The 61,509-nt window shown below is 43.4% G+C and overlaps 1 protein-coding gene and 2 pseudogenes across 1 annotated transcript; 1 reads left to right on the top strand and 2 right to left on the bottom strand.

Annotated features, from left to right (window-relative positions):
* The first annotated feature begins 24,014 nt into the window (after window positions 1-24,014).
* Window positions 24,015-25,144, top strand: LOC121817980 (olfactory receptor 6C74-like; annotated as a pseudogene).
* Window positions 25,145-37,951: 12,807 nt separating this feature from the next.
* On the bottom strand, window positions 37,952-39,274 carry LOC121817979 (olfactory receptor 6C2-like; annotated as a pseudogene).
* An 11,446-nt stretch (window positions 39,275-50,720) lies between these two features.
* On the bottom strand, window positions 50,721-51,707 carry LOC101117644 (olfactory receptor 13A1). The gene has a single exon (XM_004021665.4). It carries the CDS (start codon window positions 51,705-51,707, stop codon window positions 50,721-50,723), a length of 987 nt encoding a protein of 328 aa, XP_004021714.2.
* Window positions 51,708-61,509: the final 9,802 nt, after the last annotated feature.

The following is a 61,509-nucleotide window of genomic DNA, read 5'->3' as shown; positions in this document are numbered from 1 at the left end:
CCTTCAAGTTAGGCTTCAGCAAGAAGCCAAGAACTTCCGCATGTAAAGCTGGATTTTAAAAAAGGCAGAGGGACCAGAGATCAAGTTGCCAGCATCTCTTGTATTATAGGAAAAACAAGGGGATTCCAGAAAAAACATCTGCTTCATTGACTGTGCTAAAGCCTTTGACTGTGTGGATCATGACAAACTGTGGAAAATTCTTAAAATGATGGGACTACCAGACCACCTTACCTGCCTCCTGAGAAATCTGTATGCAGGTCAAGAAGCAACAGTCAGAACTGGACATGGAACAACAGACTGGTTCCAAATAGGAAAAGGAGTACGTCAAGGCTGTATATTGTCACCCTGCTTAACTTCTATGCAGAGTACATCATGAGAAATGCTGGACTAGAAGAAACACAAGCTGGAATCAAGATTGCCGGGAGAAATATCAAGAACCTCAGATATGCAGATGACACCACCCTTATGGCAGAAAGTGAAGAGGAACTAAAAGCCTCTTGATGAAAGTGAAAGAGGAGAGTGAAAAAGCTGGCTTAACACTCAACATTCAAAAAATGGCATCTGGTCCCATCACTTCGGGCAAATAGATGGGGAAACAATGGAAACAGTGAGAGACTTTATTTTTGGGGGCTCCAAAATCACTGCAGATGGTGACTGCAGCTATGAAATTAAAAGACGCTTGCTCTTTGGAAGAAAAGCTATGACAAACCTAGCAGCCTATTAAGAAGCAGAGACACACTTTGCAAACAAAGTCAGTCCAGTCAGAGCTATGGTTTTTCCAGTGGTCATGTATGGATGTGAGAGTTGGACCATGAAGAAGGCTGAGCACCGAAGAATTGATGCTTTTAAACTGTGGTGTTGGAGAAGACTCTTGAGAGTGCCTTGGGCTGCAAGGAGATCCAACCAGTCCATTCTAAAGGAAACCAACCTTGAATATTCATTGGGAGGACTGATGCTGAAGCTGAAGCTCCAATACTTTGGCCACCTGATTCAAAGAGCCAATTCATTGGAAAAGATGCTGAGAAAGACTGAGGGCAGGGGGAGAAAGGGACAACAGAGGATGAGATGGTTGGATGGCATCATAGACACAATGGACATGAGTTTGAGCGAACTCCAGGAGACAGTGAGAAACAGAGGAGCCCGGCGTGCTGCGCTGCAGTCCGTGAGGCAGCAAAGAGTCGGACAGAACCTAGAGACTGAGAAACAGCAATGTGTGCTCGACAGTGAGCCGCGGTCCCTGATATCAGTCTTTCTTTGCAAGCTATTTTTGCATCTGTTTTCCGCTCTAGTAAATCTATCAATGTTGCTATCTATGTTTCCTTTCTAGTAATCTATCAATGTTTCTATCTGGAAACGTGTCAGTTTTATTCATCTATCAAAAAAGTTAACTTTGGCTTTGTTAAATTTTTCTATTTACATTTTTTAAATTAAGACTATGACTTTACAACAATTGTGGGTTCACACAGCAAAACTAGGGGGAATGTACTGAGATGCTCATATCAGCACGTGAATAGGCTATTCTGTTATCAATCTATTATTCAGATTGGTTTCTTTCACTTAGTAATATGCATTTCTTTTTAGTGCTGAATAATATCCCCCTGGATATAATGCAATTTATTTTCCACTCACCTATTAAATGACATCTTCATTGCTTCCAGGTTTGGGCAATTATGAATAAAGCTGCTTCGAATATCTGCATGTAGGTTCTATTGTGTGTGCGTGCTAAGTTGCTTCAGTTATGTCTGACTCTTTGTGGCCCTATGGACTGTAGCCTGCTAGGCTCCTCTGTCGATGGGGATTCTCCAGGCAAGAATACTGGAGTGGACTGCCATGCCCTCCTCCAGGGGATCTTCCCGACAAAGTTGAAAATATATGTCTGTGTTTTTGTGTAGACATACATTTTCAGCTCCTTTGGGTAAATGCTCAGAAGTACAATTGCTGGATTACATAAGAGTGTTTACTCAGACTGTCTTGCAAAGAAGGCACCTGTTTTCCAGTAGTGTGGCGGGTATACTCTAAGATGGCCAACATGACCCTCACCCCCTAGTGTTCAGGCCCTGTGTGATCTAACTTTGAGTGCAGATGACCCTGACTTGCTTGTGACCAACAGAATATGGCAAAAATGATGGTTATCACTCTTGTGATTGCATAACATTGTACAAGACTTTATCTTACCAGTACTTCCTCCTTTTCCATACTGACTTCTAAGAAGCAAACCGCCACATTGTGAGGGGCCCTACAGAGAGAGCCACAGGTCAGAGAACTGCAAACAACCTTTAGGAGCTCAGAGTTCAGTTCAGTTCAGTCGCTCAGTCGTGTCTGATTCTTTGTGACCCCATGAATCGCAGCACGCCAGGCCTCCCTGGCCATCACCAACTCCCGGAGTTCACTCAAACTTATGCCCATCGAGTCAGTGATGCCATCCAGCCATCTCATCCTCGGTCGTCCCCTTCTCCTCCTGCCCCCAATCCCTCCCAGCATCAGAGTCTTTTCCAATGAGTCAACTCTTCGCATGAGGTGGCCAAAGAATTGGAGTTTCAGCTTCAACATCAGTCCTTCCAATGAACACTCAGGACTGATCTCCTTTAGGATGGACTGGTTGGATCTCCTTGCAGTCCAAGGGACTCTCAAGAGTCTTCTCCAATACCACAGTTCAAAAACATCAATTTTTCAGCGCTCAGCTCTCTACACAGTCCAACTCTCACATCCATACGTGACCACTGGAAAAACCATAGCCTTGACTAGACACACCTTTGTTGGCAAAGTAATGTCTCTGCTTTTCAATATGCTATCTAGGTTGGTCATAACTTTTCTTCCAAGGAATAAGCATCTTGTAATTTCATGGCTGCAATCACCATCTGCAGTGATTTTGGAGCCCCAAAAAATAAAGTCTGACACTGTTTCCACTGTTTCCCCATCTATTTCCCATGAAGTGATGGGACTGAATGCCATGATCTTCGTTTTCTGAATGTTGAGCTTTAAGCCAACTTTTTCACTCTCCTCTTTCACTTTCATCAAGAGGCTTATTAGTTCCTCTTCACTTTCTACCATAAGGGTGGTGTCATCTGCATATCTGAGGTGATTGATATTTCTCCCAGCAATCTTGATTCCAGCTTGTGTTTCTTCCAGCCCAGCGTTTCTCATGATGTACTCTGCAGAGAAGTTAAATAAGCAGGGTGACAATATACAGCCTTGACGTACTCCTTTTCCTATTTGGAACCAGTCTGTTGTTCCATGTCCAGTTCTAACTGTTGCTTCCTGACCTGCATACAGATTTCTCAAGAGGCAGGTCAGGTGGTCTGGTATTCCCATCTCTTTCAGAATTTCCCACAGTTTATTATGATCCACACAGTCAAAGGCTTTGGCATAGTCAATAAAGCAGAAATGGATGTTTTTCTGGAACTCTCTTACTTTTTCCATGATCCAGCGGGTGTTGGCAATTTGATCTCTTTGTTCCTCTGCTTTTTCTAAAACCAGCTTGAACATCAGAAAGTTCACGGTTCACGTATTGCTGAAGCCTGGCTTGGAGAATTTTGAGCATTACTTTACTAGCGTGTGAGATGAGTGCAATTGTGCGGTAGTTTGAGCATTCTTTTGCATTGCCTTTCTTTGGAATTGGAATGAAAACTGACCTTTTCCAGTCCTGTGGCCACTGCTGAGTTTTCCAAATTTGCTGGCATATTGAGTGCAGCACTTTCACAGCATCATCTTTCAGGATTTGAAATAGCTCAACTGGAATTCCATCACCTCCACTAGCTTTGTTCATAGTGATGCTTTCTAAGGCCCCCTTGACTTCACATTCCAGGGTGTCTGGCTCTAGATGAGTGATCACACCATCATGATTATCTGGTCAAATAACCTTTAGGAGCTCAGAGTGGCCTCTAGCTAAAAGCCAGCAAGAAGCCAGGCCTCAGTCTTAACAGTGACAAGGAAGTGAATTCTGCCAACACCTGACTGAGTCTGGGAGTGGACACATGACGTCAAGTTTCTGGATGAGAACCAAATCCGGGCCAACACCTTGACTGGAATCTTACAGAGCATCTACCTAAGCCATCTATACTCAGACTCTTGACCCACCAAAACAACAACAACAACAACAACAACACAACTCTAAGATAATTACTGCGTGTTGCTCTAAGTTTTTAACTTTGTGATAATTTGTTACTCAGCAATAGAAACTAGTAATACACTAGTAATTAATTGAAAAAAACCGGCTTTGCTTGTTGAAAGGAGGAATTTCCTCTCAGTTCCTGATGCTTCTGTCCGGGCAAAGCTCCTACCATTGTAACACATTTGCTTTCTTCCAGTCTCACTCACTCTTCTCCCACAGAGCTATGGGTTGGGAATGACCTATGTTATTGGTGAATTTTAACGGAAAAACTGAGCAGGTATGTCCCGGTCCTTCTCTTTCCCTTTCCGCTTAGAAGCGAGCTGCCCCATGATCCTTATTTCTCCAGGGGCAGTTCCCCTATTTCTGTAAAAGAACTGTGGCCAAAGGACAGGAACAGATAATAACAAAAGAAATTCAAGTGATAACACACAAGGGAAAACTCGCCTCATTGTGCACCATTTAAAGAACAAGATCCAGACGTCGCCTACGCAATGGCAAAGGCCCAGATGTGCATTAACACATGCTTTAGAGTGCTTATATTTTACTTGCTGACTTGGATGATCCTTTACATATTAATAGTATTAATTCTTTCTCTCATATAGTCCCAATAGTTTTCAATATACAGAGGTTTGGATTTTTACATAGTTAAATCTATTATCTCACTAATTTTCCTTCTCCTTCTTCAGCTTTGTGCTTAAGTTATTTGCCACTAAGTGAAGTGAAGTGAACGTCACTCAGCTGTGTCTGACTCTTTGTGACAGGTTCCTCTGTCCATGGAATTCTCCAGGCAGAGTGCTAGAGTGGGTAGCCGTTCCTTTCCCCAGGGAATCTTCCCAACCCAGGGATGGAACCCAGGTCTCCCAATTGCAGGCAGATTCTTTGCCGTCTGAGCTACCAGCGAAGCCCATTTGTCATTAAGAGATTAGTTAAATAGACATCATACCTTTGCATGGTTTCATTTTCCATGTTTAACTCTTTAATTCAGATGGAATTGATTTAATGTTACATTGTGAAGTGAGTACCTATTTTTATAAATATTTCGAACACCAACACTTACTTGTGAAGCTATATTTGCTGCATATTAATTTATTAAATATTTATAGTTTGTTTGAAGGCTACTTTTCTTTCTATTAGATTATAAGAATTTTATTTGGAAACCATCAGTTCAGTTCAGTCACTCAGTTGTGTCCGACTCTTTGTGACGCCATGGACTGCAGCATGCCAGGCTTCCCTGTTCATCACCAACTCCTGGAGTTTACTCACACTCATGTCCACTGAGTCGGTGATACCGTCCAACCATCTCATCTTCTGTCGTCCCCTTCTCCTCCTGCCTTCAGTCTTTCCCAGCATCAGGGTCTTTCCAATGAGTCAGTTCTTCACATCAGGTGGCCACAGTGTTGGAGCTTCAGTTTCAGCATGAGTCCTTCCAATGAATATTCAGGACTGATTTCCTTTCGGATGGACCGGTTGGATCTCCTTGCTGTCCAAGGGACTCTCAAGAGTCTTCTCCAACACCACAGTTCAAAAGCATCAACTCTTCGGTGCTCAGCCTTCTTTATGACCCAGCCCACACATCCACACATGACCCCTGGAAGGCATAGCCAGCTGATCGTGTGTCTGTGCACGCTAAGCTGCTTCAGTCACGCCCAACCCTTGGCAACCCCATTCGCTGCAGCCTGCCAGGATCCTCTGTCCATAGAATTCTCCACCGAGAATACTGGAGTGGGTTGCCATGCCCTACTCCAAGGGATCTTCCCAGCCAGAGATCGAGCCTGCATCTCTCAGCATCGCCTGCATTGACGGCCAAGTTCTTTGCCGTTGGCGCACCTGGAAAGCCTAACACCCATCGTGCCTGCTTTCAGAAGCACAGCTTTTATTTCAAAAGGGGACAAATGCATGCAGGGCTCCTCTGCGGTTTCACGCCACTTCACAAAAGAGAGGTTTCAGAGGCAAAGCCGCTTGTGACACACACATGGCAAGCAGTTAGAGAGGTGTTCTCCGTGGTCCTGCTTCACGTGCGCTGCGTCTTTCTGACTCTCTGTACAGACACAGGGTCTCATAAAGTTGATTCCAGCTGAGTTCCGTGGACCTCACCTCGTCACACTAGCCTCATAACATTTACTGTCTTTGAAGGGCCATGGCATTCTAACTGCCAGAGAGGTGGTAGAGAGACATGGGAGCTGGGCTGAGGGGAATACAATTTAGGTGAGGGTCAAGGAGGAAGACCCTTATTAGCACTACACATCTCCATTTAGTCAGCAGCGAGCATTCTAACCCCTGCAGATCAGGCTTTTGCAAAAGCCTGCTCACTAACTTGAGGCATCATTAGCACAAAGGTAAATGATTCCCCAAGCAAAGAGCCCTTTGGGGCCTCCACCTCTCCTGGCGTGCACTCACTCCAGCCTGTAGACTTTTCTCTTAACTATCGTAATTCCCCTGGAACCTACACGTCTCTGATCTACTAGAAGTTTAACAAAGGTTCCCAGAGTCGTCTCTGGCCAGAAACGGTCCCTGAAAACTTGTCCCAGAGCCTCTACGCTCCCTGGAAGCACCCACTGGGAGAACTGCTTCCGCGAGATAACGAAGCCCGCAGAGACAAGCAGATAATGGCTGGATCCCAGATCGCTGGAGGCATGGCCAGGACTCAGCCTCTGTCTCCAAGATCCAGAGACTTCTTTCTGGCCTCAACCCACACTTTCTGGGGGTGATTAATACTCAAGAGAAACATCAGTAAACTTCAGAGCCGGAGCTCCAGGGGGCAGGCCTCCAGGGTGAATCTGTTTCGGGCTGGGGGCACGCAGGCTTCTCTCCACAATGGCGCGTTTGTGCCCGCTGTCCCTCCTGCTCCTTCACTGCGTGCTGGGCTCTGGGAAACGCAGAGTGCAGAGAGGGAGCTGCGAGCAATCGCAGCAGGAAAGCTGAGGTCCTCTTGCGGAAGTCTCATGGTGTTTCCACATTGCTGTGTTTTAATATCGATACCTAATTTGCAAAATGTATTTCCTATATATTAGCCTTCATCCTTGCAATGGCCTCAAGTACACGTCATCGTCAACAATTTGCTAGTGTGGAGGCTGTGTCTGGGATACAGATCTTTGCCCATAGATTTCTACTTACTGGGCCTTAAGCTTTATAGGGTGGCTCTCCCGTTGTGATTGCTGGGTCATGTTCAAAAGGTCCTGCCAAGTTCTATTTCAAGAAATCCACGACGGCTGTAGCAATTCACACATCCACAGCAGAGGAATGGGCCTTTTCCAGTATCCTTTGCTTACGCTTACTGTTACTGTTCTTTTAAGTGCTGGCCAATGTGAGATAAAATGCTATTTCAATATTATCTATTATTTACTTGGCATTTTTTGATTACAGTGTATTTCAGATGAACGTTGCCTCTTCTGAGCTGCATCCTTCCCATTTTGCCTCTAGCTCTTCGCTGCCAGAGATTCTCATCCCAGCTCTGAGTTTACACTCAGCCTGGAAAATCCCATGGATGGAGGAGCCTGGAAGGCTGCAGTCCATGGGGTCGCTGAGGGTCAGACATGACTGAGCGACTTCACTTTCACTTTTCACTTTCATGCACTGGAGAAGGAAATGGCAACCCGCTCCAGTGTTCTTGCCTGGAGAATCCCAGGGACCGGGGAGCCTGGTGGGCTGCCATCTATGGGGTCGCACAGAGTCGGACACAACTGAGCAACTTAGCAGTAGCAGCAATAGTAGTGGCTATTTCTCAAACACGCTTTCGGTCTCAAGCATGGCTTATTACCCAACCCTGTTGCACTTATTTCTTTGCTCAGATTGTTCCAGCATTGTTCTTTTGAGAGCTCTTTCAGGTGGCTTCTCTTTCCCTGTGCCATATCCCTATCATTTGGGGACTTTTTTTAAGCACGTCCTTTTTTCTTACACTACGAGATGTTCTATGCTTCCCTTGTATATTTCCTGTACCGATCTTAGAATCAGCCGTTTCTCCAAGGAGCCCTGGTGGCTTCTGTTGAAAATAGTGGTGGGAACCGTGGTCTGGGAATGCTGGCTCATTGCTCCTAGGGCGTCACTGCTGCTAAGGCTTCTCAGCTGACGGATTAAGGAAGCATGTTTAAAACCCCAAAACAAACAAATATTTCTATATGTAACCATATACATCTTCATTAAGCTAAACATCAGTTCATATGGATCTCTTCCACATGAACTCTAATCCGTAGCTACATGGATCACCCTAGCTTTATTCCCCTGGTTATCTGTGTCTCCAGCTCCAACAATAGACAACCTGGCTCCCGCCATCTGCCAATCATCCACACAGTCGTTCAGTCCCATTGTGTGTGTCTCGCTTTCAGGATTGCTGACTGTACCCCCGAGGCAGACAACTTTACCACCCAGAGTGTGGTGACGCGTAGCGTCTTCAGCCTTTAGTCTCACGGATTATCTCACATCACAGTTTCTCAGGTCAGCAGCTTCTCCCCTCTGTGAAGTTTTCGTATACATTTGTATACAGTTAGACTCTTTAGTCACATTCTACATTCCGTTCTGGGATACTCTGACCTCCTAACGATTTTTAACTTGCATACGCCAAGATTTATTCTTTGTACTGTGAAGTGCTATGAGTTTTGACATATATGTGTCACATAGCTGCATTTGTAGTATCATATAAAATAGTTTTACCATGCTAAGAAATCCTCTGAGCTTCACCTGGTAAACTGATCCCTCCCACTTTTCCCCTGAACTCCTTGCAACCACTGATCTGTTTATAATATTAATAGTTTTGTCTTATTCAGAGTGTCGTATAACAAGAATCACACAATATGTAGCCTTTTCAGATGGGTTTAACTAAATAATATGCATTTAAGATTTATCCCTGTATTTTCATAGCTTGATGGCTCTTTTTTTTTTTTATTAGTGAGTAGTGTCCCATTGTTTGGATATACCACAGTTTGTTTGTGCATTGACACACTCAAGGACACGTTGGTTGCTTCAAGTTTTTGCCAATATTGAATAAAGCTACTATAAACTTTTACATGCTGGATTTTGTGTGGATATAGCTTTCAGACCATTAAATACCCAGGAGTGCAATTGCTGAATTTTATGGTAGTATTACAAACTGCAAAATATTCCCAAATTATCTTCCAAAGTGGCTGTACCATTTTCCATTTCCGGCAACACTGAATGAGAATTCCTGTTACTCTGCAGCCTCACCAGCAATTGGTATTATCAGTTTATGGTTTGGTCATTTCACATAACTCACTGTTGAGTTTTCAGTCCCCTAACGATGAATGATGTTGAACATCTTTTCACATGCTTTTTTGCTTTCTGAAAATCTTCAGTGAGATATCTGTTCAGATCTGTTGTCCAGTTTTAATCAGATTATTATTGTTGAGTTTTAGAAGTTCTTTGTAGATTTTGGATACAGGATTTTATAATGTATATTCTGCTCTTTAGCCAGTAAAAGTATTCTGTAATTGTCAATTGATCTATTTAGTTAATGGTGGTGTTCAGTTCTTTCACATACTTGCTGACTTTCTTTTTCCTAGCTGAATTCATTATAAATAGAGGAGTCTTGAAGTATCCGATTATATTTGTGGATTTATTTCTCATTAATTCTGCCCCTTTTGTTCTATGCATTTGAAGTTCTTTGATACATTTAGGAATTTTGCATCTGGTGAATTAGTGTTTTTCAGTATATAACATTCCTCTTTATTCTTGGTAATTTTCCTGGTTTCCTAGTATACCTTTTTCTGATATTAATATAGCCACTCCAGCATTATTTTGATGAATGTCCACATACTACATAATTTTCTGTTCTTTTGCTTATAACAGCAGCAGCAGCATATGTGAAATTAGCGTCTTGTAAATCACACAGTTTGGTCCTGCTTTATTTGTTTATTTGTATTTTTAAAATTAATCTGATACTTTCAACTTTTTATTGTGGTAAAAAAATAACATATAATTTACCATCTTAACCATTTTAAGTGAACAAAAGTGTTAACTCTAGGTACATTATTGTGTAATAGATCTCTAGAATTTTTAGTCTTATGAAACTCAAAGTCTATAACCATTAAAAAAACTCCCTTCTTTCCAGCTCCTGCTGCTGCTGCTGAGTCGCTTCAGTCGTGTCCAACTCTGTGAGACCCCACAGACGGCAGCCCACCAGGCTCCCCCGTCCCTGGGATTCTCCAGGCAAGAACACTGGAGTGGGTTGCCATTTCCTTCTCCAGGGCATGAAAGTAAGAAGTGGAAGTGACGTTGCTCAGTCGTGTCCGACCCTCAGCAACCTGGCACCCACTAGTTCACTTTCTTTTCCTAAGAGAGTGACTCCTCTAGGATCCTCAAGCAGAATCTTACGGTACTTGTTGTGACAATCTATCTTTCCACTGGAGAGTGTAGGTCATTTCAATTTAACGTAATTATTGATCTGCTGGGATTTGGGTTTCGCCATTTTATTTTATGATTAATGTGGTTTTCCTGTTTTCCCTTCCTTTGTTTCCCCAATTTTTGCCTTTATTTGAATTATTGGTATATTTGGTTTTCCTGTTTTCCCTTCCTTTGTTTCCCCAATTTTTGCCTTTATTTGAATTATTGGTATATTTGGTTTTCCTGTTTTCCCTTCCTTTGTTTCCCCAATTTTTGCCTTTATTTGAATTATTGGTATATTTTTATTAATCTACTTTACTTGACAAAGTGTGCTTTAGTGTATCTCTTCGTATAGATCATTTTTGGTGAATACTTCGAAAATTACAATTGACATATTTAACTTCTCACAGCCTAATAGAATTAATACTTCACCTCTTAAGTGACATTTTGTCTTACAGCTGTCTTACAACTGACATTTTGTCTCACAGCTTTTACCCCCTATATGTTATGGTTGTCTCTTATTTAAATTTTTTTAAACTTGCAGGTGGTGTTTTACATTTCGCTTTCAATCATCAAGTATATTTTAAAGAATTCAAGGAAGGAATAACCTATTGTATGTACCATGATATTTACCGTTTCTCTCGCCTATTATCCCTGATGCACTTTTTTTTTTTTTTCTGGTATCATTCCCCTTCAATCTTCTTGAAGGGGAATTGTTAAACTTCCTTTAACAATTTCTTTACAACAGATCTGCTGGCAGCAAGTTCTCTTAGTTTTCCTTCGTCTGAAAACACCATTCCACCTTCATGCCTAAGGCCCTTCTTACTGAATGTGAATTTTCGAGCTAACAGTTCTCTTTCTGCAGCTGAAAATGTCACGCACTTCCTTCTGCAGTTTCTGGCTAAAAATCAAGTCATTCAAATTGCTCTTCCCCTGCACATACTGTGCCATTTTTTCCCGTGATTTCAAGACTTTTGTTTGTCTTTCGTTTCAATAGTTTATTATGATTGATCTCAGCATGGAATTTCTTCGGGCTTATTCTGTTTCAGATTTGTTCAGCTTCGTGAATCTGTAGGTTTAGGTGGTTTGCCAAACTTAGGAAGTTTTCAGACATTATACCTTGGAATATATTTTTTCAGCACTCATGCTGCAACTAAGACCCAGTGCAGCCAAATAAAATAAATAAATAAAATATAGTTAAGGATTTCCCTGGTGGTCCCAGTGGCTAAGACTCCGTGTTCCCAATGCAGGGGCCCAGGTTCAATCCTGGTCAGAGAACTAGATCCCACATGCTGCAACTGAGACCCAGCACAGCCAAATAAAATAAATAAGTGTGTAAAATATTTTCCAGCACTGGAAGCTTTCTGCTGTCCTCAGACTCTGATGACAAGAATGTTATACCTTTTGTTGTTTTCCTACAGGTTGCTGAGGCTCTGTTAATTTGCTTTAAATATTTTTTCACTTTATTTTCCAGGTTAGATAATTTCTATTGATAAATTTTCAATTTTACCTATCTCCATTATGTTTTTAAGCTCATTCAATGAGTTTTATATTTCAGTTATTATATTTTTCTGTTCTAACATTTCCATTTGATTCTTCTTTACACATCATTTCTGAGTCCATTTATCTATTAATTTTAAAAGTGCTTGCAATTTCTTGATAGAATATTTTTTGATAGAATATTTTAAATCACCAATTTAAAATTGCTTGATAGAATATTTTAAATAACCAATTTAAAATCTTTGTCAGATAATTCTAACATCTATGTCCTGTCAGTACTGATGTCTGTTGATTGTCGTTTCTCATAAGAACTGAAATTTTCCAGTTTCTTCATCTGTTAAGTAATTTTGGACTGGGATGTCATGTTTTCAGGCTCTTTAGGATTTTTTTTTTACTCCTTTGAAAAATGTTGATAATGTTTATTTTGCCAAAAAATTGACCAGATTAAACTCAGGCCGTAAGTTCCCTCCCATCTCCTATAGGCTGTGGTTTCAGTGTCAGCTCAGTTTTAAAAGCCTTGCAGAGCCATTCAGAACTGTCCCACATGTGCATCCAATGGTGGTCTGGGTTCTTGCCAGAGATTTTTCTGGAAATTCAGTTTTCAAAATCTTTACTATACTGATTAGGATCATTCATATCTAGTCATGCACAGTTTGGGAGTAATTCTTAGAATTATTTAACAGTTTAACAGGATTGCTTTCCTGAGTTTCCCTGCTCATCATAATCGCTTCAGTGTATTTCATGTCCTTGAAGTGCCTCTTAGGTTCCATACCCAGGAACATGGGGCCTTAGTTACTCTTCTCTGCTGCTCACTTTTGTTGATTTCACCTGTGTCGTAGAGTAAGCAGCAAGAGGACCAGGGGATAAAGAGAGGGCAGACTCACCACTGATCGGATGAGACTTTACCCTGGTCTTCTCTCCAACCCTCCTGCTACTGTTCACGCAGAGTCGTCTGACAGCTGCTCCCTCCGTTCTGCTTCAGAGCTGCACAGCTGCCTCTCTAGAGATAGGGTGGAACATGTTTTCTCCATCTTACCTGGCATAATTCCTAGAGTCACTTATTTACTCTTTCTTTCTGCATATCACCTACGTCCAATCCTGCCTCGCCAGTTTCTCAGCACTTCTGATCCTGACTCATGTCCCTTCTCCCCCAGTCGAAGGACTCAGGCTCAGTGTCGTTAAATGACATGAATGCCTCTTACGTTGTAACTGCTTGGTCTAGCTTTGCTCTGAGTTCAAAGAGCAGACTGACTGAGTTTGGGTTGTGTGGGGGGAGGGGATGCCTGCTAACCACTTTCCTGTATTAATTAATTAGAACGTCAGCAAGAATGAAGCATTTTATGATTTCCCATAGGGGTATAAGTTTCACAGAAAACATTTCCAAGTTGAACTAAACAATGAAAAAAAGTACTCCCTAACAAATTAACTCTCTGCTAATTTATCACCACTAGAGTGACTGGCAAGCTAGGAAATAAATTTATTACTTTCTGTCTTAAGTTCAAATATGTGGAGAAATTCCCTTTGGTGGTGCCTTACTCATGGTGTTCAAGGATGACAAGAGTCCCGTGGCGTCCAGGAGAATTCCCTGAAAATGCGTGCTGTGCTTAGTCACGCCCAGACTCTTTGCAGCCTCACGGACTGCAACCCGCCAGGCTCCTCTGTCCTCGGGGTTCTCCAGGCAAGCACAGAGGAGTGGGCAGCCATTGCCTACATCAGGATATCTTCCCTACCCAGGGATCAAATTTGCGCCTCCTGCATTGGCAGGCAGATTCTTCCCCACTAGCGCCACTTGGGCAGCCCGTCCTTGAAAATGTTCTATCACAATTACCACTAACTGGTTTTGCTCGTGGATCTGAGTCAGTTGACACACAAAGTAGGTGAATATAAACAAAAAAGTAAAATTCATTTTTCTTTCTTTTGCCTCTTCATTCTTTCTGTTCCCACTTCCTACAAAGAGCTCAGTTTTAATGAGCCCCTGGTTTACGGCTTTAGGGCTTCTCTGGCAGCTCAGATGGTAGAGAATCTGCCTGCAACGCAGGAGACCCAGGTTCGATCCCTAGGTCAAGAGGAAACCCTGGAGAAGGGAATGGCTACCCACTCCAGTAACCTTGCCTAGAGAATTCCACAGGCAGAGGAGCCTGGTGGGCTACAGTCCACGGGATCGCAGAGTCAGACCACGTCTGAGCAACTAACACACTTGAGGCTTATTTCCCACTACACTGATTTGCTTACACTCCACTTTGTTCCTGGACATAAAACAGCTTATTTTTTCCTCAGTTTCACTTTTCTCACTGCTAATCTTCTTGAAAGTCTAACGTACACTTACTAGAAGTGGAATGATGTCAAAGGAATGAAGTATTTCATTGGTTCTACACCAGGAGCAATATATCACTTGGTAACTTGTTACAGATTCCAACTCTTGGGTCCCACCTATAGAGCCAGAAAGCCTTGGGCTGTAGTCCAGCAGTCTGTGTTTAACAGGCCAAGTGGCACTGATGCGTGCAAAGCTTGGGAACCATTGCAAGTGCTGATCTGATCACTGCCTGGACTGGCAGAAGGAGGAGGAGTGTGCCCCTGATGTGGAGTTTCTGTCGAACTGTAAAGGCCGGTTGGACTGGTTACTCAACAATGCTTGGAAGAAGACTTGTTGCTAGCAAGTGGCTGGGCGGAGTGGGGAGAGGAGACAGAGTGTAAATGTTGGACACGACGGGTTGACGATGCCAGAAGTGTTCATTCCGTCTCTCTCCCTGCTCCGTCTACTGGTTTCCACTATAATCCCTGTGGCTGCTGGAAGCGCTTCAGCAGTCATCCCAGTGGTGCTTTTCTAATAGAAACCCACTCACTCTTCTGCCAGGTCTTCTCTCCTTCAAAGGTCCTGGGAGCACTCGACAAACACATCTTTAATAATCAGAAGTCACAAATACGGCCTTGTTCTCTTCTCCGTGTATTACTGCAAAAACCCACCGAGACTTCTTGCTGGCTTTTACAGTTATTAACATCACATAGATTTTTATTCAGCCAAATCTGGTTTTTGTTAACATAATACAATTATTTAAATATTATAAGTAATCTGAAATCTGAATCACTATGTCTTGTGATGGACACAGAATTATATGCTGCACTAGAATTTATAATTGAACAAAATTTGTCCTTTTTTTATGAAGCATTCCTCTACATCACTGTAATCTACAAGGGAAATAAGGGCATGGTGACTGGTTAAACAAAACTTCTATTATAAGAAAAATTCTTTCTGCAGAGAAATTTTGAGCGAGTGGAATGTGTCCATGGCAATACTGGAATCGATCCTGGTGATCCTACATTGGCGTTTCCAACTAAACATCATGAAAATAAAGAGTAGAAAAGTATGTGCAGAGTGAACTCAGTGGCTTCAGTCGTGTCCAACTCTTTGTGACCCTTGGACTGTAGCCCATCAGGCTCCTCTGTCCACGGGATTCTCCAGGCAAGGGTACTGGGGTGGGTTGCCAGGCCCTCCTCCAGGGGATCTTCCCGACCCAGGGATCGAGCACACACCTCCTCTATTGCAGGCAGATTCTTTACTGCTGAGCCACTGGAGAAATAGGAAGGTGCACATATTTTTAAACACACTACAATTCACTATCAATAGAAACACTGGCACCTAAAAAGTCTCACATTTTCCTAAAAGTTCCCTCAAAGTCAGCACACAAGATATGAATTGATGTGAACGTTAGAGTCAGGGGAAAGTTTGTACTTTACGCATAAATACCATCAAAACTTTAATCATTAAAGCGTTAGTCACTAAAATATCATTAAAAACTTAAAATCGGAAAGAGTTTTACAACACTTAATTTTTGCCCAAAAATATACTCACAGCTCAAAGACTATAGTTGGCCTCTGAACAATGCAGGAGTTAGGGATGCTGACCCTCCTTGCAGTCAAAAATCTGTATATAACTTAATAGTTGGCCCTCCGTATACTCGGCTTCTCCATATACGTGGTTTTACATCCACAGATTCAACCAACTTTGAATCATTTTGTGCTGTAGTGTTCACTGCTGGAAAACAAAATCCCTGAATAAGCGCAGCTGTGCAGTTAAAATCCATATTGTTCAAGGGTCAACTTTGTTTTAGGAGATTGTGTTTCTAAACAATAAACTTTTTAATTTCGGGTTTTTTTTGCTGTGCTCCTGCATAACAAAAGAAACTATCCGCAAAATGAAAAAGTAATCTAAGTAATGGGAGAAAATAAAGCACGCATCTGACAAAGCATTGACCTCCAAACATAGAAGCAGCTCCAACGACCTACTGCCAAAACGAGCAGCCCATTTCTAAACGGAGGAAAGGCATTGGGCAGAGATTTCTCTAAAGAAGTAGCACAAATGCAAAACAGGTATACGAAAGGGTACTCTGCACAACCAGTCATCAGGAAAACGCAAACGGAAACCACAGTGGGCGATCACCGCCTACCCGCCGGAATGGCGATGATCCGAAAGACAAGAAATAATGAGTGCTGGCAAAGATACGGAGAAAGGGGACACTTGTACATTGTTGATGGCAAAGCAAATTGGTCCAACCGTGTGGAGAAGAGTGTGAGACTCCTCAAGAAATGATATATAGAGCTACTACAGGGCTCAGCAATCCTGCTTCTAGGTATATGTCCAGCGAAAATGACATCATTAACTCCAAGATAAGCCTGCATCATCGCGCTCTTCGCACCATTATTTACAATAGTGAAGACATGGAAACTTGTCCATCAGCAGACGAGTGGATGAAGATAGGTGATAGACAAATACGACAGAACAGTGTTCAGCTATTTTAAAGGGCGTCCTGCCATGTGAGAACGCACGGATGGAGCTCGAGCGCATTGTGGTGAGTGAAGTAGGTCAGCCAGAGAAAGACACGCCCTGCAGGATCTCATCTGTATGCGGAATCTAAACTAAAGCAAAAACCAGAAAGAATGCATCTGTGCAGCAGCCCAGTTGGTGGTTGCCAAGCGTAGGGTGTGACATTTGGGGCAGGCAAATGGGTGAAGGCGGCCAAAAGGCACAGAGTCACTCACGTTTATAAAATAAATGGTCCTGGGGACGCATCTGAGAGCAGGGTGACAACCATGAATTAAAGAGGAAGAAGAAAATAAGATGTGATGGATGGAACAGAGCAGAGCGGGACCCGCTTAGGCTTATAAAGGAGGAAATCTGTCATTTCAACAAGCTGAGTGGACCTTGAGAGCATTTTGCTAAACAAACCAAGTCACACAGAGGATGACAAATACTGTTTGTTCTCAATCATATATGGAATCTGAAACACTGACCTCAGATTGGAATGGTGGTTGTCGGGGGCTGAGTAAGGGAAATGAAAAGAGATTGGCTAAATGGTCAGATTTTCCACTGTGATTTCTGCATCTATAACGTAAAAGATGAGAAGGTTCCTAGGACCTGAGGTGCAGCACGGTGACTGTCGCCAAAACCTGCACGCATGCTTGAAAGTTCCTGTGAGAGCGGGTCTTGAATGTTATCACCATCAGAGCAACAAGACTGGTCCTGTGAGGCGAAGGGTGCGCTAACCAGCTTATTTCAGAAAACATTTTGTGATGTATACACGTGTCAAATCGTTACTATGCAAACCTTAAACAGACACTATGGGCAAATTGCATCTGCATAGACCCGGCATGGGGGGAATGATAGCCTGCTGCATAGCATATTTTGGAAATTTTATTAGATAAATTCTTTTCATACTTTTGGCAAGAGTGCTTAAGATTTACATTGCTTCTCCCCTAAATAAAGCACTGAGATGAACCACAAGAAAGCATCATAGCTGCCATGGACCCTGTGTCACTGAAGTGTCAGAGAGATAAAAATTAAGAGTACAGAAATACCATTGGCAGAAGGCCATAAAGAGGCAGACAAAGAATGCGGCTAGCGTGCTTCGGAGAGAGCGTTGGAAGACGATCCAAGAACACAGATGCTGCAATTCCTAGAACTGCCTTCAGCTTAGGACCTGTCTCCACCTTTACGTCCGTGAGGGCCAAGGCTACCGTGACATCTCTTTCTAAATTTCCATGAATGAGATGCCACTCATGAAACAAAACCCCTTCAAACGACCAAGATTGATTAGATGTCCCTTCTTTTCAAAACAGAGTCAAACTAAAGTAGATACATGCAGAAGGCAGAGCTGTGCCCACCCAGCCCCTTCACGTCTGCCTGGATGTGTCTTTCTCCTCCTCTGACATGATGTGTGAAGGAGAGGCTCGCTGCCAGGAGAAGCCAGCCTCCTGGCGGTACAGCACATGCTTGCCCCGGAAGCACGTCTCTCCGTGATCCTGAGCACAGGTTCCCCCGCTGTGCCAGCACGGGCCCTTTTCCGTCGCTGCTTTGTGGCTGGCCTCACCTCCCAAGTGATGGAGAAGAGGCAGATAGCTACCTTCACCCAAAGTGGAGCAGCCCAACCATCTTAGGATGTTGAAGAATCCTAGTGCGTCGCCTCTAGTTCCCGAGAGTTCTCTTCAGAAACTTTGCCTTTAAGCAATGACTAAATAAGACAGAATTTGATTATGTTATTGTTCTGGGGAATATCTCCCCAACATCTTTACAAACAACTCTAACCCTGAGGTCCACAGAGTTCCACATGTGGAAAGAGATCTGTCTGGCTCGCAGAATTTTAGAACCTGACTTTATGACACACACCTATATAATGTTAGTTGGTGAGGTGATGTCCCAAGCCCAGTCACAAGGACCACATTTTCTAAAAGGGGTCACATAACTTCGTTTTCTCTCTCCATTGCGCATCTTTCACCGTTTCCTCCTAGTAGGCTCCCCTCCCAAAATGGATAAACTGTGAGGATCTTAGGAGACTCGTGAACTTACAAATGTGAACCTTGCCCCCATTTTAAAGGAATTTGTGCTTGAGAGTCACTTGGACTGCAAGGAGATCCAACCAGTCCATCCTAAAGGAAATCAGTCCTGAATATTCGTTGGAAGGGCTGGTGTTGAAGCTGAAACTTCAGTACTTGGCCACCTGATGCAAAGGGCTGACTCATTGGAAAAGACCCTGATGCTGGGAAAGATTGAGGGCAAGAGGAGAAGGGGATGACAGAAGATGAAACGGTCGGATGGCATCACCGACTCAATGGACGTGAGTTTGAGTAATCTCTGGGAGTTGGTGATGGAGAGGGAGACCTGGCGTGCTGCAGTCCACGGGGTTGTGAAAAGTGGGACTAGACTGAGCGACTGAACTGAACTGAACTGGACTGGATCAGGACTGATGTGTTCTGGGTCCCCCTTGGGGTTGGATTATTGGCTTATTCTAATGGAAACTCCATGAAGGGACAGTTTGGTTCTCAAAGTATTATTAGTATTTACCAAGTCCACCCTCAGACTGGGTTTCAGCCTGCTGATGGTGCTTTCTCCTATCCCAACAGCCATTTCCTATTGAACACATCATCACCAGTCCCTCTCCTACAGCACCATAGCTGATAGGATTTACTCTTCTACAGTCCTCATGCAGCCTTCTTGTCTGTTGCTTAGCGGTAAGTGGTGTCAGACTTTGCACTGTAGCCCGCCAGGCTCCTCTGTCCATGGGATTCTCCAGGCATGAATACCAGCATGGGTTACCCTCGCCCTCTCCAGGCATCTTCCTGACCCAGGGGTTGAACCTGCCCCTCCTGCTTGGCAGGTGGATTCTCTACCACTGAGCTACCTGGGAAGCCCAGGCAGACTTCTTACTCAGGGATAAACCCCTCGGAATTAAAACCTTTCTATGAATAGATTACATCAATCATATACATTTTAAACCAAAATATTCTTATTATCTAGGTCCCAAATATTGGCGCAGCTTAATTTTTTCAAGACCGGCTCACAGACAGATTGAGAAACAAAACAATATTCTGTAAAGGAAAGCCCACACAGCAACGTCTACCTTATACAGCTTTAAGAATTATCCCTTTCTTTACCCTACCTGGCTAATTAAATCCTCAAACAACAAGGAATTCAGAAAAACTTCACAGATAACATGAGACTCAAGGTGTCATTAAAAGCAAAAAATTACCGATTGTTGGAGGGCTATGAAGACACTATCCAGAAAAGAGAGACACAGAGCAAGAAACTCTCTGAAACATTTCTTGGTGCCAGGCTCTGCCCCTTAAGCTAGATGCATAGTGTAGTTAATTTTGTTGTTACTGTTTAGCCGCTGAGTCACCATCCCATGCACTATAGCCCACCAGGCTCCTCTCCTATGTGGTTCTTAAGGCAAGATTACTGGAGTGGACTGCTTTTCCTTCTCCAGGGGATTTTCCCAACCCAGGGACTGTCATCTCCTGCATACGGTTAGTCTACCCATTTCTATGAGTGTTACCTTTGTAAGCTTTTTTCAGTCCAGCCACATGCTAGACCTCTTCCCACCTTCCCACCATCATGTTATCACTGGGACTTGCTCAGATGGGACAGGCACTCCTGAACCATGACGCTGGTGCCAAACAAGATTAAAACAACCACGTGCAAATAAGCCTCGCATGCTTAGTCGCTCGGTTGTGTTCGACTCTTTGTGACCCCATGGTCTGTAGCCCACCAGGCTCCTTTGCCCGTGGGATTCTCCAGGCAAGGCTACTGGAGTGGGTTTCCATGTCCTTCTCCAGGGGATCTTCCCTACCCAGGAGCTGAGCCCAGGTCTCCTGCATTGCAGGCAGATTCTTTACCGCTGGGAGCCACCAGGGAAGCTCAAATAAGCCTTAGGGCGTTGCTACGACTAGCCTCAGTTTGTTCCAGCTTCTGCTACTCGTCTATTATTCTGTATTTCCCTACCTTCTCACTGAAAATGTGAAAATGAAGTCCAGGTTTCATTTGGCCTTGATTGAGAGCTAAGTGTATGGACGGATGGATGTTTCAAAAATGATTTTGACTATTTGTAGGAACATGGGACCTTGGAAATTTAGTTCCCTTCCTTAGCTTTCAACAGGAAGCCAGAGGCCACCAAACAATGGGCCAGTCTTAACCACAGCAACCCAGCTAGGGTGCCGAGGAAGAGAAACAACCTTCCAAGCCACTGGTTGCTATGGCAGTAGTTTTTCCACCACGGGGCTCGCATCTCTTCCTTCCTGTTCTGCATTAGAAGTAATCTAGGGATCCACTTTATATATTCTTTTATAGGAGGCAGGCCAGGTTAGAGATGTCACAGAAAACACCCGCAGTTTCCTCCTTTTCTCTAGAGAAGAAGTGCATGCTTCCCTTTTCTCAAGGGGGTTGGGGAAGGCAACAAAAATATTCTTCAGACAAATAATGCCAATAAAAAAAATTCAAATGTTGGTGGAGGCCTGAAGAATAGCTGAGAGAAGAAGGTAGATTCCCCACATTTCCTTCCTCAGAAACGATCTTCCTCAAAGCCTGATGAAAGCCAGTAAGCCAGCTATTTTTCATGACAAAACATGTTCTTTTAACCTCTGTGATCTGGCTTCAGGGTACGCATAACATGTAGAAAGTTGTAGTCTGGACTTTTACCTGGAATCAGTAGCAACATTCAAATTGGGATTTTAAAAACCCATGGGAAATTAAGTCATTTAATTTCTTTGAAGATCTTGGCAGAGAACGCCGTGGAAACTTGGGAGCCATCGTAACAATGAACAATGGAAGAATAAACGTAAGCATCGTGCCAGTAAATCTTATTCTCCACAGGGACCCATTAGCTGTCCCCAAGGCCCCAGCCCTGCCTTTACTTTCTGAACCTGTCCCTTTGGCCGCTAACGAGGTTTGAGAGCCTGCACTCTGCTCATCAGCTGGGTCCATCTTGCTTGGTACAATCCCAAACACAATCTTATGGGAAATCTATCACAGAGGCCCAGACCTGCACATCTGGAGCTTCTCGTCATTGACTCAGTGGAAGAAGGATGCTTCTTCACATAGGAAGGTGAGGATGTCATGGAGGAGTGCAGGGCAATAGGAGGTGTCTTGGAGCAGAGGTGCCCGTGATCGCAGTGTACCTCAGCAGAAGACTTGTCTCAGCGGCTCCCAGAGCTGGACTCAAAAGAAGCTGCCTGTTCTCATTAGCTGGTGTAGGAGGTGGATGGCAGTGTTTGGTGTTAGGCTGGGCAATCACCAGCTCTGGGAAGCAGAGCCCGAACTTTGATCAGAATCCTAAGTGGTCCTAGACTCAAGCTCTCACGTGGGACTGGGGGCAGCAGTGTGCGAGTGTCTCATTCCGCGTGCTCCTTCCTGGAGTTTCAGGGGCCAAGGCTGCCACGCGGCCTTGTTGTGGTGTAAACACTTATGGGCTATAGAAATCGGGTTTTGCCAGCCCGGGACACAGAGAGCACGGGACGTGTGCTCCCCCCACACCGGAGCAGCAGGCTGTGCCGCTTCCTCTTCCTCTCCTTTTTCCTCAGCTCAGAGAACGTGCTGGATTTCTTGAAAGAGAATGACTGTAAGAGGAGGGACCCCCACCCCGCCCCCAGTGAGGTGACTTCTGTGTTCCTGCGTCAGGGGCCATGGTAGTTTTGAGGACTAGCTACTCTAACTGAAACAGAAGCAGGGGTGCCTCTAGGCTGCCCTGGGAGCGGAGTCACTCTGGGGTGAGCAGTTTGCTTGCATGAGCGTCACTAAAGAGAACTTAGCCCCTCCGCCGGATAGAAACATTTACTCTGTGCTACAGACCTCTGGGCTCCCCTGGTGGCTCAGTGGTAAAGAATCTGCTGCCAATGCGGGAGACGTGGGCTCAATCCCTGGACTGGGAAGATCCCCTGGAGAAGGAAACGGCAACCCACTGCAGTATCCTTTTTTTTTCTTCTTCACTATTCCCCGCTGGGAAATCTCATGGACAGAGGAGCCTGGTGGGCTACAGTCCATAGGGTCACAACAGAGTCAGACGTGACTGAGAGAATAAGTGATGCCAGACCTTTAGCTTCCTACTGAGACGCCAGAGCCAAGCACCGTCACCAGAGAGGTGGTTTACTGAGCAGACTGCGGGAACGGGCTTTGAGGCGAAAGTGAGCGCAGCGCCACGCTCCCCGGTCACTTTCCTAGGGATGCCAATTCTGCAAGCTGCTGTCATTCCCCATCTCTCTGACCTGCCAGCACGGAGACTTAAAAGGGCAGAGCAGATCCTGGGCTGACAATTTGTGCCACGTTGTTGAGCAGTTCCCCAACACCCCTGGTCTCCAATCTGTTCTGTGAAATGATTATACTAAACTACACCTGGTTATACTAATCTAAGACCTGTCATACTGTGGGTCAGTGATTCAGTGATATTAACTGAATGGTGAACAAGTAAGATCAATAAAGCTAAACTTTCACTTAAGGCTGAGAGACCATCACCGAAATTTGTTTCTATTTTCATGGCATTTGGAAGCAGTAAGGGCTTTCGGACAGAAGTCGCTAAAGTCCCAGCTGTGTGACCTAACCTCTCTGGAACTTTTCTATGTCTCAAATTCCCCTTGTGTAGAAGAAGGAGTGAGGGAATCTGACACTCGCAATTATTGTGTAGAGCAAGAGAAACACCGGATTTCAGTGACCAGCAAAATACCAGGCACTAGTAAAGTTCTCAGCAGTGTTGATGACTATAATTTGAACCATAGAATTTGTTGCATATTGTAAAAGGCATATTCAAAGGGAATATTATTGTACTACTGTTGTCTTTATTTAAATATAAATTGGTAATATTGTATTTTATAACTTGCAGATGTGAATAACACTGCCTACTCATCATGCCATATTTAAGAATACACTAGTGATTTCAATATTAAAATTAGACCTTGAGGAACACATAAGAATCATTGATATCACATGACAAGTGAGTTACATCCTTTATTTCATTTAATTCTCACCAGTACGTGAGCTATAGATCCTGTCTTCCTTTTACACAGAGTGAAAATGAAGTTCACAAATGTTAACCATTAATAACTTTCCAAGAGAATCAATCTCTCAAAGGATTAGAACTCAGTATTGAACTAGTATTGAAGTCATGCCTTGTTGATCCAATAACCAGCGAACAGGACTGCTTTGCTCTCCATGTCGCTGCCTTCTTGGGTAGTTAAGGAGCTTGACCTTGTGCGCCTCTAAAAGCTTTGTTCTCGCTGTGATGTCTCTCTTGCAGGTTAAGACCTGCAGATGATGCTGCTGTGGAAAGGAATGTTGATGGAACTGAGAACGGGACAGCTGTCGAAGAGTCCACCATGGAGAGCTTCGCTGCTGCCCAGCACCTGGGCAGAGTCCTCTTCTTGGTGCTCTTGCTGGCACGCCTGGCCCCGCCACGGGCGATGCACTCAGTCACCATGACCTGGGCTGACTCCAGGCTACAGACACCTGTGCGTGTTGCTTCACAAGTACAGGTGTTCCTAAACTGTTGGTCATCTTTCTTTCAGGCAAACAAACAATTTGCTTTGCTGCCTGACTCACACAAGGCTTTGTGTTAGTACTTCTGGGAGCAGCAGGCTTCCTCCTCATAGCAGTGTTATCTTTGGACCAATACTTGGCCATTTACAACCCTCTGTATTCCACAACCGTCATGAACCCGAGCACTTGCTGCCTCCTGTTCGCAGCCTGCTGTGCTTTGGGGTTCACCGTGATGTCTGGTCTGGTGGTGAAGGTGTCCCAGTTCTCTTTCTGCGGCCCCCAAGCCATCCCTTACCTCTTCTGCGCCCTTGGCCCCCTGATCCATCTCTCCTCCTCTGACCCTAAACTTGAAATGGATGCCTTTACCCTCGCTCTGTGTGTCCTTTTGACATCCCTCGTCGAAAGCATCACTGTGCAAGCAACATAGTCGCCACAATCCTGCGACTCCTTCAGCCAAGGAGCGACAGAAAGCTTTCTCCACCCGCTCCTCTCACCTCAGTGTCCTCTCCCTGACGTACGGCAGCTGTGTGTTTATATACGCGAAACCAAAGCAGGCGAGCAGGCTGGACTCCAACAAGGAGGCGGCCCTTGTGAGCACAGTGGTGACCCCACTGCTGAACCCTGTCACCTACACCTGAGAAACAAGCAGGTCCACCAGGCCCTGAGAAAAATGATGTTCAGGATGAAAATATCAAGCTAAAAAAAAAAAAATCATATGGTCTTGGGGTGGAAGGCTTCAGAAAACCATTTGTCTTCATTCCAGACACTGTAGCAGTCCCCAGAGCTGTCGTGGGAAGTCTGTGGCAGACCTTACCTGATCTCTGTTAACTCATCCCCATCAGCGAAGATCTGTTTTCTCAAGGCCGCTTTTCACCTTGGTGTGCATGAATATTTTCTCCCTAAATATGCCACATACTGATGACATTTGACTTTGACTGTAAAATCCTTTAATACATTTTCATTCTTCCCTCTGATATAAACCATGTTTTGAAATTTCTGAAATTTAGTAACTTATGCTCTTTTTATTTTACTACCATCTGGCCCAAATGGCAACCCACTGCAGTATTCCTGCCTGAAGAAAGGCATGGACAGAGGAGCCTGCTGGACTACAGTCCATAGTGCCGCAGAGTCGGACACGACTGGAATGACTGAGCACGCACGCACCATCTGACCATCAACATCAGCCAACCGAATTACAATCATTCGGGCCATCTCAGGCAGCTCCGCACGGGTGAGGAATCCACCCGCAACGCAGGATACGTAGGAGACGCCGGTTTGATCCTCAGGTCGGGAAGATTGCCTGGAGAAGGGTATGGCAACTCCCTCCAAGCACCCATATAATTAAAACAATAAAGGAAAAGATAACTATAGTACCAGTCCTCAAGTCTACATGCCCTTCATGCCTACCTCAAGGAAATAATGGTTCTAGTGCCCTTCATAATGGGATATAGATAGCTTGCGCCTGATGTGCTCTTAAGTGCTGCTTTTAGATAGCTTAGCTGCGCATGTATGGATCACTTTCATGCTAAAGGAAATAGAACTGTGTTAGCTCTCAGACCATCCTCTGCTGCTGTTGCTAAGTCGCTTCAGTCGTGTCCGACTCTGTGCGACCCCATAGACGGCAGCCCACCAGGCTCCCCTGTCCCTGGGATTCTCCAGGCAAGACCACTGGAGTGGGTTGCCATTTCCTTCTCCAGGGCATGAAAGTGAAAAGTGAAAGTGAAAAGTGAAAGTGAAGTCACTCAGTCGTGTCCGACTCTTAGCGACCCCATGGACTGCGGCCCACCAGGCTCCTCCATCCATGGGAGTTTCCAGGCAAGAGCACTGGAGTGGGGCGCCATCGCTTTCTCCGGACCATCCTCTAAGGAGGGGGATTAACCACAGCACTCCACAGCTGATCAGTGCTTCTATTTTCTAAATAATTTATTCCAACTCCAGTTGCAAAATGTGTACTTATGATGGCTCTTATCCTAAAATTGTTGCTACAGAATGGGTGTGCTCATCAGTGAAAAGGAGCACTTAATCCACACTTGTCTGATTGCTTCCAAAGTCGCAAGGCAATGAAATATAAGTTATTTGCTTATCAACCTACTTCGTGTTACTAATGAAAATAATTTAAACAGTTTTTTCTGGTAGGCTTGTGGTGTCAACTACAAGGTTATCTTCTGAATGACAACTTCTTTTAAAACCAACATTTCTATTATCTCAATTCTCATCCTTTGTGTGCTTTTAGCTCTTATTTCCAGGATAGAAATGTGTCTGTTTCATTTCCAGAGGAAATACCTCTAGATTAATACCGTTTTTCTTCTCTCTTGTTTGCTTTTTAACCCAAACTCTGAGATTAAGTAATCACAGATGAATTTTATGAAATATGTCCTACACCGTGGTTGAATCACACTTGGCCTTGAAGGTCATATTACAAAGTTTATATTCATCTTCCTGACAATGAAGAGGTATCAAATGCATTCTAAAAATATAACAGGTATGTTCTGATTAGCTGCGTATTTAATTCATAGCTGTGGATGTTGTATGAAAAAGACATTGGAAAAACAAAGATCAAAGGAGGAGAGTGGATACAAAGACTGTTGCAGGAATCAAGAGAAAGAGAGCGACGGCTTAGGGGACTGGCGGTGGAGATGGAATGCGAAGGGCCCGCTTGTAGACTCTGAAGCAGCTTGCATTGGAAGCCCTGAGTTCTGAGGCTTCTGCTGCCTTCCTCTCACTGGTCAACTTCCGAAAGTACTTAAGTCATGTCATCCATAGCATGTGGCGATTGAGCCAGACAATCTCAAGTCCACTTGAAAATGACTCAAGATGTCGTAGGAGCATGGAAATAATGTTCCACCCTGAGAGATAAACTACTGAAAAGTGTACTGAAGTCATTGATATTTAGTATTTTATTAATAGGTTGAGGAATCAAGAAATAACAGGAAGTCTTCTTAGGTTTAATCAAGACTTGATTATAATTTATTATACTTAAACTATTCAGATGTACTTTATGTTACTTAAGATAGACTATGATTGAGTGGTGGACTTGATGAATAGAAGAATGAACCCCAGGAAGCCAAAATTTAATGTATGAATCTAGCCTGGTCATTGCCAGCTACAGGTGGTGCCCAGTGAGGACACACGCTACCATGCAGATTCATGCGCTAGGCTCTGGTGCTGTGAAACATTTTATAGAGACAAGTTCCCTAACCTGATTCTGCATCAAAGGTGTTTCCATTCATAACATTTAAGATGATTTTATTGAAGTATGACTGACAGAAAAACTATAGATATTTAATGTACGTTATTTGATGTGTTTGGACAGACATAGACATCTGTGAAATCATCACTAACAAATCACCTCCACAGGCTTCTTTTTGCCATCTTTGTTCATAGGCAATACCGTATTATATATCATAGGCCCTATGTTGCACATATCTCCAGAAATTATTTATTTTGTATAACTGAATCTTTGTATCCTTTGATCAATACCTCCCTATTTCTCCCTCACCCAAGCCCTGACCATCACCATTCTCTTCTCAGCTTCTGTGGGTTTGATTAAACTCCACACACATGTGAAATCATCCAGGGTTGCTCCTTCTTGTGTCTGGCTTATCTGACTTGGAATGGTGTCCCCAGGCACATCCATGTTGTCACAAATGCCAGGATTGTCTTCCTTTTATTTTAAGGCTGAATGAAATTTACTTAAGTGCGCATGCTGGTGTGCTCAGCCATGTCTGACTCTTCGCAGCCCCATGGACTGTCGCCTGCCAGGCTCCTCTGCCCATGGAACTTCCAGGCAAGAGTAGAGAAGCGGATTGCCATTTCCTCGTACAGGGGATCTTCCAGACCCATGGATCAAACCCGCATCTCTTGCACTGGCAGACGGATTCTTTAGCGCTGTGCCACCTGGGAAGAGTGTTCTCTCTTTTCCCCTTGTTTCAGTTCAGTTCAGTAGCTCAGTCATGTCTGATTCTTTGCAACCCCATAGACTACAAACACGCCAGACTTCCCTTGTTTATAATTCAAAAAAAAAAAAAAAAAAACAGCTCTTAGTTTTGCTTAACTTTTTTTCATCCCTTTTGTTTATTTCCTTTATTTCAGCTTTGGTCTTTGTTATTTCCTTCCTTCTATTGACTTTCAACTTGGTTTATTCACTTCTAGTTTCTTAAGCTGTAAAGTTGGGTTGATTACTTGATATCTTTCTCTTTTTCAACATAGTAATTCACCATCACACGTTTCCCTCTCGGAATTGCTTTTCCAACAAGTCATAAGTTTTGGTACATTGCGTCATTTCCATTTGTTTCAAAATATTTTTTGTTTCTCCTTGGCTTCTCCTTGACTATCAGTGTTCGGGAATATGCTGGTTGTTTTTCACATATTTGCAGGTTTTCTAATTTTCCTCATGTTCTTGATTTCTAGTTTCAAACAATGGTGATCAGAAAATATACTTGAAATTATTTCAGTCTTTAATTTTGCTAAGCCCTGTTTTTTGATCTTATGGTATGTCCTGGAGAATGGTATGTGCACACTTAAGAATAATATGCATTCTCCTGCTGCTGCCTGGCTGGATGGGATGTTTTTAAAATGTCTGTTAGATTCATTTGATCTAGCACATGGTTCAAGTCATTTCCTGGTTGATTTTCAGTCTGCATGATTTGATGAAATCATCACAATGATGAGCGTGGGGTGCTGAAATCACTACTTGTATCATTGTCTATCTCTCCCTCAGTTCTGTTAGCATTTGCTTAATATGTTTAGGTGCTCCAATGTTGGGCACATATGTAGCATAGCTATGTATGATTGTCACACACACACATGATTGTCACGCACACACATATGATTGTCACACACACACACACACACACAACTGTTACGTCATCTGATGCACTGACCCCTTTATCATTATGGAATGACCTTCCTTGTCTCTCGTTACCAACCCAGCGCCCCCGGTGCCAACACGAGTGGCAGCAGTGCCACTTGCAGCTCCAAGGCACCAGAAACCCCAGGGGCTCAAGCAGCATCAGTGAGGGCATGAGCAACACTCTGGCACAGACACTGGGAGGTAGAAAGCGCAGATTCTCAAATGTAGCCAGAGGCAGCACAGCCAGGAAAATCCAGAAACTTGCGCTGTAATGCCACCTACTGAAAATCGAAAGAACGGTCTCCAGCTACCAATCTGTTGACTTGTTAGAATCAAAGTAAACACATCTTTGCCTAAATGAGAATAGTGTTCATTACGTGATGTGGACTGGCTGAGGAACAACTCATCAAGCACCGTGAAAAACCACAGTGACACAGTGTCGCAAAAAGAAGATGGCAGTCCTTCAGAAACCAAACTTGAAGTCATGGAAGTCTCTATCAGCGATGTAGCTGATAGAGAATTCAAAATAGTGGTCATAAAAAACTCAATGAGCTGTAAGAAAACTCAGAAAGGCAGTTCAGTGAGCTCAGGAATAAAATTAATGAAAGAAGAAAATGTTTACCAAAGAGACTGAAACTCTGAAAACAAGCAAACAGAATTTCTGGAGCTGAGGAACTTGGTAAATGGGATGAAGAGTTCATCAGGAAACTCTGAAAATAGAGCAGCCATCTGGAAGAGAGAGTCAGCAAGCTCAGAAACAGAAGTCCAGAAGACGGCGGGGGAGTGGGTGGACGGGCAGCACCTCTCTCCCCATGGATACATCAGGAGCACACCTTGAGACACAGAAGTGCATGCAGAACTCCAGCTGAGAGTGGACAGGAGTCCCTGACCAGTGGACAAGAATATACAGAACCACACAAAACTCAGTAGGATGAAGGAACTAGGGGGAAACGCGAGTGTTAGTAGGACGGGACCAGCCCTCCATGGGTGGGGGAACTGAAGCAGGGGTCCCATCCCCACATCAGGGCAATTGTCTGAGTCAGAGGAGAAATATTTAAGACTGAGAGTGAAACAGCTGATCTGTGGCAGCCTAAACAGAATGAGAATCACACAGTCCTTGCTGCAGCCGTACACATCGCAGACAGGAACGCTGGTCTTCTGGAAGGCGCAGCAGCTGGGAGCTGGAGTTTAGGGATTGTGGAGCAATCCCAGGGTGAGGGCTGCTCTTGATTACAGGCGGATGGATTGAGGGGATTTGAGGGAGGAGATCCTGGTGGGAAATGCCAGTGGAGGAAAGCCAGGCAGCCCCCGAAGCAAAGCGGTACTGCTGAGTCACGTGTGGGGGTGGAGCCATCACCAGAGCCTCCCTCTCCCCACATGCCAGCATCAGCAGCTGAACAATAGAGAGGCTGGCCCATCAGATGCCTGGCACACTGAAATGGAGAGTAGGACCCCACCCAGGGTGCCCCTTTAAGTGCCTGACATGCTGATCTACAGAGTAGGACCCCAGTCAGGGGGGCCCCTCTATGTGCCTGACATGCTAAACAACAGAGAAGGACCCCAGGCAAGGGAGCCCACTAAGTGCCTGAATGGGTGGAGCAACAGAGAAAGACTGGTTAAAGAGGCATTCTGATCACCAGCTGCTGCTGCTGCTGCTGCTGCGCTGCTTCAGTCGTGTCTGACTCTGCGACCCCATGGACTGCAGCCCACCAGGCTCCTCCACCCATGGGGTTCTCCAGGCAAGAGCACTGGCGTGGGGTGCCATTGCCTTCTCCGTCAAATAAGCTAACCCTCTTCAAATCCTTGCTTACAGGTCTACTTCTGACTAATTCAAATCAGACACTGAATTTCCTTCTACTACCTAGTTCATTTCTTCAAAAATTCACAACTTTTTTTCTGGTTTCAAAACAGAGCTTTAATAATTATAACATGTGGTATGGTCAGAAATTGACAACTTTTGTCCATGTTTATATACACAATAGGTGCTTCCCAGGTGGCTCAGTGATAAAGAATCTGCTTGTCAATGTAGGAGACTCAGGAGACACGTGTTCGATCCCTGGGTTGGGAAGATCCCCTGGAGGAGGGAATGGCAACCCACTCCAGTATTCCTGCCTGGAAAAATCCCATGGACAGAGGAGTCTGGTGGACTACAGTCCATGGGGTCACAAAGGGTGAGAAGCAACTGTGCGACCAAGCATGCCCTATGTAGAAATAATATGGCTTCCTGGCGGCTCAGCAGTAAGGAATCCAGCTGCCAATGCAGGCGGCTCCAGACTCGAGTTCCATCCCTGGGTCGGGAAGATCCCCTGGAGAAGGTAATGGCAATTCATTCAGTAATCTTGCCTGGGAAATCCCATGAACAGTGGAGCCCGGCAGGCTACAGTCAAGGGGGTCACAAAGGGTTGGACATGGCTGAGCAACAGAGTGCTCGCACGCACGCACACACACACGCACACACACACACACACAATAATATGAAGGTTCTTCTGTGAATCAATCCTTTATCTAAATTTACATGGGTTTCTGCATGAAGAATGTCTTTCACATCAAAAAACCTGATTTATAAGAAGTTTATCAAGGACTTTTTGACCAGGGTAAAGTAACCCATTTCTCCCAGGTCCTCCTTCTTTAATTAAAATACCCTGGACATAACACAGCAAAGAACCATAGAAAGATTCTGGAAGAGTAGAAAGAAGCAGTGGACTGCCTAGGGGCAGTCCTGAAGAACAGCATGCCAGTCCTTTCCCTGCGTTTCCTTATTGCCTCTCGTATTTCCCAGGCAGGGTGCAGCTGAATCCTCCAGCATAGAATCGCCAGAGGGTATATTTTTTAAACCATTTCAAGGAAAAAAAAAAAAAAAAAGGCCTGTGCCCCCTAGCCAAAGGACTGGAAGACAGTGGCCTAATAGAAAATGAATTTTTATCAGTACCAATCTTACTCCAACTTCATGCCAACCTGAAAAACCACACCTTCTTCATCAAGGTTGAGCAGTGATTTGTGCTTCCCCACGTATTCATGATAAAAAATAAACATAAATAAATTCACAGCAAGCTTGGAGCAGAGAGAAACCATCTCAACTTAACAACAAAAAATATATATATATACAAAAAAGAGGTAACATCATCAGTTCAGTTTAGCCGCTCAGTCGTGTCCGGCTCTTTGGGACCCCATGAATTGCAGCTCGCCAGGCCTCCCTGTCCATCACCAACTCCCAGAGTTCACCCAGATTCACGTCCATCGAGTAGGTGATGACATCCAGCCATCTCATCCTCTGTCATCCCCTTCGCTTCCTGCCCCCAATCCCTCCCAGCATCAGAGTCTTTTCCAATGAGTCGACTCTTCGCATGAGGTGGCCAAAGTACTGGAGTTTCAGCTTTAGCATCATTCCTTCCAAAGAACACCCAGGGCTGATCTCCTTCAGAATGGACTGGTTGGATCTCCTTGCAGTCCAAGGGACTCTCAGTGCTAAAAGGCTAAATGCTTCCTCTCTGAGATAGAGAACATAACAACTCTGTAAGTTCTAGCCCCTGCAGTAAGGCAAGAAGAAATAAAATGCATAAAGGCTGGAAAGAAAGAAAGAAAACTGTTTCTGTTGGGAAAGTATATGAATATCTACAGAGACAACCCTAAGCAACCTACAAAAGTATCACTAGAACTAACGAGTGAGTTCCGTATAATCACAGGGTGCAAGATCAACCCCCCAAAAGAAAGACCACATATTTATATAATCACAATAAAACTGTGGAAACAAATTAAAACACATTGCCATTTATAATAGCTCCAAAGGAAATAAAATACTTAGGTATAAATCTAACAAAACATGTACATAATCTATGTGCAGAAAGTAGACACTGTGATGAAAGAAATCAATGCAGTGCAGTTCAGTCGCTCAGTCGTGTCTGACTCTCTGTGACCCCATGAATCACAGCACACCAGGCCTCCCTGTCCATCACCAACTCCCAGATTCACTCAAACTCACGTCCATCGAGTCAGTGATGCCATCCAGCCATCTCATCCTCTGTCGTCCCCTTCTCCTCCTGCCCCCAATCCCTCCCAGCATCAGAGTCTTTTCCAATGAGTCAACTCTTCACATGAGGTGGCCAAAGTACTGGAGTTTCAGCTTCAGCATCAGTCCTTCCAAAGAAATCCCAGGGTTGATCTCCTTTAGGATGGACTGGTTGGATCTCCTTGCAGTCCAAGGGACTCTCAAGTCTTCTCCAACACCACAGTTCAAAAGCATCAATTTTTCGGTGCTCAGCTTTCTTCACAGTCCAACTCTCACATCCATACATGACCACAGGAAAAACCATAGCCTTGACTAGACAGACCTTTGTTGGCAAAGTAATGTATCGGCTTTTGAATATGTTATCTAGGTTGGTCATAACTTTCCTTCCAAGGAGTAAGCGTCTTTTAATTTCATGGCTGCAGTCACCATCTGCAGTGATTTTGGAGCCCACAAAAATAAAGTCTGACACTGTTTCCACTGTTTCCCCATCTATTTCCCATGAAGTGATGGTACCGGATGCCATGATCTTCCTTTTCTGAATGTTGAGCTTTAAGCCAACTTTTTCACTCTCCTCTTTCACTTTCATCAAGAGGCTTTTTAGTTCTTCTTTACTTTCTGCCATAAGGGTGGTGTCATCTGCATATCAGAGGTTATTGATATTTCTCCTGGCAATCTTGATTCCAGCTTGTGCTTCTTCCAGCCCAGCGTGTACTCTGCATAGAAGTTAAATAAGCAGGGTGACAATATACAGCCTTGAGGTACTCCTTTTCCTATTTGGAACCAGTCTGTTGTTCCATGTCCAGTTCTAACTGTTGCTTCCTGACCTGCATATAGGTTTCTCAAAAGGCAGGTCAGGTAGTCTGGTATTCCCATCTCTTTCAGAATTTCCCACAGTTTATTGTGATCCACACACTCAAAGGCTTTGGCATAGTCAATAAAGCAGAAATAGATATTTTTCTGGAACTCTCTTGCTTTTCCATGATCCAGTGGATGTTGGCAATTTGATCTCTGGTTCCTCTGCCTTTTCGAAAACCAGCTTAAGCATCTAAAAGTTGATGGTTCATGGATTGCTGAAGCCTGGCTAGGAGAATTTTGAGCATTGCTTTACTAGTGTGTGAGATGAGTGCAATTGTGCGGTAGTTTGAGCATTCTTTGGCATTGCCTTTCTTTGGGATTGGAATGGAAACTGACCTTTTCCAGTCCTGCGGCCACTGCTGAGTTTTCCAAATTTGCTGGCATTTTGAGTGCAGCACTTTCACAGCATCATCTTTCAGGATTTGAAATAGCTCAACTGGAATTTGATCACCTCCACTAACTTTGTTTGTAGTGATGCTTTCTAAGGCCCACTTGACTTCACATTCCAGGATGTCTGGCTCTAGGTGAGTGATCACACCATCGTGATTATCTGGGTCGTGAAGCTCTTTTTTGTACAGTTCTTCTGTGTATTCTTGCCACCTCTTCTTAATATCTTCTGCTTCTGTTAGATCCATACCATTTCTGTCCTTTATTGAGCCCTTCTTTGCATGAAATATTCCCTTGGTATCCTAATTTTCTTGAAGGGATCTCTAGTCTTCCCCATTCTGTTGTTTTCCTCTATTTCTTTACATTGATCGCTGAGGAAGGCTTTCTTATCTCTCCTTGCTATTCTTTGCAACTCTGCATTCAGATGCTTCTATCTTTCCTTTTCACTTCTCTTCTTTTCACAGCTATTTGTAAGGCCTCCTTTGCATTTCTTTTCCATGGGGATGGTCTTGATCCCTGTCTTCTGTACAATGTCATGAGCCTCTGTCCATAGTTCATCAAGCACTCTGTCTATCAGATCTTTCCCTTAAATCTATTTCTCACTTCCACTGTATAATCATAAGGGATTTGATTTAGGTCATACCTGAATGGTATAGTGATTTTCCCTACTTTCTTCAATTGAAGTCTGAATGTGGCAATAAGGAGTTCATGATCTGAGCCACAGTCTGCTCCTGGTCTTGTTTTTGCTGACTGTATAGAGCTTCTCCATCTTTTGCTGCAGAGAATATAACGAATCTGATTTCGGTGTTGACCATCTGGTGATGTCCGTGTGTAGAGTCTTCTCTTGTGTTGTTGGAAGAGGGTGCTTGCTATGACCAGTGTGTTCTCTTGGTAAAACTCTATTAGCCTTTGCCCTGCTTCATTCCATACTAGGCCACATTTGCCCTTTACTCCAGGTGTTTCTTGACTTCCTACTTTTGCATCCCAGTCCCCTACAATGAAAAGGACATCTTTTTTGGGTGTTAGTTAGGAATCAAAGAAGGCTAAATAAGTGAGGAAACTTATAGTGTTCGTGAATTGGGAGATTCAACAGATTAACACTAGGATCTTTCCAAACTGATCTGCAGGTTTTAGGCAGTTTTCAGCAAAATCTCAGAAAAGTTTTTGTAAACATAGACAAACTTACTCTACAAATTATATTGATTGGCCTGGGCCATATAATTTTTTTTAATCTTTAAAAATAAAGAAAATAGGAGTGATTACTCTATTCAGTATTAATTTTTATTGTGTAGGTACAGGAGTCAAGACAGTGTGATATTGGTGGAGACATAAACACACAGATTGGTAGAACAGAATAGATAAACCAGAAATAGACCTTTAACGATAAGCCCAACTGATTTTTGACAAAGATATATAAATAGTTCAATGGAGGAAGGATAATTTTTTAACAAATGGTAATGGATCAATTAGACATTCACAGGCAAAAGAAAACTTCAGTCTAAGCCTGACAGCTTATACAAATACTAACTCAAAATGGATTACAGACAAACTTAAAACACAAAAAATTTTTTTAGGAAATATAAGAGGAAAGGAAATTTTTGGAATCTAGGACTAAGTAGCTGTTAGGCTTGATATCAATGTATGATCTATAAGATGAAAAGCTGGTGAAATAGACCACATCACATCTGTGAAGACTGGCTCTTTTATCTAATGCACAGAAACCAATACAGAGAACTGTCTGGAGTTCCCTACCTTTAGATCAGGCTCAAAAATTACCCACCTTATTCCTACTTTGGAGAAGGGAGTGACACAGACGTGCCTGTCCTTGGAAAACCGTAGCCCCAGGACTGCTTGTAATCAAACCGTTTCCTACTTAAAAACCCAAATCACCAAACACTCTTTTGACAGCCTAAAATTCTTCCTAATGAGATTATATCTTAAATATAATTTACTTTCTCAGAACAAGCTAAAAGGAAGATATGCCCTCAAGTCAGACATACTAAAATTCCAGTGTAGCTCAGGCACACACAGTATCAGATGTGACTGAACCACGTTTCCACTAGGGCCAGTCGTCTTCTGATGGGAGTCACTTCCTCAGTGAACCTGTAAACATGATAACTGCCTCCATTTTAATCCACTTTTTAATTATTAAGGCACTCATTTTCCTTTTAAAGTTTTCTTAGTGTGAGTTCTATTAGCTTTTGCTACCTAGAATGTCAACCAGAATTTACCTTAACAGGGAAGACATGTTAAGGGAAGCAGTTCCCACACCTTAAGGTCACACTAAGGAGAAAATACCACTTAGATGGGGAGAAAGCATTTCCTACTGGGATCACCTGCCTTTCAACAAACGGTTGAATCCAGAACTTGGCAACATCAGTTAGGGAAAAATAAGTGCACAGGTTTAAACTTGCTTACCTTAATTATCCTATCTGTCCTTAATAGGGCAGGGGACCACCCAGGATTGTAGACCAAAGGTTCCCACCAGAGAACACAGTTTCATGCATTTTCTTGATTGTTCCCCTTTGATCTTCAGGTTTTTAAACAGTTTTGCCAACCATATGAACTTGAGTTATTTAGTAATTATATATGTCATTAACATTAACATTTTTTATTTCCTTTTCATCCAGAGTAGATTTTAACCAAACATCCAGAATTATTATGCTAGGAAATCCTATAAAACTCTCTCCGTTGCTGTTTTAAGTAATAAAGTTACAGAAATATGAAAAAAATGTGCTTTTGTCTGTGTTTTAAGAAGTTGAAGAAAATTTTATTAACAATGTTTGATACAGCCAAAGATGATTCATCTGAACCACCTAGAGATACACTGAATTGTTACTATACTAACATCAACAGACCCAGAGAGAACCAGTGAGCATATAGCAGATTCATTTACATAAACACATTCAGTTAATAAAACAACATTAATTTGTACTATGACTTTTCGTAGTCTTCAGAAACAAATTTGTTTCTTAAAATTCAAACCTGAATATCTAAAGGTAAAGAACAGTTCTATCTATTTTTCATAGGTCTCATAAAATTAAAGCATCGGAATGTATCGTGAACGACATTTATTAAATCTGATTGGCAACACTTGAATTATTACCTTAAAGATATTGTATCTTATGATTTACGTGTAATAGTTGCTCCATAAATGTTGTTTGAATTGAATTCCTATAAGACCATCAGAAAATCAAGGAAGATATCATCAGCACAACATGGAGAACGAATGAAATTTTCAAATAAAGGAACAAGGCTTCACAGGTGGCCCAGTGGGAGAGACTCTGCACGCCAGTACGGGAGACTCGGGAGACACAGGTTTGACCCCTGGGTTGGGATGCCACGGGGGAGGAAATGGCAGCTTACTCCAGGATTCTTGCCCAGGAAACCCCATGGACAGACGAGCCTGGTGGGCTACAGTACATGGGGTCACAAACAGCGTGAGTGAGCGACTGAGCGCAAACACAAGATTGAATTGCAGAATAAAGACGGTGCCATCCAGCCCAAGAGCAGCGCAGGCTGGACCGCCAGACGGGGGGCTGCTCGAGGACGGACCTTGCCAATGGGGGGAAGCTGAGCTAGAGGGTCAAGAGGATCCGCTTAGCCTCCAAAGATCTATTTCTGCAACCTCACCCTAGACAGTGTGTCCCTCGGAGCCTGGTGGCCCTGCTTGTTCCTCAGGGTGTAGATGACAGGGCTCAGCAGTGGGGTCACCACTGCGTTCACAAGGGCAGCCTCCTTGTTGGAGTCCAGCCTGCTCACCTGCTTTGGTTTCAGGTAAATAAACACACAGCTGCCGTACATCAGAGAGAGGACACTGAGGTGAGAGGAGCAGGTGGAGAAAGCTTTCTGTCGCTCCTTGGCTGAGGGGAGTCTCAGCATTGTGGCGACCATGTTGCTGTATGCATGGTTACAATGAGGGGTGTCGAAAGGATAAACAAAGCAAGGCCAAAGGCCAACATTTCAATAGACCTGATGTCAGAACAAGGGAGATTAATCAAGGGCCCCAAATCACAGAAGAAGAGGAATGACATGGGAGCCACAGACGGATAACTGAGAAAGCTTTGTAACTGGAACCACCATGGGGGAGAACCCCGAACCTAGGCAGGCAGTGGCCAGAAGGGAACACATCCTTGGGTTCATGATGGTTGCATAATAAAGAGGCTTGCAAATGGCCATGTACCGATCCAAGGATAATACGGCCATTAGGAAGAAAACAGCTGCTCCCAGGAAAAGAAAGACAAAGGCTCGTGTGATGCAGGCAGCAAAGGAAATTTTTTGCCTCCCCAGCAGAAAGATGGCCAGCAATTTAGGAATAACGGTGGTTGTAAAGCAGCATTCTAAAAAGGAAAAACTGCTGAGGAAGAAGTACATGGGTGTCTGGAGGTGATGCTCAGCCCAGGTGATGGTGATGACGAGCGTGTTTCCGGTAACGGAGGCCAGATACGTCAGCAGGTGCACCGGGAAGAGGACCTTCCCCAGGTGCCGGACGGCAGGAAACCCCTCGAGCGTGAGTTCCGGAGCTGCTGCCCTGTTTCTCGCATCCCCCACTCATGACTTTTCCATTTCTTCAATAACCTCTCTGCGTTATGCAGTGTCATGACTAAGGAATGAGGAACCTTGTTTTATTACATATGTAAAGTAAGGTAGGCTTGGTGACTAGATGTGTTTATTATTTAAAACATGATATTTCATGTATAGTTTTTGTCCGTTAATAAGTATATATAAGTGATTTCTATCTTTGATTATGTTTACAGAGACACAGCCTAAAATCTTGGATAAACGAGAACTGCATGTAGCTACACGTTTTCATAAAATCATTTTAACAGTGCTAGTCATTTTCCTAAATAGTCTGTTGCCAAGCAGGAAAAAAGTCCTTTTGGTTGTGTATCTACTTACGCAGCATATTCCTGGTGAGATCTCTCTCCTACCGTGCATCTCAAGGTGAATATGGCAAAAGGGCAACTATAGCCTTAAAAACTCACGGTGATGGAGTCTGTCACTGCACACACAAAAATCCCCCTTGATGTACTCAGAATTTGACATCTGTATTTATAGCATCACTTGCAGGAGAATTTCTGGTTGTCGGAGTCTCAGCTTTCTAAAGTGAGTCAGGTTAGAAGAGTTAACAGACAGACTCTGATCAGATTGTTGGAGATCCGACCAAGGCCAGTTTCCTACAAACTCTGAGACTAGCTAGTAAAAGAGCAGAATTTTTCCTCTGCCCTGTGCAGGCTTCCCAGGTGACGCTATGGGAAAGAACTCGCCTGCCAATGCAGGCAGTGTAAGAGGCACAGGTTTCCTGAATCCCTGGATCCCTGAATCAGGAAGACCCTCTGGAGGAGGGCATGGCAACCCTAGAGAATCCCATGGACAGTGAAACCTTGCAGGCTACAGTACGTAGGGTCGCAAAGAGTCAGACACAGCTGAAATGACTTCACACACACAGTGCTCAGTCTAGGGGAGAATCAATATCTCCGGACCCTTTCAGTTTGTATATTTGGGGAAACTTGGGCTTCCCTCGTGGCTCATATGGTAACAAATAAATAACTAAATAAATAAATAAATCTGCCTGCAATGCAGACCCAGATTTGATCCCTGGGTTGGGAAGATCTCTACAGAAGGACATGGCAACCCACTGCAGTATTCTTGCCTGAAGAATTCCATGGATAGAGGAGTCTGGCAGGCTACAGTCTGTCGGGGTCACAAAGAGTCAGACACGACTGAGTGACTAACACTTTCACTCAGGGTGAGGACAAAAAGGGAGTGCTTGCTTTGACTCCCGCAATTATTTTCTAGTTCATTTTCTCTCCAATTGTCTACCTAAATAAAATAACACCTTTCACTCTTTAATCCATAAATTTCTCTTATGTGAGCCTTTCTCACGCAATTAATGTTCATCTTTGATCTCTGAACTAGCCATCTGATACAGCCCAGTATGTAAGCTCAGCTTAAAGAGAAGCAGATTTTGCTTCGGTTTAAAATAAATAAATTACAAAATCATCCAGTCACACTCAGGTCATGTACTCACCAACATGCAACAAACAGTAACCAGAGACTCGTCCTCTACTCTTGTAACAAAGGAAGGTGCTGGTTTAGGCAGAAGGAAGGGAGGAAAGAGAAAGAAAGGCATAAAGGAAGGAAGGAAAGAGGGAGAGAGAAGAAAGGAAGGAAGGAGGGAAGAAGAGAGGGAAACACCTGTATTTGAAATAACCCTAGTTTGCCCCAGAGAAAATTTCAACATGTGTATCATTTCTGCTAAGCATTCTTCTTCATATGAATCCAGAGTTTTCCAAAATTGGGATAAACCAAACTGACAGTTCCATGGCAATCTTTCCTGATGAAATTCTGGGAAAGAAAGAAGAGCATATATTGCCGTTGAGACTCTACTGGAATCTGGGAGTGAGTTCTCCAGGGATTTCAAAAAGCTAGCACACTCTCCTTGCAGACTCCCAGTTTCCCGGACTCCCGTTCTGCTCCCACCTCAGCCACCGCCAGCAGCAGACGCCGCTTGCTGGGAAACGTTACGAGGCATTGTGGGAGACAGCAGCCTCCTCTCGAACTGGTCCCTGGCACACACACTTCTCTGAAATTCTCGAAAATGACTTGCAGGGCAGGTAAAATGCATTACCACGCCCCACCTCTCCAGTTTGGGGAAATGCACATGTCTCTGGGAGCAGCGCCGAAAGTGAAATGAATTTTCCCATCTGTATTTTAGCACTGCTCTGTCTCTTGACACCACTTAGGATCCACCAGGACCAGTGGGCACACCCGACCTCATTAGAAGAGGACAGAACAAAACCTTCTAGAAATCAAGGTTGCTCCAGGATCCCTGGTGACTGCTAATTGGGCACTGTTGGAAATATAAAATTATAGCACACACATTATAGTCTCTCATTACGTATGCAAATATAACAATATTGACTCACAAAGGTCGGGATCTTCCTCCATGAAAATCTTCAGTGGTGGACTACATATAATCCTCCTGGAGTTTATAAAGTCCCAAGGCATTATGTTACTAAGGTGGAGTTGTAAAGTCAAATGGAGAATTTGGATCCATACGTGGCCGTAATAAGGTAACATTCTCCCTTATTCTGTCATAGCAGTGTCCAAGACACCAAATAAAACAAAACATTTCAATAAGAGCTAGGGTCTCATAACTTAATACCAAAAAATGTCCAGGTTCCAGTTGATAGTAACTAGTCATAACAAGAACAAGGACAATTTCAACTCAAAAGAAAAAAAGACAATAAAGTTAGCGCCAATATCAAGATGACAGAGATACTCAAATTACATGACAAAGACTCTAAAGCGGCATTATGAAAAATGCTTCAACAACAAATTAAAAACATGCTTGAAACAATTTTTTATCAAATTTCAGTCAGGAAATGGAAGGCGTAAAGAGCAACCCAGTGAAAATTTTGGAACTGAAAAATTCAGTAGCTAAAATTTTAAAAAATTCAATGAATGGGCTCAACAGCTCAATGGGAGGGAAAGAGGCAGGGAATCAGTGAAACGATAGGACAGTAGAAATTACTCAGTGGGAGCGACAGAAAGAAAACAGACTGAAAAAAATCTAAATACAGCCACATGGGCCTGTGGAACTATTTTCAAAAGATCTAACAATTTTATCTTTGAAGTCTACAAAGATGAGAAAAGGAGTGAGGAATTTCTGTACACCAGCAAGGAGCATGTGGGCATCGAACTCGAAGTGCAAAGCACTTGCGGTCACTCAGGAGAAATGAAACGCTTCTGTGTGAATCTAACAGAACATGTGTAGACCTGATATCATGAAAACTACAAGCTGCTGAAAAGAAAGGTCAAAGTGATAAAAAGATACACTGCGTTGGTGCATTTGAAAACGAGAGGAGAGAGCAAGGTGGCGGAATAAGAATGCATGGAGCTCGGTTCCCTCCACAACACATCAAGAATACATCTATGTGCACGATAATTCTCGGTGAGAAGTAACTGGAAACTAGCAAAGGACTCCTCTGCAACCAAAACGGAAAGAAAGATACACACATCACTGGGCAGGAGAAGAAAAGTGACAGCTGGGGCCTCTGTTCCCGGGAGGGGGCTCGGAAGAAAAGCGAGATTGTGCCTGCACTGGGGATGCAGCAGGTCAAGTGCCAGGCTGCGCATCCCAGTCCTGGGGCCCCCACGGACGAGACAGACCCTCCCTGCTGCTTGGAGGACCACTGGGACAGGCAGAGAAGCTAGAGAGGCCCAGACTCAGCTCACCAGGAGTGCGTGCCACTAGGTGGGGTGGAGAGACATCTGCCCGAGCGGTCCCCTCACCACACGGCCCAGCCCGAGCTGAGAAACCCTGGCCAAGCTCACCCCATGTACTGAATCTGAGGTGGCCAGCGCCAGGGGGAGGGCTTAGCCTTAGAAGGCAGAGGTGATCCATTCCCAGAAAAGAGCCTGGGTGACAGTGATCGTGGGTGGTGCTTTCTCAAGCTGGGTAACCAGTAACCACTCGTTTTGTTTTCTTTGGTGGCTGCACCAATGTACATTTCCACCAACAGTGTACAAAGGTCCCCTTTTCTCCACATCCTTACCAACATTTCTTATTTGTGTTCTTTTTGATGATAGCCATTTTGACAGTGTGAGATGATATCTCGTTGTGGTTTTGATTTGCATTTGATGATTAGCAGGGTGGCCCATCTTTCCATGAGCCTATTTGTCACCAGCATTTCCCCTTTGGAAAAATGTCCGCTCAGTTCTGCCAGTTTATTAATCAGGCTTTTTTTAATGTTGAGTTGCATGAGCTGGTTATATATGTTGGATATCAGTTATATCATTTGCAAATATCTTCTATTCAGTAGGTTGTCTTTTCAATTGTTTCCTCCACTATGCAAAAGTTTTTAAGTTATTTAGGTCCCATATGTTTATTTTTGTTTCCTTTACTTTTGGAGATGGATCAAAAAATATTGCTATTTATGTCAGAAGAGTGTTTTGCCTATGTTTTCCTCTAAGAGTTACATAGTTTTCAGTCTTACATTTAGGTCTTTAATTCATTTGGGGTTTATTTTTGTATATAGTGTTAGAGAATGTTCCAATTTTCATTCTTTTACGTTTAGCTGTCCCACTTTCTCAGCCACACTTATTGAAAAAACGGTCTTTCTCCATTATAAATTCCCTCCTTTGTTGTAGACTCTTGTTCAGTTGCTAAGTTATGTCCAACTCTTCTCGACCCTATAAACCGCAGCACGCCAGGCTTCCCTGTCCTTCACTATCTCCCAGAGGTTGCTCAAACTCATGTTCATTGAGTCAGTGATGCTATCCAACTATCTTATCCTCAGTCACCCCCTTCTCCTCCTGCCCTCACTCTTTCCCAGCATTAGGGTCTTTTCTAATGAGTTAGCTCTTCACATCTGATGGCCAAAGTATTAGAGCTTCAGCTTCAGCTTCCAATGAATATTCAGGGTTTATTTCCTTTAGGGTTGACTGCTTTGATGTCCTTGCTGCCCAAGGGACTCTTAAGAGTCTTCTCCAGCACCACAATTCAAAAGCATCAGTTTTCTGGTGCTCAGCCTTCTTTATGGTCTAACTCTCATATCTATACATGACTACTGGAAAAGCCATAGCTTTGACTACAGGGACCTTTGTCAGCAAAGTGATGTCTCTGCTTTCTAATATGCTGTCTAGATCTGTCATAGCTTTTCCTCCAAGGAGAAACGGTCTTTTAATTTTGTGGCTGCAATCACCATCCGCAGTGATTTTGGAGCCCAAGAAAATAAAATCTGCCACTGTTTCCACTTTTTCCATATCTATTTGCCATGAGATGATGGAACTGGATGCCATGATCTTAGTTTTCTGAATGTTGAGTGTTGAGCCAGCTTTTTCACCCTCCTCTTTCACTCTCACCAAGAGACTCTTTAGTTCCTCTTTGATTTCTGTCATTGGAGTAGTATCATCTGTGAATCTGAGGTTGCTGATATTTCTCCCAGGCATCTTGATTCCAGCTTGTGAGTCATCCAGCCCTGAATTTTACATGATATACCATGCATATCAGTTAGAGGAGCAGGGTGACAATATGCAGCCTTGACGTACTCCTTTCCCAATTCTGAACCAGTCTGTTGTTTTATGTCTGGTTCTAACTGTTATAGATTAAGTGACCATAAGTGCGTGGATTTATTTATGGTTTCTCTATCATATTACATTGATCAGTATGTCTGTTTTTGGGTCAGTACCATACTCTTTTGATTATTATGGCTTTGTAGAACAGCCTGAGGTTAGGAAGCATGATTTCTCCAGCTCTGTTCTTCCTTCTGAAGATTTTTTTTTTTTGGCTAATCTGGATCTTCATGTTTCCATACAAAATTTAAAATCATTTTTTATAGGTCTGTGAAAAATGTCATTGGTATTTTGATAAAGATTGCATGAATCTGTAGATTGCCTTAGGTTGTATGGCCATTTTAACAGTATTGATTCTTCCAGTCCAAGAACATGATCTATCTTTCCGTTTGTGTTGTATTCAATTTCTCTCATCAGTGTCTTCTAGTTTTCAGAGTACAGGTCTTTTGCCTCCTTAGGGAGGTTCATTCCTAGGTATTTTATTATTTTTGATGTGATGGTAAACATAATCATTTCCTTAATTTTTCTGTCTGATATTTCATTGTTAGTGTATAGAAATGCAACAGATTTCTGTATATTGATTTTGTATCCTGCAAATCTATAGATTTCATTGATAAGCTCTAGTTTTCTGTTGGTGTCTTCAGGATTTTCTATGTATAGTATCATGTCATCTGCAAACAGTGACAATTTTACTTCTTCCTTTCCAATTTGGATTTATTTTATTTCTTTTTCTTCTCTGATTGCTATGTTATGGATTTCCAAGGCTATATTAAAAATAGTGCCAAGTGAAAAAAGAAATGAGAAAAATAAAACAATATAATTTACACAAATTAGTAATATATACATATAAAACAAATATATCTTTTCACAAGAACACAAATTTTTTAAATCTATATTAAAATGGTTGTATATGGAAGAGAGAAAGGACTTACTAAAAGGGGATAAAACTGAGGATATTGATAAAAAATGTGACAGTTTTTGCATGGATGAATAATGATAATGCATCATGAACTGAAGAAGGTGTTAACTCTCTGCATTCAAGGAAGAGAAAGAAATAAGGGAAGGAAAGAAAGAAGAGAAAGTTTCTGTCGATTATAATTCATTACAATTCAGGAAAATGAAGCATTCTAATAGTCCTCAATTTTCTGACTAGTCGATCATAGTCTGAGCACAAGTGTTTAAACAGGAAAAGAGCATATAGGAGCACACACACAAAAGCGGATCAACTCGGTGTCACACCACCAACATTTTGAGACTCAGATGCATGGAATAACAGCATGCCAGAAGCAGGAGGCTTGCTCATCCCTCGAAAGGAACAACGCAAGACAGAATCACGACTTAGTTCTTGAATGTGACATGGAGCCAGTGTAAAGAAACGTTGTTCTCAGGAGCCCAAATCCCCTCCTCCAAGTATGATTCTCTAGAAAATACCAGGAGCACTCTAGCCAGGCTGCCAGGATAGTACAGTCCAGCTGCGGTGGCTGGCTGGTGGCTAGAGCTCTCCTCTGAGGAGAGTGCTGGGCTCACCCTCGCTGGCAGTGGTGGACTAAGGCCTAGCCATTCTTCTGGGTTATGTCCTCTTCCAGAAGGAGTGGGCCAAATACCTTTTGCTTGCCTTTGATAAAAGTAATCCCTCCAGCCTCCTTTCCAAGAGAAGAGGGGTTCTCAGAGTAAATTGAAAAGATAAACTAAGAATCTGTTTCATGCAATGAAACTGTGATAGGACTTCTCCAGCCTTGTGGAGTGCCCTTTCTCTGTAAACAAATGTCTGCTCCTGCTGCAGAGAGCTCTGAGAAATCCACGTTTGGGAAAGTGGCTCAGGTATGCTGTCTCTGTTAATTGAGTGGCAGACAGCACTGTACCAATTCAATACATCTGACAAAAGCTGCTGCTGCTGCTGCTGCTAAGTTGCTTCAGTCGTGTCCGGCTCTGTGCGACCCCATAGACGGCAGCCCACCAGGCTCCCCCATCCCTGGGATTCTCCAGGCAAGAGTACTGGAGGGGGTTGCCATTTCCTTCTCCAATGCATGAAAGTGAAAAGTGAAAGGGAAGCCACTCGTAGGATCTACATCTTGTGTCCTTTGCAGAGGCTAGTGCAGTCACATTTTCCAAAAACTTTCCAAAAGGTTGCTCTTCAGGACCATTGGTCAGGTTGGCCAGGGGCTTCAACAGGTTTGCCACTTATTAACACCTTATTGTCACAACCAAGGACAGTACCAGAAGCTGGAGTCCATGATAAGCTAGAATATATGTTGGTGGTTTGGAGCTTATGCTCTTAATTCATGGAGTTCCTTTCAAATCCTATCTCCAACACTCATTCATTTTGTGACTTGGCCATGTTACAGCACTGCTGGAAAACCAGGGACAAGTTGTGGGAGTGCTTCATCCCAGGTCAGACTACAGAGACTCTCATACGAGCTGGCTGCAGTCGTCACAGCGGCAAAAGCAGCAGAGCAGCGGCCGCGAATCTGTCCAGTGTGAGAGAGGACCTCTCGGGTTGGCTGTAGTTCAGTGGCTCTCACCCAGGGACAACTTTTCTTCCTCTCTGCTCACCTCCCAAGGAGATCTGGCACCTCTAAAGACACTCTTGATTGTCTTAATCTGGGGTTTGTCTTACTGGCATCTAGGTGGTAGAGGCCGTGTGTTGCTAAATATCCTACAATGCAGGACAGCCACCACAGCAATGATCCAGCTCAAATGCCCACAGTGTTGAGGCTGACAAACCCCAAAGAAAAACGAAAGCCAGCCTAGACGAAAGCCAGCCACGCACCTAGCATACTGTCTTGGCTCAGAGGCCAGGAATGTGGCCAAGACTGGAGTTCGCGAAGCAGTCTCCACAGACAGGGAGCTGGACGTACCACAGGCCCAAAGCTTATTTTCATCAGCAGACCCTTCTTTTGCAGTTGCTCGTGCTGGTAGACCAGTCCAATTCCTATCACTTGCAGGAGGTTTGCTTGAGTCGGGGAAACCAAAAAGGCAAGGGCTCATGGTTGGTGAATCATTTTAAAGAAGGAAGTGATCTCCTTTTCCCCTGACTGATATTTATTATCAAAGACAAAAAGCAGAGAAAAGGAAAGAAGTGAAATGTCTATCAGTTCCTCTCTGTGACTCTTCAAAGGACTGATAACATGAATTCATAGAAAGAGCTGCCTGCTGGATGCCTGTGGGATCATGAGTTTATCTGCATCAAATCACGAAGACTAATAATTTTAAGAGATAACACATGAAAGCAAGAACCACTTCTCTGTATCAGCTAAGTGAGGTACCCTGGTGCTGTGCACACGTGCTAAGTTGCTTCAGTCGTGTCTGACTCTTTGCGACCCTGTGGACCAGAGCCAGACAGGCTCCTCTATCCACGGGATTCTCCGGGCAAGGATGCTGGAGTGGGTTGTGATGCCCTCCTTCAGGGGACCTTCCTGACTCAGGGATTGAACCCATGTCTCCTGCCTTGGCAGGTGGGTCCTTTACCACTGGCGCCACCTGGGAAGCCCTCACATTGGTTCCAGTCTCACAAAAAGAACAGCCTCAGTTGCAAGGTCAGTTAAAAAAAAAAAAGAAGAAGAAGAAGAATCATTTGTTCTGAGAAGGCAAACTCCAAGCAAGACAACACTCAGCAGGGAGGGATGCGCTACCTGTACCAGAAGGGCTACAGAGAGAAGGATCCGTTGCTCAGACAGATAAGATAACAGAGCCTAAGACAGAGGACTCAACTCAACAGGAAAGAGAAAAGTTTGCCTGAAAACAAAAAATAGACCAGTTTGAATTTAAAGAGCAGGAAGAAAAGTTGGGTCTGAAAGAAGATGGGCTTTGGGAGCTGGGAGAGAATCTAGGACTAAAGAAAGGTTGCTCATCTATCTCCATCAAGGAACTCCCTTTTTTGGCCTTTCCTGAGTAGGGGTGGTGTCCCTCGGGAGCCTGAGGCCTCCTGAGATAAACAGGGTCCACTTTACATCAGGGACCACTGAATGGTTTCTCATTCATCTGTCCCAACTGCTTCTCCTCACCAGGTCATTTTCACAGCCAAATCCTCTGCAGGCCCAGTGGCCCCTTTCTGTGTGGTCCCATGCCACTTAGCCCCCACTCACCCTTTCCAGCTAACCACTGCAAACATCACTCTGAGACAGGCAGGGGTGAGGAGCTGTGAGATCCCGACTTCCTTGGCCGCTCCTATCCTTGGTGATCACTCACCAATAGCAACTCACCTAGCACTTAATACCTTTGCTTAAGTTCTCTCATTCAGTCTTGGCTGCATCTCTAGGCTGACTTATTGTCCTCATTATTCTTACAAGTAAACTAGAGCTCAGATGGACTGAGTGATCTGCAAGAGCCTGAATATGAACCCAAATCTTCCTCCTCCCAGGTCAGGGCTCTTTCTACACTACACACGTCTCTGCATCTGCAGCACCACTAGGCTACACCCTGTAATGCAGCTCTCTCCACGCTTTTCTTTTTACATTCAACAGTATGGGTACTAGTGTCTTCTTAACTAGGTTACCAGTTTCCTAAGGATATAAGTCAAGTCTCATATTTCTGTTTTGTCAAATGAGTAATGCTCTGTTAAACACTCAATAAGTGTCTAAGCATTTAATTTGCTTTTTAACCCATTACAAAATGTAGAAAATAAGCAACCAAGATGAAAAACACAACATATGGTCTTTGATGCATGTTGAAAATCAGTGAACACACTGAGGCATTAGTGGCAGTTTTCAAGGCCCGATTCATTGCAAATTCTCTGAAACCACTGAAGGCTTGAACATGCTATTTGGGTGTCAGAATTCCATTAGAGGTGATTAGACTCAGTCCCTACCAACCTATGTACCAATGCCTCAGTCGGCCTGCTGCTGCTGCTGCTGCTGCTGCTAAGTCGCTTCGGTCATGTCCAACTCTGTGCGACCCCATAGATGGCAGTCCACCAGGCTCCCCCTTCCCTGGGATTCTCCAGGCAAGAACACTGGGGTGGGTTGCCATTTCCTTCTCCAGTGCATGAAAGTAAAAAATGAAAGTAAAGTCGCTCAGTCATGCCCGACTCTTAGCGACCCCATGGACTTTAGTCGGCCTATGGTTCATCAGATTCTTGAATTTCTTGCCCCACGTCACTGTGCTTCTGTTGAATGCCAATGAGAATACTGGATGAAGAATCATGGAAAACTCATTCCTTATAAATCAACGTCAAATTCTACTCTCAGCCTCCATATACAATAGCAAAAAATATGTGTTTTTTTCTTCAGTCCCAAAGATTCAGCTAAATAGTCATGACTTGCTCCTATCATTTTTAATGGGTCATAAAAAAGAGAATCAGTCATTCAGTCCCATTAGACACAGAGGATCTGTCCAACCAGTAGTATTCTGCAACGATAGGAGGGTAGCATTGCCTTCTTGCAAAGCTGTGTAACTTCTAAAGCTAAACCGTAGCAGTAGTCCCCACTCCAGGTCGATGAGGTAGGTCAGGTACTCATGATTTGAGAACAAAGAAAAGAAAGAATAAGAAATCACAGGCATTTTTCTAAATGCTTAGCCCAGATTTTAAAGCTGAAATTTCTGCGTTGAAAACAAAGTAGTGATTGCACATGCCATACTCATCAGGCGTTATAGAATGCACAGTTTTTGTATATAAATTATACCTCAACAAAGCTGTTGAGACAAAGTGATGATCCTAACAGCATGTTTCACTTTGAGTGTTACTGAGAAGAAAAGAGAGAAACAAAAGCAACAGCAACCGTTTTCATTAGAACCAGAAACTATTTTTAAAGTCTAATTGGCTCCAGAGGAAATACCTGGGTTAAGACAGCAGTAGTTTTCTTAGGAGCGGGCGGTCACCTTTAAGCAGTCCTCCAGTCCGGCAGTTCTCTGCGTGCTGTGCGGCCCACGCAGGCTGCCTGCCTCTGTTAAGGTGCCTCTGTTAAGGTCCACGCACCTAAATGTTTGGTGTCATTGCAAGATTTACAGTCTGAACATGGTACAAACAAAAGAAAAAGAAAAAAGGAAAACATTTCCATACAGCTGTCATTCTACAAGACAAGGCGCCTTCTCTTCTCCCAGAGATCTTTTTTTCCCTGCCAACCTAGTAACGACATTACTTCGGGGTCAGACCATGAGACCCCACATACTGGAGGCTCACATCCAACCACAGTCTTCATGTCAGCCAGCCTAAGGGCCCCAGAATTTGAAGCTCATCCATTCTTTTGGGTAGAAGAGACAAATTTACTTACTTTCCCAGGCCAGAAGCTCACTCATCAGACCCTTCAAAGAAAGGTCAATTCTCACTTAAACTGCAGTCTCAAAGGAGAGCTTCAAAAGACACAGGTTAATTTCTGAAGAAGGGGAAAAGTTTCCTGAGAGCTGCTTTGACCTCCATATTTCTCAAAGTATAGATGAGGGGGTTGAGAGTAGGGCTCAACATGGTGTATAGTACGCCAGCCAACTTGCTCTTCTCCGCGCTGTAGCTGGAGACGGGGCTTATGTAGGCGTAGAACACGGCAGTATAGTACACGCCCACCACAATAAGGTGGGAAGAGCAGGTGGAAAAGGCTTTCTTCTTCCCCTCCGCAGTCCGCATCTTTAGGATGCTGGAGATGATGAAGCCGTATGACACGATGGTCATCAGGAAGTTCAATATACCGTAAAAGGCATCAGCCAGGACACTCATGATGCTGTTCACATAGGTGGAGCTACAGGAGAGAAGTAACAGAGGAGGGACCTCGCAGAAGAAATGGGTGATAACATCGGGGCCACAGAAGTCCAAGTGCAGCATCAGCCCAGCGTGGATGGCCACGTTGAAGGCACACAGTGCCCACACACCTGCGGCCAGCGTGCCACAGAATGCCTTGCTCATCTCGGTGCCATAGTGCAGCGGGTGGCACACGGCTGCATACCGGTCATAGGCCATGACCGTGAGGAGGAGCAGCTCGGAAGATGCAGCCCAGGGGAGGAAGTAAAGCTGGGCCATGCAGCCCCCATAGGAGATGGAGCTCTCCTCTAATACTAGACCCTCCAGCGCCTTGGGCGCGACGGAAGATGCACAGATAATATCCATAGTTGCCAAGTTAAAGAGGAAAAAGTACATGGGGGTATGGAGCCCGGAGTTGAGGGCGATAGCCAAAATGATAAGAGTATTTCCTGTGAGTGCCACACAGTAGAGGGAGAGGAAGCAGCTGAATAAGAGCGCGCGGTGTTCTGGGTGCTCTGAGAAACCCTGCAGGACAAACTTTGTTACCAGAGTCTGGTTACTCATGGTCCCCAGGCTGAAAGGGGTTTCTGGAACTATGAGGTGAATCTCCAACCACAGCTTCATGCGATTTCAGGGCTAGAGACAGAAGCAGGAGGTGTCCTAAGGAAAGCTGCTGCCCCGTTTCATTCACACCCAACATGATGCACGAGCCACATTAAACAGATGTATTAAGACTCAGTCAAGATAAACACAAAAATATAGCAATAGGCAAAGGGTGGGACATTCAGTTCATAAAAATCAGGTTAAAATGTCCAACTGAACTCATGAAGCATCACTCAACCTCAAAGAAATGCATGTTAAATAAACAATCCACTCTTTAGCAGCCATGATTTGGCAAACTTAGAAACGCATGGTATTGACTAACATTAGCACAGGTGCCAAGATATAGGCCTCTTACAATTTATATTTCATTTGAGCCACAACGTTCACTTCTGGGAATTTATCCTAAAGAAATAAGAGGATCTTCAAGTTGTCATTGCAGCATTATTTATAATAGCGAAAATTCTAAAGTAACCTATACCCTTAAAGGGAGAAGGCAATGGCACCCCGCTCCAGTACTCTTGCCTGGAGAATCCCAGGGACAGAGGAGCCTGGTAGGAGGCTGTCTATGGGGTCGCACAGAGTTAGACACGCTGAAGCGATTTAGCAGCAGCAGCAGCAGCATACTCTTAAAGATGAGTCTGTATGATACATTGATATAATATATTACAGTGTACTTATCAGAATGGAGCTTTAGAATGCTTATGGAATGCTGATGCTTGTGAAAAAAAATGAAAAAGGTTCAAAGTAAGTGTGCACAACTTTTGATCACTTTGAGTTTTGAAAAAGCATGTCTGCATATGAACCTGTAGGAAAAAGCCACCGGTGAGTGATGGACTAGAATCTGAACAGTGAGGATGGGTTGCAGTTGATTTCCTGTCCTTGTTTTTGCTGCTCTCTATTTTCTGATTCTTCCATTTACTAACTTTCTTAAAGGCATATGTATCATGGAATTCTCTTTCTCACAATTCTTCCGTAGCTCCCCATCACTGACGGATGGAAGGCTCCCACCCACTACTCCTGGATCCACCTCCTCTTCAGCCAGTGTCTTCCCAGTGGCCTCACCCCTCAAAGCCAAAGCTCCAACCACACCCACAACTCCTAGTCTTGTCAAGGCATGAACCATACCAGGCTTTTGTGGCTTCATTCTTGCAACCCACTCAGCCAGGAATGCCCTCCTTCTCATGAACCAGTTTTTTTACCAGCACCCCACACTTTTCAAATATCCCTTCCCTAGAAACAAAGGACCATTTTCTCCTTTGCAGCCCTTCAGGATCCTGAACTCACTTCTATTGTAGAATCCATTACAAGTCACTTCGTGATCAAGGTATCCAAATATCTGCCCTGTGGTAGCTATATCTGCCTCCTTTCTCTCTGGGCATCCTTTTGGGGCACTCAACCCAATGCCTGGCATGGAACAGGTGGGCCCTCTGATATGTTTGTTGAAATAACATTGAAGAATAGTCTAGTATGCAGAAGGAAATGGCAACCCAGTCCAGTATTCTTGCCTGGAAAATCCTATGGACAGGGAAGCCTGGCAGGCTACAGGCATGGGGTGGCAAAGAGTCAGCCAAGACTGAGCTACTGAGCACATAGCCAAGTATAAGTAAAAGCAGAGTCCTTTCTATTCCCAACACGAGATACATTCTGTATTGTTTAACATGAAATGTATAACCGCATTGGTTTCTTTCTTCCTTGTTTTCAACTTTTTATTCATTAAAATAGTTAATTAAACGAAGATTCTATTCAGCATTCTGTTTTTATCGAAATTCAATGAATGCAATTATCTCTGAAGCATTAAAAGGTTTACACGAAATGACTAGATTTCACCTACAATTGAATCATATCACCATCTTTGTAAGGTGAAAACTGCTCTTTTTTCAAGAAGAGCATGAAATTCCTCTCACTCGGAGTAATAGGCTATGTTAGTGTGGAGTCTGCTCAAAGCAGCTGCAAATGGTGGAGCGCCACCTGCTTCTTCTCTGCAGCAAAGTATCCTGTCAGTTAACCAGCTTGGTGGATAAAATAAACACCATGTGATTCAGCTTATTTCATTTTTGCTTGGGACAAAAAAAAAATAATAATATATGCTACTCTTGCCCCGTTTGTGTTGAGGATCTGGAGATAATATTTGCTTCCTCCGAAACTGTTTTTGCTCCGCACCAATCTGGTGAGCGATTCCTGTTTAAGTCCAGGGTACTCCTGCGAGCCTGAAAAGCCAAGGCAGGCTGAAAAGGAAGCGCTGGGTTTGCCCCCACGGATGTCACTAGACAAGGTTTCTGCACTTGCCACTAGTGTCCTAGAATTCTAACCATCTGATGCCTCCAGTTATCACTCTCAGTCACTCCACAGTACAGACCACAAACCAGAGACTCACGATGCTGTGGCCACACCTATGGGGAGACACGCGGAGTGGCCGTGCGCACGTGCATCGCAGCATCGGTGGAGCGCTGAGAGATGCTCAGGCTGAAACTCCGGTACTTTGGCCCCGTCATGCGAAGAGCTGACTCATTGGAAAAGACCCTGATGCTGGGAGGGATTGGGGGCAGGAGGAGAAGGGGACGACCGAGGATGAGATGGCTGGATGGCATCACCGACTCAATGGACGTAAGTCTGAGTGAACTCCGGGAGTTGGTGATGGACAGGGAGGCCTGGTGTGCTGTGATTCACGGGGTCGAAAAGAGTCAGACACGACTGAACGACTGAACTGAACTGAACTGAACTGAAGAGAGCCGACCACGGAGGAAACTGTAATCCTGTTCCTTCTCTGAACTCAGCTCCAGAATCAAGATTTTAAAGTTTTAAATAAACTACAATATAAATGGAAGTTTTCAACAGGTACTGAGTACTGATTCACATCCAAAGAACAAATGACCTCTCAGATAACTGCCCTCTTACTGCAATTTCCGAGGTGGGTGGACAGCTCTCCCTCCAACTGATCCACAGAAAGACCAAAGAGTCAGGCACCAAGACTCTACGTGAGAATGACCTTAAAATCTCTGCTGGACCTCAGCCGGCCATTTCCTCTCCTGGAAACTTTTCTCTCCTGAGGTTTAGCGGGCACTGGCTTTAATTCTCATCAAGCATCACAAGATTGTTACAAAGGTGCAAGGGGAAAGACAGATTTCAGGTACCACCAGTCAAGTTTTAACACATTCTACGTTCAGACAACATGGCTCCCCAAATGCAAGGTGATAGGGCATTTAAACAGGGGTTATTTTCCACGCTCACCAGGCCACTTGGCACTCCATTTTCAGTGAAAATATAAACGTATCTTGGATGATTTAATCACTTTAAAGAAACAGTATGCAGTGTCCTCAGGATTCCTGAAATTAAAACCTTATTTCATTGAAAGGTTTTCGTGTGTGTGTGTGGGTGGGGGGTTGACAAAAAGGTAGATTGAATTTTTGGTGGAAGGCAATTTATTTTCAGTGAATTTTTATCTTAATTTCAGTTTACTATTTTTAATTTTATAAGTGGAGAAGTGTTACTATTTTAAGATATTTAACTAACAATGAGTAAATTGACTATTTCCATCATTTTCATCTCGGAAGGAGTTTAAAGATATTCACAGACACCATATAATTAATCCAATGTCTGATTACATATGAAGGTAAACATTCTTATTATAAACGTAATCCAAGAACAGAAAACTAAAAATCAGAAAATGTCAAAATCTCATATGTTCAGGTTTAAATCTGAAGGATAGTTTGAAGATGACCCAGTTCAACCTATTTATTATAAAATCACAAAGGCATCTAAGTGACTTATCCTAGTCACACAGAGTAGTGGTGATGAAGTTGATATCCAGTACAGGGCTTTGGAATTCTAGCCTAGAATTTTTTGCTATGTAATTTGTTAGTTGCCCTGCTGAATCAAATCTTGCCAAATGTCAAAAAAAAAAAAAAAAAGTCAAGAAAAATCAACCAACCACATATATGACAATTTATTATGAGCAAGGCATGGAAATGCAAACCCTAAATGCTCAGCCAGTTTTTTCACCCTATTTGCTCCATTATTTCACTTATTGATTCAGTGGCAATTATACACAGTGAGAAATCCACAAATGTTGCTGACTCTGGATCAGCTAAACAAAATTTAGATCTTTTATATAGTTAATGATCCAAACTAAGCAGACTTACTATAAGCAGAATGATCCACCTTCAGAATATTGTTAATTATTGTGAGAAAATTCTTTCAGCTTTGTAGATTTTAAGTACAGGCGTCCCTTCTCTGTCAACTGCAATCAAGGCTGGAAACCCAGTAACCCTGAGGCAGTGTGTAATCTAAGTCGAGGGCAGTCTAGACAGGATGCAAGCTTTCTTTCCCACTTAAGCTGTTATTGGCAAGACTTTGTGACTCATTAGCAAAGTTTGTCACTGCCTGTGGGAGACCCTGAAGAGAGATGCCCCCAGTCATTTCTCTCAGTGGACCCTGAGGGAGCCATTACATTAAGCGTCTCTTTGCTGGGCACTTGGCTGTCATCACTGATCATACAAGGGCCAATTCAGACTTCTGATGCGAGTGTTCGAAAAGATAATAATAGTAAAGATATATAAACAAAGAATCCTTTTCTATGATGTTACTGATATACTACTATTCGGGAATAAATGTGTATTCAGTTCAGTTCAGTTCAGTCGCTCAGTCGTGTTCGACAATTGGCGACCCCATGAACTGCAGCACGCCAGGCCTCCCGGTCCATTGCCAACTCCCGGATTCACTCAAACTCATGTCCATCGAGTCAGTGATGCCATCCAGCCATCTCGTCCTCTGTCGTCCCCTTCTCCTCCTGCCCCCAATCCCTCCCAGCATCAGAGTCTTTTCCAATGAGTCAACTCTTCACATGAGGTGGCCAAAGTACTGGAGTTTCAGCTTTAACATCATTACTTCCAAAGAACCCCCAGGACTGATCTCCTTTAGAATGGACTGGTTAGATTTCCTTGCAGTCCAAGGGACTCTCAAGAGTCTTCCAATACCACAGTTCAAAAGCATCAATTCTTCGGTGCTCAGCTTTCTACACAGTCCAACTCTCACATCCATACATGACCACAGGAAAACCATAGCCTTGACTAGACAGAACTTTGTTGTCAAAGTATTGTCTCGGCTTTTGAATATGTTATCTAGGTTGGTCATAACTTTCCTTCCAAGGAGTAAGCGTCTTTTAATTTTATGGCTGCAATCACCATCTGCAGTGATTTTGGAGCCTAAAAAAATAAAGTCTGATACTGTTTCCACTATTTCCCCATCTATTTGCCATGAAGTGATGGGACCAGATGCCATGATCTTCGTTTTCTGAATGTTGAGCTTTAAGCCAACTTTTTCACTAATCTCTTTCACTTTCATCAAGAGGCTTTTTAGTTCCTCTTCACTTTCTGCTGTAAAGGTGGTGTCATCTGCGTATCTGAGGTTATTGATATTTCTCCTGGCAATCTTGATTCCAGCTTGTGTTTCCTCCAGCCCAGCGTTTCTCATGATGTACTCTGCATAAAAGTTAAATAAGCAGGGTGACAATATACAGCCTTAACATACTCCTTTTCCTATTTGGAACCAGTCTGTTGTTCCATGTCCAGTTCTAACTGTTGCTTCCTGACTTGCATATAGGTTTCTCAAGAGGCAGGTCAGGTGGTCTGGTATTCCCATCTCTTTCAGAATTTTCCACAGTATATTGTGATCCACACAGTCAAAGGCTTTGGCATAGTCAATAAAGCAGAAATCGATATTTTCTGGAACTCTCTTGCTTTTTCCATGATCCAGCGGATGTTGGCAATTTGATCTCTGGTTCCTCTGCCTTTTCTAAAACCAGCTTGTACATCTGGAAGTTCACAGTTCACGTATTGCTGAAGCCTGGCTTGGAGAATTTTGAGCATTACTTTACTAGCATGTGAGATGAGTGCAATTGTGTGGTAGTGTGAGCATTCTTTTGCATTGCCTTTCTTTGGGATTGAAATGAAAACTGACCTTTTCCAGTTCTGTGGCCACTGCTGAGTTTTCCAAATTTGCTGGCATATTGAGTGCAGCACTTTCACAGCATCCTCTTTCAGGATTTGAAACAGCTCAACTGGAATTCCATCACCTCCACTAGCTTTGTTCATAGTGATGCTTTCTAAGGCCCACTTGACTTCACATTCCAGGATGTCTGGCTCTAGGTGAGTGATCACACCATCATGATTATCTGGGTCGTGAAGATCTTTTTTGTACAGTTCTTCTGTGTATTCTTGCCACGTTTTCTTAATATCTTCTGCTTCTGTTAGGTCCATACCATTTCTGTCATTTATTGAGCCCATCTTTGCATGAAATGTTCCCTTGGTATCTCTAATTTTCTTGAAGAGATCCTTAGTCTTTCCCATTCTGTTCTTTTCCTCATTCTTTGCATTGATTGCTGAAGAAGGCTTTCTTATCTCTTCTTGCTGTTCTTTGAAACTCTGTATTCAAATGGGAATATCTTTTCTTTTCTCCTTTGCTTTTCGCTTCTCTTCTTTTCACAGCTATTTGTAAGGCCTCCCCAGACAGCCATTTTGCTTTTTTTGCATTTTTTTTCCATGGGGATGGTCTTGATCCCTGTCTCCTGTACAACGTCACGAACCTCATTCCATAGTTCATCAGGCACTCTGTTTATCAGATCTTGTCCCTTAAATATATTTCTCACTTCCACTGTGTAATCATAAGGGATTTGATTTAGGTCATACCTGAATGATCTAGTGGTTTTCCCTACTTTCTTCAATTTAAGTCTGAATTTGGCAATAAGGAGTTCATGATCTGAACCATAGTCAGCTCCTGGTCTTGTTTTTGCTGACTGTATAGAGTGTCTCTAGCTTTGGCTGCAAAGAATATAATCAATCTGATTTTGGTGTTGACCATCTGGTGATGTCCATGTGTAGAGTCTTCTCTTGTGTTGTTGGAAGAGGGTGTTTGCTATGACCAGTGTGTTCTCTTGGCAAAACTCTATTAGCCTTTGCCCTGTTTCATTCCGCATTCCACGGCCAAATTTGCCTGGTACTCCAGGTGTTTCTTGACTTCCTACTTTTGCATTCCAGTCCCCTATAATGAAAAGGACATCTTTTTTGGGTGTTAATTCTAAAAGGTCTTGTAGGTCTTCATAGAACCATTCAACTTCAGCTTCTTCAGCATTACTGGTTGGGGCATAGGCTTGGATTACCGTGATATTGAATGGTTTGCGATGGTTTGCCTTGGAAATGAACAGAGATCATTCTGTTGTTTTTGAGATTGCATCCAAGCACTGCATTTCAGACTCTTTTGTTGACCATGATGGCTACCCCATTTCTTCTAAGGGATTCCTGCCCGCAGTAGTAGATGTAATGGTCATCTGAGTTAAATTCACCCATTCCAGTCCATTTTAGTTCACTGATTCCTAGAATGTCGACGTTCACTCTTGCCATCTCTTGTTTGACCACTTCCAATTTGCCTTGATTCATGGACCTGACATTCCAGGTTCCTATGCAATATTTCTCTTTACAGCATCGGACCTTGCTTCTATCACCAGTCACATCCACAGCTGGGTATTGTTTTTGCTTTGGCTCCATCCCTTCATTCTTTCCGGAGTTATTTCTCCACTGATCTCCAGTAGCATACTGGGCACCTACTGACCTGGGGAATTCCTCTTTCAGTATCCTATCATTTTGCCTTTTCATACTGTTCATGGAGTTGTCAAGGAAAGAATACTGAAGTGGCTTGCCATTCCCTTCTCCAGTAGACCACGCTCTGTCAGACCTCTCCACCATGACCCGCCCGTCTTGGGTGGCCCCACAGGGCATGGCTTAGTTTCATTGAGTTTGACAAGGCTGTGGTCCTAGTGTGATCAGATTGGCTAGTTTTCTGTGAGTGTGGTTTCAGTGTGTCTGCCCTCTGATGCCCTCTTGCAACAGCTACCGTCTTACTTGGGTTTCTCTTACCTTGTACGAGGGGTATCTCCTCACCACCGCCCCTCGTGACCTTGAATGTGGAGTAGCTCCTCTCGGCCCTCCTTTGCTGGCACAGAACTAAAATTCTATGACAAAGAATTTTGATACATATTGTCCAATTGCCAAGCAAGGAAATGTTTTTACAACTACACCCATAGTATTTTGTTAGTTCATCTTTGCTAAGTGAAAAAATATGTTCTTGCTTTATATTCAATTTCTTTGATTAGAAAGGTTGAACAGCTTTTCATACATTTTAAATTTGCATAGCTATTATTTTTCCCAATTATTTGCATGGAGTCTTGCTATATTTAGAAGTTATTATCTACCACATTGGAGAAGGCAATGGCACCCTACTCCAGTACTCTTGCCTGGAAAATCCCATGGATTCAGGAGCCTGGTAGGCTGCAGTCCATGGGGTCGTGAAGAGTCAGACACAACTGAGCAACATCACTTTCACTTTCACTTTCATGCGTTGGAGAAGGAAATGGCAACCCACTCCAGTGTTCTTGCCTGGAGAACCCCAGGGACGGGGGAGCCTGGTGGGCTGCCGTCTATGGAGTCGCAGAGTCGGACACGACTGACGCGACTTAGCAGCAGCAGTAGCAGCATCTACCACATATTACAAATAGCTTTTGTTCAGTGTTTGTACATCTATGTGTGTATCTGTGTGTATAGAAATTTTGAACTTTTCATGTAGTCAAGTTAAAAAATATTTCCTGTTGTGAGTTTTGGCTTTTCTCTGTTGCTGGGAAAAGCATTCTTTACTCTAGAATGTTAAAAAATAGCGTTTCTACTTAACAATTTTGAGGTCTACTATTTTATGCCTAAAACTATGAGTCAGCAGTTCCTCAAAACTTTAGCATAGAATTATCATGTGGTTTAGCAATTCCGCTTCTGGGTATATACTCAAAAGAAGCAAAAGCAGATGTCTAACAGATGCTTGTACACACGTGATCATAGCGACATTATTCACAAAAACCCAAAGAGGAAAGCCTCCCAAGTGTCGTTTATAGATGAATGGATAAGCATTTGATGCGTATATACATGGATATTATTAGTTCTAGCAATGAAGGCAACTCTGGCACATGCTGCAACTTGAATGAACTTTAAAGACATTGTGCTGAGTGAAGTAAACCAGTCCCAGAAGGACAAATAGTCTATGAGTCCCCTTATATAAAGTACCTAGAGTAGCCACCTTCATAAGCACAGAAAGGAAAACTGTGGTAAGCAAGTTCTAGGAGAAGGGAATGGAGAGTCATCGTTTAATGGGCATGAAGTTTCAGATTGGGAAGGCAAAAACGTTCTGGACATGGATGGTGACAATGGTTGCGTACAGCGTTAACTAACTTAATGTGACTGAATGATATGGTCTCAAATGGCTAAGATGGTATACATATACATAACGTGTATTTTACCAACATTTTTTAAAAATTGTGATTCATCCAAGTATTAAGAAAGGAAGATGGTAGCCATTATTCTAACCATTTATTGAAAAAAAAAATCATCTTTTCACCTCTGCTTTGAAATGCAGTATTTATTTTCCTTCAAATTTCCACCATTATATTGAAATTCTCAATTCTTATCTGCCTATTTCTCCTTTATTATCAAACCGTTTTATTTATTGTATCGAAATGATATGTACTAACGTAGTATCTAGAATGTTTTTGACTCTTGCCTTATCTTTACCCAGCAGGAACTTTAAAATCTCCTTGTGTAGTTTCAAATATAACCTTGGTAGCTTTACTGATGTTACACTGACTTATGAATCAATTTTAAAAGATTAGATGTTTTCACAATATTGATCCTCCTCTCTAAGAGTTAACCATTAACCATGTCTTTCCATTTTAATCTCCTGTTTCATATTTCTTAGTAAAAGATTAAAGGTTTTTGACGTATAAATCTTGAAC

This window comes from Ovis aries, chromosome 25 (assembly GCF_016772045.2).
Source record: "Ovis aries strain OAR_USU_Benz2616 breed Rambouillet chromosome 25, ARS-UI_Ramb_v3.0, whole genome shotgun sequence".
In the NCBI taxonomy this organism is placed as follows: Eukaryota; Metazoa; Chordata; class Mammalia; order Artiodactyla; family Bovidae; genus Ovis; species Ovis aries.
This window is presented reverse-complemented; position numbering and strand designations above follow the sequence as displayed.

What these genes read in the sequence shown, in the direction of transcription:
- LOC101117644 (XM_004021665.4), bottom strand. Translation starts at nt 51,707, where the DNA reads ATGAAGCTGTGGTTGGAGATTCACCTCATAGTTCCAGAAACCCCTTTC.